General features: G+C 40.3%; 2 protein-coding genes across 4 annotated transcripts; one reads left to right on the plus strand and one right to left on the minus strand.

The window, feature by feature from the left end:
- The first annotated feature begins 5,680 nt into the window (after positions 1-5,680).
- Positions 5,681-56,356, plus strand: sh3gl3a (SH3-domain GRB2-like 3a). 3 transcript variants are annotated; one of them, XM_028585432.1, is made up of 11 exons: positions 5,681-5,865; positions 42,574-42,642; positions 45,083-45,155; positions 45,351-45,494; positions 47,959-48,092; positions 49,599-49,757; positions 51,225-51,328; positions 52,095-52,219; positions 52,344-52,376; positions 53,049-53,114; positions 55,816-56,356. In XM_028585432.1, the coding sequence occupies exons 1-11, from the start codon at positions 5,821-5,823 to the stop codon at positions 56,016-56,018; spliced, it is 1,155 nt and encodes a 384-aa protein (XP_028441233.1). In that variant the 5' UTR covers positions 5,681-5,820; the 3' UTR covers positions 56,019-56,356. The 3 variants fall into 3 exon arrangements, with proteins under 3 accessions (XP_028441233.1, XP_028441242.1, XP_028441250.1); XM_028585441.1 differs by lacking the exon at positions 5,681-5,865 and adding an exon at positions 33,076-33,191; XM_028585449.1 differs by lacking the exons at positions 5,681-5,865; positions 45,083-45,155 and having other exon boundaries at positions 42,591-42,642.
- A 7,321-nt stretch (positions 56,357-63,677) lies between these two features.
- Positions 63,678-65,706, minus strand: gjd6 (gap junction protein delta 6). The gene is made up of 2 exons (XM_028576784.1): positions 65,250-65,706; positions 63,678-64,399 (listed from the first exon to the last, which is right to left on the minus strand). Exons 1-2 carry the CDS (start codon positions 65,704-65,706, stop codon positions 63,678-63,680), a joined length of 1,179 nt encoding a protein of 392 aa, XP_028432585.1.
- Between the last annotated feature and the right edge of the window lie 6,383 nt (positions 65,707-72,089).

Below are 72,089 nucleotides of genomic sequence, written 5' to 3' on the forward strand. Positions count from 1 at the left end.
CCTTCAGTCTCCGGGTGAGCTGTTCAAAATCTCCACGGCTTTCTACGTCACTAGCCGAAACAAGGGGCCTAGGAGTTAGCATGCTAGCTCGTTCTCAATGGCAAAACACTGCTACAACACACACAAATTCACCCTAATCTACAAAAGAAATTGTATAGAACTACTTATGTCCCTGTTTTGCAGGTATTCCATGCAAAGTTGGAAGTGCGCCCTCGTTTAGAAGAAGTCTCCCAGGCCGAAGTTGGAGAAACAGCTAGCTAGCTCATGCAACCCTTACCTAGCTACTGCGCATGTGCGACTGACAACAAAGATGTTACAGAAGTTGAGAGGTCTCACTCTGTAGCTAAAACAGAGAGCTCAACACACAGGGTGAAAAGAGGAGCTCAGCAATGTGCAGTACAACACAAATATGGTGTTTTTTGAAAATTAAACCATGTAAACCTATTCTGATACAATCTCAAATTACAATTATGAACCTGAAAATAAGCATAATATGGCCAAAGTGTGGACAAAATATCACACTGACAAAATTATGTAAAACTTCTACAATCTACAATACAAATCTCTTAAGAATTTGCTACAGTGTAATGCCACAAAAGCTACTGGCTGAAAAATAAATTATTCCAGGGAGAGTGGAGCATCCAACTCTTTCGCACGATCAGAGTCAATAGTAGGATTTTCCAGATTAGCTAGAAACTGACTCATCTTGGTGGTATCCATGGGAAATTCTGATTTGTACAGAGTAGAATAGAATGATTTAAAATATGCATTAATTTCAACAGAATCTGTGACAATTATATTAGAAGAATTCTTAATTTCTGGTATGAGACGTGAGGTGGATTTTCGTTTCAACTGATGGGCCAATTAACAACTTGCTTTATCACCGTGCTCATAGAAAGTACCACGAGTTAGTAATAGCAAACGCTCAGCACTTCTAGTTGAAATCAAATCTAACTCTGTCTGAAGATTAAGTCGCCTTTTAAACAGCTCTGGGGAGGGGTCAGATGCGCACTCTTAGCTGACGAAAGCTCTGACACCCTGGCATTGTTTCTTATTGGCGTTGGGAGGAGTATGAGATAATCTGTCCTCTGAGAAACGCTTTCAGCGACTCCCAAAGTAGTAAATAGGATCTAGCCTTCTTTTGGTTAAAAGAGGGAAACTCATCAATAGAATTTTAAATAAATTCACAGAATTTTCTATCTGCCAACAATACAGGATTGAGTCGCCAAAGCGGTGGAGTAGATTTATGTGGCGATAACTGGACATCCAGAAATAATGGAGCACAATCAGATACTAGAATGGTTGAAACAACACATGAATTCAGACTATTATCTATGAAAAAGTAATCGATTCTTGAGTACGATAGATGTACCTGTGAGAAAAAAAGAGAACTTTTTGGCTAAGGGGTTACGGTGCCTCCAAGGATCTACCAAACCACTCTACGTCATGAAATCAGCGAAAGATTTAGACATAGATGATTGGGGCAAGGTGCGGGGACTAGAACGATATAACACCGGGTCAAACACGCAATTCAGATCACCTCCAAAAATTAACAAATGGGTGTTTAAATGAGATACGCTGCTGAGCAATCTATTGGCAAATTCAACATCATCAAAATTAGGTGCATACACGTTGACAAGCAACACCTTAGTCTGCATTAATGTGCCCGCAACCATAAGATATCTGCCATTTTTATCTGCAATTACCTCAATAGATAGAAATTGAACTTTTTTACCAATTCAAATAGCAACTCCTCTGGCTTTGGAGTTAAAATTGGAGTGGTGAATCTGACCTGTCCAGGGAGATCGGAGCATATGATGATCCTTAAGTCTAAAATGGGTCTCCTGCAAAAACAAAATGTCAGCATTAAGCCGCTTCAGATGACTAAAAACCTTGGATCTTGTAACAGGATTGCCCATACCACCTATACTCCAAGTGAGAAAACGAGTTGGCGTGCCTACATTAAGGGTGCTAGTATTCAAACTAGCAGAACACATTTAAGAGTAAATAAGAGAACCAAAAAGCCAGAGTGAAACGCCCCCACCCACCCACCCACCCACCCAACCACCCAACCTCCCTCACACAGACACATACAAATAATCACATATACCCACATGCACCAAAACAAAGTCTCCAAAAGGGAAACAGCAGTGCAGGAAACAGGAAAAAACATGTTGCCACAAAAACTGTGACAGCAACTCAGAGAATCACCTGCGCTAAACCCAAGAGATATTCCACAGAGTCAGACATAGCAGATTGACCTAAAAGTTACAGGATGTGAATTGGGTTAGTTTGCTAACTAGGCCTAATTTAATTATCTGAGAGGAAGTATGAACACTCCGCTCACTGTAGCTTAACTTATATTATAGACTAAATATTAGGCCGGACTACCTTATCACACCATAATTTCAATTCACCCTATGTGTAGCGGGAAAAAAAACCTTATAATAAAGATGGAAGCATCGCCCAATGTTTATCTTCTTGACATAGGCTTTTAACCTGGTCCTACTAGACTCTGGTACATTTCATTTGTACAGAGAGTCTGGCCACTCTCCACTGACAAGTGTTACGGTTTTTCTTGATTGCTTTGACACAGCAGTCAAGTCAAACTCCACATTTTCAAAACAGTTAACACACAAGCCGAAACGGTGGCACTCATGGTCAAAATTACACATTTTGTTTGCAAAAGGCTCCAACCGTGCCAAGACATTTAAAATATGCAACAGAAGCAAATTTTGCCTTCAAACAACACAACTTGCAAACAAGTGTATGAGCTCTTCCAATCAACCATTACACAGTGGACAACAAAATATAGAATCAGAAATGCCTTGATGCAAATTTGATTGATTCCATTGATTCTTATTTTCAAACTGTGGCTGAAAACTGAAATGCTGTAAATATTACACCAAATACATGTAAGCCAAAATAAAATCTATTAGAGTATAAAAAATTAAGAAAATAAAAATAAAATCTATTACAGTAAAGTATAAACATCTATTACTGTAGAGTATAAGAAATAGCCACTGGATGATGGGTCCACATGGCCTAAAGGCCCTGACACACCAAGCCAATAATCGGCCGTTGGACAGTCTGGCGAGGTCAGTGACTCGAGTCTGCTCGGTGTGTTCCGTGCCATTGTCTGTCCAAGGGGCCGTCGTCCTTCATTTTGGCTGATTTGATATTGTATAATCGGCGGGGTGGGCACTGCCGGCAGGCGGACTCAAATGACCCATCTGATTGGTAGAGTGCTAACCCGGAAATGGGGAGCGGAATGAAGCGTGACTAGAGTCTCTCAAACGCAAATCTTCTAAACTGACCTTTGTCGAGCTGAAATGAAGACAGATTCAGCAACTGCATGGCCTATTTCTCGCTTAAAATGTTTTCAGAAACACTGGTGAACTATTTTAGTACAATATGAGATGGTATTCTGAATTGAAGACAGATTCAGCAAATGGCCTATTTCTCGCTTAAAATGTTTTCAGAAACACTGGTGAACTATTTTAGTACAATATGAGATGGTATTCTGAACAAGCCGCCATGAAAGTCTGTCTTTGAATTTCCAGAGAAAACAGACCCACGTGACGCGTTCGTCCAATCAGCTGCCGGGTTAATTTTTTGGGCAACAATACAGATTAGTGCCGCCTACTGTTATGGAGACGTATTACGTCTCCTTGCTTTTATCCAAGGCACTTTTTTGACCAACTCGGGTCCAACTGCTTCAGGCTGGGCAGATCTGTGTGCCCGGTCTAGCAGCGGCTCTTTGTCCCAGCTTCAGCGCGTCTTGCACTTCAGCTCAACAATGTCCTTGGCATCCGAAGCAGCTTTGTCATTCGCGAGCTGTCTTTTCGCGGATTTGTAGGTCAGCTCTGATTGTAGACAGGTCATCCCCCAGTGCTGCTCGGAGTTCTGTTTTAAAAATCTCTGCAATGTCCTGTCTCAGACATTCTAACAGTTCTAGCTTCAAGGCCTCTGTTTTATTAGCTTGGGTATCGGGCCCAGGCGAGGCCGAGCCGCGGGGCGGAGACAAAGTACCTGCAGCCGAGGGCAACACCTGCGGGCCAGGCCTCTGTTGCTGGGCTGTACCACGAGCTTTGGGGTTTCTTCCAGACATTATAACTCGCCCCCAAACTGAATACCAGAAAGGACGGAATTCACTCGGATATCTATTTCAAAAGACCTTTTACAAAATGTGCCGATAAATAATAAATCGAAATCTGCGGGAGACGCTCAACACACGTCCTACATCAATTTTGCTCAGCAGCGCCCCCGTAATTACATTTTTACTAGTCACAATGTATTTTGGATAGTAAAATTTACAATATAGATATCTGGAATGTTTGTTTGATTTTGGATATCTGAAATTAGAGTTTTGACTAGTAACAATTGTATTGTAGATATCTGAAATGGGAGTTCTTCCTAGTAATAATTCTATTGCAGATATTGGGAATGTTCATTCTGAATAGGAAGAATGACGTTGTGGATATCTGAAATTGAAAGCCCCATACACATGAATGGGAACCGTGACGTTCTTTGTACTAGTAAGAATGAAGAATTCCTTAGGATGTGCCATTTCTGTGTCTGTAGCTATTGAGGAAGAGAATACTTTGCTTGTTTGAAAGCTCAAAAAAACTCATAAAGTAAAGTTTTCATGCCATGGGACCTTTAAAATGGCTTGCCATAATATATAATATTATATATATATATATATAAAACGGTTCTGTTAGCAGCAAATTTATTAAAGGTCGCTTAATCATGTAATTTAGGCCTATTGCAATCAGTTGGTTGTCAAGATATTTCTGATGCCTTGGAAGTCATCATTTCTCTCTGCCGCGGTTTCCTCCGCACGAGCGGCTGTCAGCCAATGGGCTTCAAGATGTTGCCACATCTCTGCGATTCAGGAAACTCTCCTCCTCCGCAACCGTCCGCCACTCAACAAGTCAAGCAAGATCACGTCGATCCCATTTCGGGTTTTCCCTTTCAAAATAAAACCGTAACTGACAAATGTCTCACAACACAGATGGTCTTAACTGGCAGTGAAAGATAATAGGCTGTTCTGCAGTGGAATGAGGAATACGTAGGCTATAGGCCTTCCTCTTACACTTGATAAATTAGGCTAAAGAATCAAAACATTTTATAAGAGAAGACTAAGAAGATATTTAACACACCAAGGCTTTGTAGCCCATATATGTGTATGTTCATACGATAAAAACGATAAAAGGCCTTTGGACTTTCTATCAAGGCATTCAAGGTTTCTTTTGGAGTAGGCTCCTGTTGATCAGATCGAGTCTCTAGGTTATTTGACTTCTCAGAAAGGTTTCAAGAACGTTTTCTAAAGTGGATGCCCTGACTAGTTATTTAATGGAGGACATATGTGATGAAAAATTCCAACATACTTTAAGAATTCAACCGTCTGAGATGAATACAAAATTGTTGTTTTTGTCACACAACTAAATCCATTGTCTTAAGAATACTGAAACTTAAGTTGTGACAGTAAAAAATTCTCCCTTATGGACACTATTTACGTTGTTCATTTTGCATGAAAGGCAATAAAAGTAAATAAATAAAACGTCAAATCGCGGTGAGAAAAAGATTTAAAAATTGACACTTTTGACAACAAAACAACTTCCGGTTAAGTCGGCCTTCGCTGTATGAGCTTGACTCACTCCAGGTCTTGCTGCAATCTTGAACGGTAGTGACTGATGAGTGTAGTGTTGTGGATTCGCCTGGCTGGCTCTGTCTTCAACGTACATTTTACCAGTTTTATTCAGTGTTTAACGGAACATTTTCTCCAGAGGTGAAGCCTTAACACGTCTATCGAAGATGTCTGTGGCCGGACTGAAGAAACAGTTCCACAAAGCCAGTCAGGTATGGAGCCGCCTGTTATTGCTCGTTCATAACAATTGCATTAGATGTGGACCATGTTTGCTGCTAACGGGTAAACGGAATCGGGCTTTCAGGTGATTAGAAAACATTAAAAGTAGCAAACTTTATATTCTTACATGTGACTGTGGTGGATAGTGGCGCAAAAACAGACACTGTTTCGAGGCATTTTAAGCTATCTCTGTGTACCGTTACTTTTTATTCAGATAATTTCGTTTTGTACGAAGACAACGTCACACCAAACTCCGTTGAAAAATCCGAAATTTAAACGTATTCTCGCATATAGACAAACACACATGCGTTGTTAGGGGTAATTTAAGAGCGTTTACGAAAAACTCAAATCTCATGGATATTTCGGCAATGTTATTGACGTATAAATTATTCACCTGGCAACACTTTGATACAATTTCAAATGTTAGATCCTGTTGCCGTTGTTTCCAAGCTAGTATCAGTGGCGGAAAAAGGTGATATCATACTGTCAGGAAAAGCTGTAAACATATATATATATATATATATATATATATATATATATATATATATATATATATATATATATATATATATATATATATATTAAATCTTTGTTTATCGAATATTAAAAAAAAAAACTTAATATTTTACCTAGCTTAAAACTTTACATTTTCTGCCGTAGTTTGGCGTGACGTTATCTCTATAGGGGAGATAACCGATTCTGAGTCTTTAACGTTACATGTGTGCTTAAGCCTTATTTTACTATGGAACGAGGGTATTACACTAGCTAGATGTTAGGATTCTATTAAGCTAGTGAGCATTATGTTTTGTCCAGATGTCACAGCATAGGGCTGGGCGATATAGAGAAAATCAGATGTCACGATATTCTTGACCAAATACCTCGATATCGATATTGCGACGATATATTCTAGAGTTGACAGTTGGTGCTCTCGCAAAATATCTTCACACTTTTTAAATTTCAGATAAATAATCATTAATAATAGAACAGCTAGAACAGACCGGTAAGTTCAGAAAAGTCCATCACTTCACTGTAATGCAGCCTTTAAAACCAGGAAAAGACACTGATGTCATATCACGATATTACGATATCCAAAATCTAAGACGATATCTAGTCTCATATCACGATATCGATATAATATTGATAGATCGCCCACCCCTATCACAGCATATGTCTTCTTACTATCCAAGGGTCTGTTTTGACTGCCTTTTTTTTTTACGAATCGTAATGCAGGAATCAAAAGTAGCGGAGCTGTCTTCTGCAGAATAGCAATCAGTGGCGGTTCAACATTGAATTACACCCTGGGCGAGACCCCCTTCGAGCCCCCCCCCCAATAAAAACGGTGAATAAGCTAAAGTCCCAATAAGTCGGCGTGTTCCTTTAATACTTTCCAACATTCCTAAGTCCATTTATTTCTACTGAAAACGTCAATCTTTAACATGCGTATAGGATGTGTGTTGGCGGCCTGGGGGTTAAAGAATTTATTTTAAATTTTTCAAGTCAGTCTTAAAACAATTTGTAGTAAATGAATGCACCTTGACTTACATATTTACATACACTGTAGCTACTTGTAGTATGTACAGTATGACCTGTGTACTACTAGCTAATCATTTCCTAACAACATGCTGTTCATTGATGTGTTTTTAACAAGATGTTGTTCATTGATGTGTTTTTGGAGGAAGAAGATTTATCAGGCTGTGGGTTGGGTCTTTAGTGGGATTTATTGATTAAAAAATACAGACTATCACCAGCCTTAACCTTGAATCGATTAGTAGTTTTTTAAAGACAGAAAATACAGATTACTTTGTTGCTGCATTATGACATCACAATCACTATATTTGACTACAATATCCCTAAAAGCATGTTTTGGGTGTATTTATATCAATATGGGGGTAATACTCAGGTGTCCACTTGTATATAAATTATGTGAAAATGTACCCTAGCACATACAGTAATGCTATGCGACGTCCCAAACTGGACACATCTGAGAGTAACTTTTTTCATGTAAAATGTGAATATTTCAATGGATAGTCAAAATATATTTACTGTAAGACTTAGCCTGTAATGAACTATGTGTGGAGCTAATTTTCTGCTTTGGTAGGACACACACACACACACATATATCCCATGCATTCGTCGCTCCTCCTTGTGAATCCTAAATAGCGCCGAGCCGCAGAGCTGGGTGGCATCGCAGGGTGGCATCGCAGGGTGTCCAGTGCCAGACTGGAGCAAAGACCACTATAGGAGCCGTTAGCGCGGATTCAACTGCCCACCGGCCTGGGAGTGCACTATTCCTTTATCACTATTAAATCACTGTTCTTTTTTTTTTTTTAAAGTGCTCATGCTGCCCCCCATGTGTCATGAAAACATGGCGCAATGTCGCCCGTGCCAAAAACCTCTACTGATAGCAATAATCCAACTCACGTCACGTCTGTCTGCAACGCCGTGTAAATTAAAGGACAATTCCGGCGCAAAACGAACCTAGGGGTTATTAACTGATGTGTACCTACTCTGTCGCTCTCTGGGACATGTTTTCATGCTAATCGAATGAGTTTGGAGCTTTGACGAGGCTACCGCGGACCGCTGGTTAGCTTAGAATGCTAGTATTTGGGGCATGGGGACACTCAAATTAAATCGTTATTTAATACCACTAAAAAGGCTTGAAATATCACCACACCTTAACATTAGCATAATTAGGGTCCCTAAATGTGAACCGAAGCATTGACAACATTGTAAGTGTACAGATAGTTTATTAAAAAGATAGATTATGAAGACAGTCGCGTTCATGTTTACTTCCGGGAGCCATCTTGGAAACCAGTCATGACTAGTCGAACGCCGTGCAACGTGGAATCTTCATAGACATTATGGGAATCTCAGACTCATTTGCACGGCGCTCGTTTTTCGACTAGTCATGACTGGCTCCCGCAAGTAAACATGAACGCGACTGTCTTTATAATCTATCTTTTTAATAAACTGTCCGTACACTGTACACTTTGTACACTTACAATGTTGTCAATGCTTTGGTTCACATTTAGGGACCCTCATTATGCTAACGTAATTTTAAAGACAGGAGGAATGATATGGACCCAAACAGGCCTTCTTATAACAACAATTTCACACGGAGGTTGTTAATATGCTGTAATCTGGGTAGAGTTGCACGATATTGACTCAATGTGATATTGCGATATCCATTATGAATATTGCGATATCGATGTTAATTTCGATATTTTTAAACATATGTAAAATATGAAAAGTTACGGGAAAATGCATCTAAATAGATTCATAACAAATTATACAAGTTGTCTTACAACACAAGGTTTATTTCAACTGACGGTCATATTGGACTTGTACAACACAAATAAATAAATAAGGACCATGTACCATGTACAGAACAGGACATGTTTTACTGGTTGTACAGTATAAAATACATAAATAAAGAGAACAGGACACAACTTTTCTTTCTGTTCTCTGATTCGTTCCGTCTTGTTGCCTCTATCTATTTCTTCACTTACACTGTCACTCTGTCGAAATATGCACACACTTCACGTGGTACGCTCCATAGGGTTTGTCACATAGTGGACCCGTGCGCTGACGTTGCACTACCATGTGCAAGTGGCACGGTAACTGGCCAGTGAAACCTGATCATTATAGCGTTTCAAGCGAGCTCTAAATCCAACACAACTAAGCCACACAGCCAACGGACGGGACGCAGCGCTCCACAAAATAAACAAAATATTGCATAGTTTTTGCGTCACTTTCGATATATTGCGATAACGATATTGAGTCGATATATCTTGCACCCCTAGGTAAAATATTGCGCAACGTAATATTGCGATAATGATATTGAGTCGATATATCTTGCACCCCTAGGTAAAATATTGCGCAACGTGATATTGCGATAACAATATTGAGTCGATATATCTTGCACCCCTAAAAATCTGGGCATGCATCCATTACTCTGAAATGAACTTTAACGTTACCAATTGGCATGTTATTCCCACAGCCTCCTGCCACCAAAATTACTTGGTATATAACCATGGTGGGCAGCTGGGAGTAACTGTGAACCAGTTCCAACATTTAGATAACATGTTAATGGAATCAAATGCTGCCTGATGGATCATCTGTTCATCTGAATGAGCAGTGGCTTTTAATGATTGAGAAATGTTTTAAGCTCTGTTTAAATTCGTTAGGAACCTTTGTGGGTAAAGTAAGCGAGCCAGGTGGAAAGGAATTGGGTTAAACTGGAGTTTGGCATGGGGTTTCCCCTCACAGGCTCATTGTTTATTTGTTAGGTGCTCCCTACATGTCGCCTGCTGATGCATTTGGCCATCGGGCATACAGGGGTTCCGCCACCCGACAACAAAGTATTGTGTTTCAGGTTGAGGTGGGATTGTTTGTTGTGTAGCGCTTTAAGCTAGGTTTCAGTTTTGTTATTATCATCGCTGTTTTTTGTTATTGTTGCCTTTTGTCTGTTGCCTGCCGTGTTCAGACTCTGCTACATTCAGGAAGTGTCTTTTTTAAGAGCAGATACAATAAAAAAAAGGGAAGTTCATATATCTGACTGCTTGAATTTGTTAATGAAAACCATGTGTAGCAATATATAATAATATTGAGGAGGTGACGCATCGCGATATCGAATCGATTTGAATCGTTGACAGGGTAATCGGAATTGAAACGTGAGACCAGTGGAGATTCACACCCCTACAGTAACGGAAATGTGAATGAATGTTAAGTTATGTAGCCTTATTTTATGTGGAAGTTGGTGATTGGTGCAAACAGAGAAAACAAGATGGCTTCTCAGTCTGATGACATGCTAGTACCGAAACATCGGCAGCTATTTCAAGTTCATTTTCGCTAAATTAGACAGTGTAATATAGCCTTGTCTTGAGCTGGGTGCCATACAAGTCTTAAAGGGACTATAATAAATATTTTTATTAGGGCTGTCAAAATAACTATTAATAAATTAATTTCGATTAATTAATCTGAAAAAAAATAATGCGTTAAAAAAAATAATGCAGATTAATCCATTCCATATTGACCTTTGACCGTTTGAGCCGTTCTAGCCACCATTCGACTGTAAAATGAAGGAGGGAGATGAAAATGTGCTGCCTGGATCATTGATTGGAACATTTACTTGTAAAAATCTTCTTAATCTGGTGCCACTGATATGTCTGTCTTCTCTCTGATGCTCTGAGACAGACGATACAGGCAACACAAACACGGCTGCACGTAACGCTAGTTAACGCTATACTTGAGAGCATCTTACGTTAGCCTACCGCTAGCTAGTAGCTGGATTACGGTTAAAATGCTAAAAGCTAATGCTAAACGGTGTGAAGTTTGACTGTTTCACAGTAGAGGATTCCAACACCGAGATATAACCGTTCTCTTAATACATCCATGGATATAACAGTCTGCAGCTGCCGTTGTCGGAAAAACAACACAGACGGTACATTCAATGAAGCTGGGAAACTACAGCCTCGTGTTGCATTCGTAGTTGCTGTTAAAGTTCCTTTTCCCATCTGGTGGTTGTTTTTGTCGTTCAACAGCAATTTACTAGTGAAATAAGTTATTGTTATAGTTATTACATTATTATGAAATCATTTAATTTTAACCATATGGCCTTAGTAATAAACAAGCTGTTTTTTAATGTCTCCAACTGTTGTTTAGTACCTTTCTTTTTTTTCTTCTTTTTTTAACTTTCTTAAAAAGTATAGCTTCAGCTTTTATAGCCTGATCGTTACTGGATTCTTGAGTCCAATACTATACCGATATTTTAAATCGGTATAGTAAATACTATACTATATATATATTAAATTTCAGTTTTGATGAGGATATACATCAAGCTGACAGTAATTTCTTTAACATTACCACATGACATGTAATCAATCCTGATGCCTTCTTTGAAACATTGTTCTGATCGTAACCGAGATACACACTCACCTTTGTATCTAGCGCTGATGCATTGTGGGGGCAGGGAGAGGGGAGAGTTTCATTAGACTTACTGTGTAACTAGCTAACTCCTCAGCAACTGGGTTTATTACCTAGCATATAGTTACCTTTTAAGTAGCTCTGATTAGCCTGTCCCTGTGAAAAACAAAGCTTTATTTTCCCGAGAGCTGTTTTTTTTAGTTAAATATAAAATTCTGCACGTTCAATTTCTTTTTCACACCTTGCTGTTGGTCAACCCTGGCAGGCTAACAGGCCAGGGCCTGTCTTATCGGATACAAACATGACATGATAATTAGTCACCTAATGATTCCAGCTCCCTATGTGTGACTGTAGCCATCCAGACAGACCATGTAGAATTTACAACTTCAGTGGCAATTTTTTATCTAATTTTATTTTTAGGGGCATTTTAGGCCTTTATTTCCACAGGACCGATGAAGACATGCCTTCTTTGAAACATCTCAACAAGAGAGAGAGGGGGGAATGACATTTATTTTTATAGTGCCTTTCATTACAAGAAAACCCAAAATGCTTTACATTAAAAACAGGGTTGTTATGTCCCCTTCAATAGAAAACTATAGGCATGAACATTAGCATCAACAGAAATAAGAATACAGGAACCACTATAACCCCAAAAATACAATTTGACATGATTCTGTTTGAATAGTATTAAATATTATACCATGGTCTGGGTGAATACTCGATTCTGATTGGCTGCAGGGTGTCCATAAAAATGTGTCATAGGGCGTCAGAGGCTCTATACCACTCCGTTGTGCGTCGGACGGTTCACGCCATATTTTAAAAAAAGAATCCTTATATGATTGTGGAATTAACTCTATTCACGTGATAAATTCAGCATAATGTAAATTTCCACCGCACTAGTCTATCGGTACAACAGAGTCATGTCATACTCACCGCTCTGCTGCTTTCACTTTCAGAACTGCTATTTATGTTTGCATCGCTTCTAATAGGTTTTTATTGCTGTAGAGTTGCCGATAGTGAAAGTACACAGTTCCTGCAGATATTTAAAAATAAAAGCCTGCCAAGAAAGTGAGGGATTTTGCACTTTGAGCCCCTGGAAAGCTTATAATGTTAAACATGTGTGCAGGAAGTGTTGAGTTTTATTGATGGAAGTAGGGATGTCCTGATCGGATTGGGATGTATCGCATCGGAGCCGATATTTTTTTTAGCTGATCGGGTATTGTCAATCACCCCGATCACCTTACTCCAATCATTCACATCAGTAAATCCTACACAATTCGAAAGTAGAAGTTGATTTTATTTTTGCGCTGCTCTCTGATGCTCTGAAACTGTTAGAGGCAACAGGAGCATCGCTGCATGTGACGCTAGTTAACACTTCACTCGACAGCAGGTAACGTTAGCCTACTGTTAGCTAGCAGCTGGATTAAACACGGTTAAAATGCTGACAGCTAAACGGTGTGAAGGGTGTCATTATTTCACTGTAGAGGATTCCAACAGCGGGATTTTAAGCAGTGCGCAGCTGCCTTTGTCGGAAAAAAAACAACACAGACGGTTCACTTGAAACTAGTAAGCCTCGTGGTGCATTCAAAGTTATTGTAAAATACCCTATTCCCTATTACCCTATTTTTAAGTATCGGTTCAGGCACCATTTAGGTACCGGCACCGTTTTAAAAGTATCGTTTTGGCACCGATATCGGAAAACAACCAAACAATACCCAACCCTAGTTTTACAAAAATTCTAGCTTCACTAAGTTAAATGTATTAGTATTAGATTAGTATGTGTATTAGTTATTTTTGTCAACAAAAAAAACTTGTGCAGCTCTGTTATCTAAGCAAAGTTTTGGATCGGGACTCTGTATCGAATATTCAATGTTTTAAAAACGATATATCGAGTCGATATATCTTGCACCCCTCAATATTATATTGCGCAACGTAACCCCTACTGGGTGGTGCGCCCAAGGTGAACCTATGTTTGGGAAACACTGTATAGTGAATTAAATTAACCGCGGAGAATTGGAACACCACTACAACATGGCGAACACACTATATAGTGCACTATATAGGGAACGGTTTACCAACACAGCTAATGTCTTGTTGGATATAGAAATTCCCAGACTAAATACTATCAGTTATCTGCGTAGAGAGTGCTGGCATTGGTAATGACCTTAGAGCAGCATCTAGGTGAATCATGGATCAGGCCAAGCATCAGACATATATATTATCTGATGCAGAGTATCAGTATCAGTATCTCCTGTTGCCTCCCAGCAGAGAGGAAACCTCATATTGGCCATCTGGGCTTATACGCAGGAGAATATGGATGTCATTATTCATCTCGCAAAGTCACTCCTGTGTGAGCTAAATGTCAAGCTGCTACTTCCTGTTTGTGTGTCGGTCTGTGCTCTGCGTGGTTGCGGTGTGTGATTCCCCCTCCACACTTTGATCGGTGCGATTGTACATTGAAGTAGACATGCAGTCTCTCTCTCACAGCCCTGTTTTCAGGAGATAGCATGGAGGGCAGGTCTCTAACACAGGGACGTTCTCCACTCTCACTTGTGAAACGAAAAAGAGCTGCAAAGATTAGTCGATCAACCGATAAGTTGCCAACTATTTTGATAATCGATTGATCCCTTTTGTCATTTTTGAATGAAAAAAAAATGTCTGATGTCAGCTTGTAAAATGTGAATATTTTGTAGTTTCTTGTCTCCTCTGTGACAGTGAACTGAATATCTTTGAGTTGTGGACAAAACAAGACATTTGAGGATGTCGTCTTCATTTTAGAGACCAAACAACTAATCCATTCATCCAGAAAATACTCGACAGATTAATCAACAGTGAAAATAATCGAAGGTCTTTCCTTTTGTGGGCAGTGATTTCACATATAAATGTGTACAGTATTTTCTACCTGATTATTATTTTTTTTCCTGGTACCTTTGATCTCCCTGAGCCATGCAGCGATGAGCAGCCAAAGCCCCGACTGTAAAACAATTCAGAGCTTTTCTAACATTGACCTCACCCGCAGTGGTTTCCTGCTACTGGAAACACAGGGAGAAACTTTCTGAAAATAACAACCAGACTGTCCCAATCACACTTAATCACCCACTGCAAAAAAACAAAAATAAGAAGCAAAACATAAAAATATCAGTTTTTAGAACTACGTGTATCCTTTGTCATCTATGTCGAAAATACTGTTTGGTATTTTCACCTGCTTCCTGAAGGGGAAAAGTAGAGACCGGGGCTGAAAGATGTATAAATCTCTCTGAATCAGCAATAGATAATTGGGAAGGGAAGCACTGTCGCTTCCTGTTTATTTCAACCATATCTGATTTTTTTTTTCCTCCACTGTTATTGGAAAAAGGAGCAAGGGGAACGTAGGGGGAATATATCGCTGGCTCTTTTAGATAAACCAACGCTAATTTTTTGAAATGTGCATTGTTACTCGCCCTCTAAGTCAACACTGGTTGGCTGAGAGAATCCAGGAAACTTCGGCTGTTTTATGTGGGCGGGGACTTTAAGTTAGGGCTGCAACTACTTCAACTATTTTCATTATGTGTTAATCTGTTGGGTAGTTTTTGGATTCACCAATCAATCTTTTAGTGTTTGAAATGTTAGAAAATACCCGAAAGAAATGACCACCACCTTTTTACCAGAGACCAAGTTGACATCTTAACCCCCAAACTTGACCCGTTTTCTAAATGTCTACAAACATGGGTTTCGTTTTAACTACCTAATTTTGATTAGCGTGAGGCTATTTGCACCCCTGGTACAATTAGCAGTGTATGCTATTCGTACCCTGGTGCAATTAGAAATGGATGCTATTCGTACCCCGCCGGTGCATACAGCAATGTGTTCTATTAATACCCCTCCTTATGACCTCATAAGGAGCAAGATTCCAGATCGGCCCATCTGAGCTTTCATTTTCTCAAAGGCAGAGCAGGAGACCCAGGGCTCGGTTTACACCTATCGTCATTTCTAGTCACTGGGGGACCGTAGGCAGGCTGGGGGAACTCATATTATTGTTAAAAAACCTCATAAAGGGAAATTGTCATGTCATGGGACCTTTAAGATGTCTTATTTGTCCAGCCAGCAGTCCAAAACCCAAACATATTCAGGTTAGTAACAATAGAAAACGGAGAAAATTCCGGCAATTCCTCACACATGAGACACTGGAGCTAGAGAATGTCTGGCACTCATGCTTAAAAAAATACTTGTTGCTTTATCAAAATAGCTGTGCTATAATTAAAAATATGACAAAGGATGAACAAAAGATGGACAACTGTGGTAAGTGTTGTCAACTTTTTTCCAATGAAAGTAGCAAGCACTAACTCCAAAAGCCGAGTCTGTTTGTTTTGTTTTTTTACAGATTTTGGTAGTGTATATGACAAAAGAATGAAATTAAAATAGCCCACTTAAAAGCATAGGTATATAAAAGGAAGCAAATATGTGTTTATATTAGGGGTGGGGAAGAAAATCTAAAAGCGCATGTATATTGACTTTTGTTTTTTGCTACAGTTTTTAAAATCGATTCTTTTCCCTAGAATCAATATTTTACATTTTTTACCAATGATTGACCTAAATATGTTCTGTTCATACTAGAAGTGTATTATTCTACTTTTGCTTTTGTTAAAGAAGGAAAAGTAAGTCGCAATACTATCGAATCGCAATACTTCTAGCAATACTTCTAGCACCCATGTACAGTATCGTGAAAGAATCGAATGTGGGGAAAAAGCATATCGTCCCGGCCCTAGTTTATACTGTATACCATCTTGCATTTTTCGTGTCACTTTATATTATAAATTGGATAATATTTACATTGAAGATATGAACAGTCTTTCTAAATCATTTGAATCGAGGGTGACTGTGAATGTGAGAAGGTGCAGTTACATTTCTGCATTAGTTTGTGCTTGTGGTCTGGCACTGTGGTGAGTCCGGTGACACATGCAGGAGACCTGGAGATTAGCTGAGGGCCCGATCTGCCCTGCCTCTATCTGGGACTTGATAACGTCACTGTTGTTGTTTCGGACCCACTGCTCAGTTTACTGGCCAAAGTCCACAGTACAGGTGGAACCCACTGGAGCTGTGTGACTAATACTCCTGACATGTCACACACAGGAATGGGAGTCAGTCTCATGCAAACCTGCAGTTACCCAATGTCTCTGTCCTCTACTCCACTTCCTCTAAGTCAACTTGAAATGAATGTAGTCACGAATAATTCCTTAAAAACTGTGACAGTTTCACTTTTTCTGCATGTCTACAGCTTTTGATAAATCTTTTAAATGGCTTAAATCATATAATCACAACTAGAAAACCTTTCGAGTTTACACAATGTTAACAAATGGCAGGGTGCCCTGGTGCTCTACGGGTTTAGAGGTGCTGACCATGTAATGGCAACGTCCCTGATATGAGTCCGCCTGGAAACATTTGTTGCATGTCATTCCACATCTGTCAAAGGCACCAATCGCTGCGTAAAAAACTTCACGGATTGTTTGTTTCAGAAAGTCTTTATTTTTTTAGCTTCTGACTGCTGCACTTCTGATCTGCGATGTGTGCGCTACATTGTGTTGTGTTGCTGAGTATGTGAACTGTACACGCGAAATTTGAAATGTGTTGTGTCGTTTCGTATATGGATTGTACGCACTGATGTTCTGCACTAATGAAGTTCCTAATAGATACGTAAAGTTCAATCAATTGGATTGAGTTACAAAAATTGTTAGATGCAACCGCCTTGGGTTCTGCCGTCATACTGAAGCTTTTAGTCAAGCAGCGTATAAGGTTAAAACCCCAACTCCCTATCAGTGATCCAGTTAAATTAAGGTTAAAGTGGCTCAGTGTGCTGTACGTGTGTGCTGTCGCGTGCATGCACGCAACGTCCATTGTCTTCTCCGTGCAGTAGCAACATGTTATTGCTGTAATCTATGTACGCCTGCAGCCTGCCACAGAAACACAACTCACTAGATAGAGATACAGCTGACACCTCGGAGGAAGGACTGTATCCATCTTTAATGAAGGAGTGATGGAGGGACCGGAGCCACAGTCGCCTGGAGGTCTGGCAGGCAGCCTGTCGGCTCATTAACTTTTCAGTAGCTCATCATGTTGTGACGTGGTTATGTTTTCCAGCTGACCAGCAGCTGGTACATGATATACAGAAACAGGGTGTCTTCTGGATTTCCCAAAAGAGGGAAATATGATACCAGTAGCTTTCTTTTAAAGGGGCTAGAATGTTACAGTTTAGCTCGTGGTTTCATGTTTAAAGCTATAGTGCATAGTTTCTGTGTCCCCCATGAGGACTTCTAAGTAATGACAACAACACTGTCGGCGCGTCCACATCATACAAGCCTTCCGTGATCACGCACCCCCGCCCCCTCTACACAGTTGTTAGTAGCCAAGGAGGACACGGAGGATTAAAAAAACATGATGGACATAAGAGCTAATTATCTTCACTCGAGTTTCTGCGCAGAAAAGTCACCAGACGCCACAATCTTCTGAACATAGCCATACTGAGAAATACAGAGTTATGTGGAGCTGATAGTCTTAATTTGGCAATGGCTTGAATGTAACGGACGTTCATTAATATAAATAAAGTCACGCACTAAAGCGTTTTATGGAGAAAAAAAACAAATTGTAGTTAAGAAATGTTCTGTTCTTTAAGGACTTGACATAAATTACATTTCATCATATTTTCTTGAGAAAATCTATGGAGAACTACTTTAGAAAGATTAGCACATGTTGACAAGCAACATGTTGGTGTTATTTTATATTACTGGAACCATTCACCTGCATGTTCTTTGATGGGCTGATGCCGCTGGAGGCGTCAGACAGCCTTACAGCACTCACAGAGATGAGAAGGGTATGTATCGACTTGTCTAACTCTGGGGGTTACAGTGAATAAGCTAAATTCCCAATAAGTCGGCGTGTTCCTTTAAATAAAGTTTGAATTGAATTTAAACTATTATTACAATCCTTAATGTTACACTAGTAACAGTGTGGTGGAAATCTTACTACATAGCAAGCACATGCACCAAATTGCAACAGTATGCAAATGGTAGGTGATGTCTTCGTCCCATTGAAAAAGCATTTGTGGGAAACTTTTGCACAAATAATCGGTTGGGACTCATTTGTGGAAATGAGATTGCGGCTGGCATGAGATACAGATTGTGGTGGACATGGAACAGTGAGTAATGGCTTAAAAAGCAGTGGGAGAAGGTGGGTGCATTAATCAGAAAACAGACCCAGACCAAATTTGTTTCTGGTTAAGAGCCCCTGATAGAAAGGTTACTGTTCATGCTCTTCAGGAAAAATAGAAATACAGAGGAAATGAGCTAGGGCAGAAAGGATTATGGGTATGGATGGAATGTGTTCCATAGCAGTGTCCATTGTGGATCCATTTCCAAAGTAAGGCTACATCTACATTGCTACGTCTTGGTATTTAATCAGAGTTTTGAGCCAACAGCCATCTCAGTGCACCTGAGATGTGTGTTTTTAGCTCCAGTAGAAGAACTAATCTCCTTTTAAACTAACACGCCCAAACCAAAATATCTCATCAACATTCTCGTATACTCGGCATAAACAGGAAGCTGCATGTATACGCCGCCCGTTGCTGGTAGTTGCCATGGTAACGTTAGTAGCTTAAGTCTCAGAGACCGAGACACCATGACCCGATCAGGCAGCTAATGGCATCAGTGTTGGTGTTGCCAAAGGTCTCCGTTTGCGGCCGTTGAGACTGCAACACAACCCCGCAGATTCCAAACCAAAACAGGATTTCCATATGTCTACGGTTTAGGGGCTCGGAAACGCCAGAGCAGGGGGAATGAGGGGGGGAACGTAGTAAAAGATGTTCCTTTTAAAACCAACACGTAGCAACGTAAATGTAGCCTTAGTAGAATACCTAGATCTGTTCAGCTCTAACTAATCTCTTAGTAAATCTTTGAGTTTGTAAGCTCATCTTTTATGAGCAAAGATCAAACATTGAGGCTATAGGTTTCCGATTTTAACATGCGACTGTTGCTTTCGCTGGTGGAAATGACAAACTTTTCTTGCAGACTTTATCAGGTGAAGCTAATTAATTGTAATTCCATAAGTAAGTAACAAAAAACATTTGACAGTTTTTCGTCGTTGCGCTCTGTGAAGCTGCCAATAGGTGACTAACAAGTCGGCTACAAGCATTGTTTTTTTCAGGGGCCGTGGTAGTGGTAGAGCGCCATGCAGCAATGACAGTTAAGTTTAGGCACCAAAACAACTAGTTAAGTTTAGGAAAAAGATGGTGGTTTGGATTAAAACACTCCCGAGGAACGAACAAGCATTTCCTGGGTCAAAGTATTTTGTTTTCCTTGCAAAGTGAACTCCTCTCTCGGGCTTGTGTTTTCTGTTGACACCACGTTGTGCTATTGCATTTTGAGATTATTTTCCATTGGATATTTAGTGTTCATAAATAAGTGTTTTGGCATGGCTGGCCAAGTGGCCCCCTCCTTTTTTCACAAATCGAGGCAATTTATCAAACTCAATATCAGCCGATGGGCTGCTACATTTTTAACTCAAGTTTTGATATCAGCATTGTCCTCGAAATTCCAGGATCAGTCGTGCTGTAGTTATATATTATATATATTAGGGCTGCACAATTAATTGCAATTTTATCGAAATCGCAATGTGAACTAGTGCAATATCCAAATCGCAGGGGGGGCGCAATATTTGTTAAAGGCAAAATATGCGTCAAACCATTCTAAAATAAAGTATTGTGGTGCTGCAGTTATTGTATCCTACAGACTAAAGAAAACATCTTTGTTTGGTACAGATCTTCGCAAAAAAATCACACTTCAATAATTTTTTTTACAATATATTTTTCAATGAAAATGACAATAATGATACAAAAATGATCATTCCCTCCTATATCGTGAATCATATCGCAATCGCAATGTCAGTCAAAATAATCGCAATTAGATATTTTTCTAATATCGTGCACCCCTACAATATATCAATGGTGTAACAAGTTTACACCAGTTTAACAGAGAAACTTGGTTGGGAAATGTAAACATTAAAGTGCTCATAATATGCTCATTTTCAGGTTCATATTTGTATTTAGAGGTTATATCAGAATAGGTTTACATGGTTTAATTTTCAAAAAACACCATATTTTTGTTGTACTGCACATTGCTGCAGCTCCTCTCTTTTCACCCTGTGTGTTGAGCTCTCTGTTTTAGCTACAGAATGAGGCATCACACTTCTGTCCCATCTTTGTTGGGAGTCGCGCATGCGCAGTACATAGTTAAGGACTATCAGCCAGTCAGAAGCAAAGTATGAGGGCGTGCCATGCTAGCAGCTAGGTGAGCATTATAACATGTGTTACAAAGTGACGCACGTTCGTCACGGAAATAAAGGCTGGACTACAATAGAGCTATTTGGAGCAGTTTGTGAACACTGTTTTCTGTTGGAGATGGTAAGTGCCTTTGGGGTGGACTTTGGGCTTTTTCACTTTGTAAACCTATAACCTGCACAAAAAAGATATATAACACTATAAAGGAAAAGGAAAAAGCCAAAAAGCATAATATGAGCACTTTAAATGGGAGTTATGTTTCATGCTAGCTCGTTTACTAGCTGTCATTATGATTTTGTGTTCCACTCACACCATGTGGCCTGAGTTAATGAATAATAATTGCGTTAGATCGGAGAAAGGCTCGTCAGCTAATGACGTTACTGATGGGAACGGACAAGTGTGTCCCAGCTCTGGACGGGCCTCTAATGAGGCAATTACCTGCAATGACCCAGGCACGGCCAAGGAGGATTAATCCCATAACGGCATGCCACCCTGTCTTGATTTGTTTTTCTTGCTCTAAGAAAAGATAAATTAATGTTCTTGTAAATCTCCAGAGTGTCTGTTTTCAGGAGACAACCTTGTTAAGTCGCTCACAGTTTATCAGGAGATGATTCTCCTGCGACGACTGATAGCAGCTTTGATTCCTGGAAACAGAGCAGCGGTGTATGGTATTGCAGGTACATCTGCCTTCCTGTCTGTCTAAAAAGGAAACATAAAACAATACAATGTCTGCAAGACTGCCTGCTGCCTCTTCCTTACTGCACACACCGAAACTGCAACACATGAACAACCGACAACCCTGAGTACCCCCCCCCCCACACACACACACACACACACTAACAATGCTGTTGGGTCGATAACTGTGTGTGTATAGTAGATGCTGAATGAAAGGCTCTTTTCACTGTGTTATCTCGCCAAGGACATTTCGAGCTTAACAATTTACAGACCTGACAAACTGACACACGTGAGACACTACAGCTTTGTTTGAATCCAAAACACATACAGTACATGTAAGGGAAGGGAATTGTTTAGTATCGAATTGTCTAGACGTATATACCAGTCCCTCCAGAAAAACGTGATTATGCGATCGCATAATTCAATGCATAATCAGCCAAAGTCCGCATATTTATGCGGGGGCCGCATTTTTTTAAATACGCCGCACTATCGGCGCATAAATTGCCGATTTCCGCGCAAAATATGCGGGGCTTGCATCACTGCATAAATCACTTTTTTCTCTCTTTTATCAAACCGCAGTTTTTGCAAGTTCCCGCAATTTTTGCAAGTTCCTGCAATTTTTGCAAGTTCTGCAATTTCATCGCATAAAATTGCATAAATATCCCGCATATTCCATTGCATTTTTTTAAGAAAACGTGCCGCATAATCAGGGATTTTTCCCTGCAACAATCACAAAAAAACTCTGGAAGGACTGATATACATGTACACGCAGAGATAATATTGGTTGGGAATCTACAGCCTTCTCTAGCTGGTGTATAACTAGTCTGGCTCATTGGATGTACAGCGCTGGGATAAAGCCTGACGCTATTCCCACTATCTCTGCCATCCCTTTTTGCAAGGGCACCGTCGCTGTGTCCGGAGCTTAGCGCTGCCCAACGCGATTGTGATTGGTTAAAAGAAATACAAACAAGACGGTGCGTTTTTTGCTTTTTTTGCTTTTTTTTGAGAGCTTTATTAAGTTTTTACACATTACAATTTATACATTTAAACATATAAACATACAGTATGCTACCTGACATAAATATAAACCATACAAGAATTAAACAAATATAACTAATAAAATAAAATGTGCAAAACCTAGCTTAAGTGTAAAGTGCCTAGAGCGTCTCATAAAGTGCATAGAAATATTTATAAAGTGCATGGAGTCTTTTTTATAAAGTGCATATAGAGTCTATTTATAAAGTGCTATAGTTTACAGGTTAAAAGTGTCCCAAGGAAGGAGCTGTTTTTTTGTCCATGGTTCTTCTTCTCCTGAGCTCAGCAAGCACTTGTTTGCACACATCGTCACTATTTGTGATTGTTTGTTGGATAACCATACAGCATCTTGTTTTCCAAAGCTTGATGCATACAATACATATGATTATTTGTAAAAGTTCCTTTTGTTTCTCTAATAGAGTCTCGTCAACAATACAATACATGACAGATTTATATGAAAGTACAAAATTAACACCATACACTTTTAATTTGTCCCAGACTTCTTTTGCCCTGTAGCAATCCATCAATAGATGCTGTTGGGTCTCGTCTTCGTCACAGTTAATCATGGGACACTTTTTTGTTTTTACATAACAACTCCATGATACAACAGCTCTAACAGCAAGTCTATTCACCGACATCAGCCATCTCATGTCGCGAATGCTCTCAGATAGGTTCTTATTTTTTTTAAATTTCAGGAACTGAGTTGCTTTGTTGTGCGTTAAATATTTATAATTTATATACCCACCATATTTATAGTCATTCAATTTTTTAAAAATCATTTTACTTGGGAGGCCATTCCAATCAATTTTAAGATACATAAAATCACCGTAGATAAGGTTGTACTCTGGACCTTGTCTGGCTCTCCCTCTCCGTTTCCTCCACTTGGAACGGTCTCCGGTCCAGAGAGCATTCCTGGAGATGGCTGCTGACACGTTTTTAACAAAAGCTATATATAATTTTGAACTCATATCTACTGCCCCTAACCCCCCATATTCTTTACTTTTATACATGATTTCTCTTTTTGTTACTTCCCTGGTTGTACCCCAAACTAAGTTTACACACTGTTTTGTGAGATGGAGGAAGGATGTTTGCCAAAAACAGGAGTTTGGATAAGATAAAAGTTTTGACAACATTCACTCTTGATTTATAATTGGTGTTTTTGTTTTCCCATTTTTTAACTTCTTCTTTAACTTCACACAGTTTATTTTCCCAGTTTTTTTCACTACAGTCTTGATTACAAATGGTCAAACCTAAGATTTTAATTTCATCCTTTACTTTAATGTTGAGGTCACGTTTCTTACTACGCAACACACTAGATTTAACATACAGACATCTAATCAAATGAATAAAACTTTCTGGGAAGCCATAAGACTTCATCACAGCCCATAAATAGTCTCTAGAAATATAATCAAAGGCTTTTTTTTGGTCCAGCCCAATTATATAAAAGTCTTTTTTATCAGGTTTATTTATCATTTCTCTCAATGTACAGAGATTGTCCCACATTCAACGGCCTTTAATGGCACACGTTTGTTCTTTTTCTATAATTTCATCCAATATATTATTTAATCTATTCATAATTACTTTGGCTAATATTTTATAATCTGTATTCATTATGGTCAGATGTCTGTAGTTATCAATGTCATTTTCTTCACCTTTCTTATAAAGCAAACACCTTACACCCTGATAAAAGGATTTCCCCATACAGCCACTGTTTACACCTTCATTATACATCTCTGTGAGGACGTTTGTTACATCATCGATATTTAATTGATAAAACTCTGTAGACAGGCCATCAGGGCCGGCGCTTTTACCAACGTTTAGTTGTTTGATGGCTTGTGTCACTTCATCATTTCTTATGTTTCCCACAAGCTCTGAGAAGTTCAGTGAGCTGTATGAGGGAAGTTTATCTAATAAAATGTTTACACAGCCACTATCTATTTCTATGTGTTTATATGCTTTGGTACATAATTCTCTGATCACTTGTCTTTTCTGCTTTTCATCAAACACTACATCACCGTCCTGTTTCTTTATAGATTTAATAAATTTGCTTTGAATTTGCTGTTGTCCAGCTTTAAGAGTATGTATTAAGTTTCCTCTATTATCTGTATTTGTTAGTTTATAAATGTTATACAATATTTCATTATTAAAGTTATCTATTTGTGTTTTTACTTCTAACATGATTTCATCATCTGAATTTGATCTTTTCTTCATCTGTTTTAAGTTAACGTATTGTTCCATTAAAGCTTTATATTTTATATTTTTAATCTTATTTATTTCTCTACATTTAAATTTGAAGAAGTCTTTTAATCTTCGTTTTAATAACTCCCACAGCTCAATGTGAGATTTAATTAGACATTTTAATTGTCCCAGAATGACTAACCGGTGTAGCCTGACACCAGTGGTGGAATGTAGTTAAGTACATTTACTCAAGTACTGTACTTAAGTCCAACTGTTGAGGTACTTGTTCTTTACCTGAGTCTTTTCCTTTTCATGCCAATTTCTACTTTTACTCCGCTACATTTCAGAGAGAAATATTGTACATTTTACATTCATCTCACAGCTTTAGTTACTAGTTACACAAAACACATGTAGTCCAAGTCTAGCTGAAATGATTAGACCATTAAACACACAACTGTTTGGATCGTTTCCAGTTTCTAAAATGTGAGAATTTTTCTGCATTGAGTACTTTTAATTTTAATACTTTAAGTACATTTTCCTGATGATATTTACATACTTTTACTTAAGTAACATTTTCAGTGCAGGACGTTTACTTGTAACAGAGTATTTTTTTACTGTGTGGTAGTAGTACTTTTACTTAAGAAAAGGATCTGAATACTTCTTCCACCACTGACTCAAATTTCAGTTGAACAAATTACTATACAGACCTTCTGTAGTGCCATTAAAAAAAGAATACTGTTGAACTTATTTGCTTGTACATGATCTCAGCTGGAAACCATTGGGTGGCTCAAGTTTCCATCTCTTCCCCTCACCACTGAACAAACACGGTCCCGCTCAAAACAGCAGGAAGGTCGTAATTTAGTCCAATAGCTACTTGTTGTTTTAAAAATTCTCTCAGTATTTTAGTGCTTTGGAGAATTCAATTCCAAAAGGTGTGTACAGTTTGATATCCACCACACACACACACACACACGTCTCTAATGCGGGGTACACACCACACAGGAATCAGGCCCATTTTGGGCCCAATTCCCCCCTCCCGACAAATGGTCAGCAAAGCCCTGATTTTTTTGTGGTTCTAAAGATTATCTTGCCTGTTGTGTGAGGTGTGTTATGAGTGTTTTTTTTACATCCCACATATCTGAAATATTAAACATGCTCAATATTTACGATCACACGTTTTATCACGATACAATATTATATTGATTCTTTGGACAAAAATACAATATTTACTGATATCACAAAGTCTGCCACAATATGATTTCGAATTGATTCAATTCAGCGACCTGCGATCGATACATGACGATACATGAGCCCATTAGGGCTGTTGGAAAACACTAAAGATGGAGCTAAAGTTAATGTTAGCTGCCCTAAAGCTTTCAGGGTTAGCTTTGACTTCATATATTACCTTCTACGCTTCACTACACATGTTAGATAATGTTTCATTACAGAGTTCTCTGTTGATTTGTGTTTGTTGCTGTGTGGGTGGTGGAAAATAATGTAAACAGAGAGCGGCGTGCCAGAAATGCAATGCGGCATGACGTAGATCCATAGACAGTATATAAACTGGACCAACAGATCCCGTTGCTCTGGACCGAGACCAGTGAAGGATATTTGAAGCACTTTTTCGGTGATGGCTGAGCGTTACTGCGCAGCCTCCAAGTGAGCTCGAAGACGTATATGTGACGTGAGCAGGATTTTAACATGCGTCGTTAATGTGAACAGAAAATTGCGTTGCCTGTATCTTTTCACAGCAAACGCGCATGCGTGGAAAGCGGTCGCACAACAGTGTTTAACTTTACGGAGACAAACACATAAAATATTGACTTCTTTTGAAATAAGATTTTCCAGATTTGATTTGTTTTTATATATTAAAAAACACAAATATTGAATAGGTGGTTGCCAAAGGGTGCAACCAGAGTCCACGAAACCGTTACTGTTGAGCCCTGGCCTTGGCGTCTTCCTTGATGTCTATTGGATTTGTTCATGCCCCCTACCAAAGAGCACTGCCTTTTAATCAATAATAGTTCCAAGTTCCAAGAAGCTCTCCAACCTCTTCCGTTCTTCTTTACTTATAATCGGTATCAGGCGATCCCTAGTGCTCATACGGAGCTCATACCGCTGATCAGCAGATCACGAAGGGAGAGAGAGGTTGGAGGAAGCGGGGAGTGCTAACAGCGCTAACAGCTACAGTGCAAACTGAGCATATTAGCTCCACGGTTAGCTCACACTCATCAGGGTGACCTGGCTTCCAGGGGAGAGCGGTGCTCATCATTAACCGTCCTGTGGCCCAAGGACCACATGAGTAGCACATGAGTAGCCCTCAGGCCTGTTCTAAAAATGAAATTGAATATTGATATTATCAGTTTCCCACCTTGTTAAGTCATTGTTGATAATTATTGTGAGAAATCATTAACATGATCAGTGTCTTCACATAGATGAGTATCATTAATTATTAATAATCATATATAACTATCACTAATCATTAATAATCATATATAACTAAAGGCAAACTGAGCACATTTGTTATTTCAGAAGAGTGTATCAAACTGGTAGCCCTTCGTATGACTCAATACCCATGAAGTAGCTCTCAGTTTAGAAAAGGTTGGTGACCCCTGCTCTTTTGGGATCAGTGCCCCCCTATCCATTATCCATGATGTTAAAACAAATCTGCAATTCTTCAAATGATATTCCTTCAAAATGTTTCACAACAGATGTTCTGAGAAAATTTTGTTAGTATGTGCTTGTTATTATCAATTGAGACAACGTAATTGTGTATCATGATATGACCATATATGATTTCATCACGATAGGATTCCATTGATAGACGACTAATTATATTTAATTATTGCCCAGACCTACTGCTAAGATTTGAAAATACTTTTAGTGCGGGCCAGGCATGACTGCATTAAAATTGTTGCTGTTCTGTCCCCTACTCTTTGCCTGTGCAAAAAAAAGCTCCTTTAGGAGACACAGTAAAACAACATGGTTCTGCTAACACACACATTCCCACAACAACAAAATCCCTGTGTTTTTGTTTGTGTGTGTGTGTGTGTGTGTGTGTGTGTGTGTGTAGACCAGTGATTCACCTCCTCGAGATATTCCAAACTGCTGTTTACTCCAGCAGGCTGTGTGCTTTGACTTCATGACACTTTCCCTCCCTATCAATAGCATATGTTAGCCGAGGGGGAAAGTGTCATTTGTGACAGACTGACAATGAGTCACAGAGCACTAAAACAGGCAGAGCATCCCACTCTTGTTTTTCACTTCTGCATTCCTTTCGTCCAGTCCAGCCAACCTGGAGTACCTTTATAACTTTTCCAGACTAATTTCCCTCACACAGTCCACCCGGCTGTGAGGCTCAAGGAAAGGGAGTCTGTGCTGAGCATTATTTTTGCGTTGCATTAATTAGTGTGAACCGATGTTAACACTCTGCAAAATCCTAATAATTGAATGAACCCGGCTGTCTTTAAATCCAACCTTTCTTATTAGGCTTGTAATCCAAAGTCAAATCTCTTTTTAAAGAGTGTAAGACCATTTTGCCTCTTCCAGTATAGTTTAATGAGTTTTTCAGAAAAAAATAGACTTCTTAATATCTTAATATTAGTTAAATAAAAGTTAAAGGTGCACTGTGAGTTCCTGCATGGTTTCAGCGCAATTTAATTTTTGTTTCAAATTGTAGGCATCTCTCCTTGATCCACTAGCTGCCCCCCTGAATACACTGTGAAAAAGCCCGGTCTTGGGAGACAACAGAGGGGTCGTAAACCTCAAACAAACAGGGGCACAGGCTGTGCACCAAAATAGAACAAACCACATTGCAGCCAATCACCAACAAGATGGTTGGGGGAGGGGGTGGGGGTTAGTTAGTCATAACAGTTACAGAAATATGGGGGGAGGGGCGAGCTTGCTCTGTTTTGTTTGGTACTTGGAACGTCAACAGAAGTGACGTCATGCAGGAACTCATAGTGCACCTTTAAGGACTTAATGATAAATTACATTTCTTGTTAATAAGGACATTCGTTGCGATTTAATCTATACTTAAAGGTGACCTATTATGCTCTTCCATATTTGTCACGATATCGGATTTTCATGTTAAACGTGGCCAGAGCTTCAAATAAGGAGGTAAACTTATTACAGAGAAATCCCGTAAGCAAAAACCTCCAATTTCCCACTGTTCTGAATGCTCCGGTTTCATCGTTGTTTTCCCGGGTTTCTATGAGGCAGGCTACTGCTGTGTTTACATGTAGCTACATGCTAAGTCAGGGAATCCTGTAATCTTGGCTTCCATCGTTGCTCATTTCTCCCGAATTTGGGGTCACATTTCTGCTGTAACATATCCAGTTGGGTAGTATTTGGTTCAGAAGCTGTGATTTTTGACTGTAGAAAGTGCTGCTTTATTCCATTACAATCCACTACCAACTACAAGTAGCTGCATGCTAATGCCAGAGAAAGATGTAATCTTGGCCAATGTTGTTCATTTGTCCCCAACTTCGGGTCACATTACTGCTGGAACATGTCTGGTTGTGTAGTTTTTGGTTTAGAAGCCTTTATTGGTGATTTTTCACAATACAAAGTCCTGCTATATATTCCATTGCAGTCAGACTCAGGCTTTAAAGCAGTGCAACAACAATGCAGAAACGCTGGCCAATCAGAGCAGACTGGGCTATTTCGGGAGGGGGCTTAAAAAAACAGGCGCTCCAATAGAGCGTCTCATACAGAGGGTGAATACAGGTGCAGCAGCCATGGGCAGTATGAGAAAAATAAAGTGTATTATGAACATTAAAGCATGGAAACATGTTCTAGTACAAACACAAAATACAAATATGAATCTGAAAACCGTATATAATAGGTCTCCTTTAATTTTCATGCTGCAGCCAACTGGAAACTGAACACAGTTCTCTGTCTACATTATCGGCGTATACGTGTTTACAAGCCTCTGACCGCTGCCTCTGGTTTTACTGGAATAGTGCTCTAATAGAGCCAAATTAACCATAGGCTGTATATTGTTAGCAGTAATCGTTTATTGACCGAGTTCCCACTAATGGGTCTAATTTATGATCTGATTTGTATTTGTTGCCATTTGTGCTGCATGAAAAAAAAACAGTAGGCAACTATGGACGTGCCCGCATCGAATTGTTTCAATAATTGTGGCCAAAGATGTCACGGTAGGGCTGGGCGATATGGACCAAAAGTCATATCCCGATATATTTCGGCTGAATATCGATATACGATATATATCCCGATATTTTTTTCCGCAAAGTGAGAGCAAATGTTCAGTCAAAGCCAAAATCAAATATGACATGTCACAAGTAGTTTCATAGAGACAGTTGCAAAATCAAATACATAATGAACCGGTTTCTTCACCTGGTTCATGATTAAATGCTCAGCTGTTCAAATAACAATAAAATGTAAACCTAAATACTGTATAACAGGAGTACCTTTTTTGAAATCAAAGCTCCATATTTGTGATTCGTTCCAAAGGTCAATTAAGCTTTTGATATTAATATAATCTACTTTGTTCAAAATGTAATGCCTCATGCCTGTAAGCCTAGGTTTATAGTCCCATTCTTCCACTTGATACTGCTTCCACTTAAGTAAACTAAAAGATGAACTATCGACTACAAAACAAAGAAACTAATTAATGTGTTAATACAAAGAATATTTATTATGATCGGTTCACAGATCCAGAGTCCAAACGGAAACTTCACCCTTCTGAACTAAGAGTTTCTGCTTCAAGGTGAAGTTTAAAACAGACTGAAATGTCCAGGCTCATTCCTCCACTATTTATTTCTGTATGTATTTATGCGTTACATGTAATTTTAACGGGCACTGAGCTCCAGATCCTGCAGCCGCAGACGGTCTCTGCTGCCCCGCTGTAGCTTCTCTCCGTCCGCCTGCCACCGGCAAACTTAGTGGAACTTTCCGCCCGATATCGACATACAGGTCGTCCTGGACTACGTGTAAGATCCTACCGATCACCACTCTGTCTTTGGCTGGTCCGATCCGGATCAGCGGGGACAGCGCAGCAGCGAGGCGAAGCCGTGTTTTTGCCCGGGGGAAGAGACGCTGCGGCCGGCCACGGAGCTCTCCGCCTCCCGCTGCCGCCGGAGCTCAGGTTGCTGGTCGAAGGCGGCATACATAAATCATAAAACACATTGTCACCTGTTAAATGTTATTCATTGCTGTTTGTTCTTTTCATTTCCTCTATCGAACATAATTAAGCAGTACAAAAGTGCGGCATCTTTAGCGTTGATCTGAATGCTTCGCACCCCTGTTCCAAGATGGCGGCGGTTTTGACGTATGTTTAGAACCTCAAGGCGACATCTGTGTATATATCTATGGGAGCAAGGATCACATTTGAACTATATCGATATATGCGATATGGTCTAATTCCATATCTCATTTAAAAATATATCGATATATTTTTTATATCGATATATCGCCCAGCCCTATGTCACGGTGAACAATATTATCACGATAATCTTTAAACTTACTTACTTTATACTTTTTTTGTTTACTTCTTGTATGTCTAAATCAGAGATCTTCAATAGGGGGTCCGGGACCCCTAGGGGTCCTCAGAGTTACTGCAGGGGGACCCCAAGTTAATTTCCTTCTTTGTTTTTTTTCCAAAAGTTAGCAAGAATGAGCTCAACATATTATTAGGGAAGATAAATCGGCCTATTTGTGATTTGTTTTTAAATGTACACATTGATGACAGGCTTACTGGCCTGTAGGTAAGGTAGCCATCCACAGATACAGTTAAGCTTAAAGCGGAACTCTCGCCAAAATGCAACCTAGGGTCTTTTCGTGAATGTACCTGAGTCAAACTTTCGTTTAAAAGCATATTTAGGACGGAAGCGCCATTTTTAAGATTTACCGTATTCTCGTTTTTCGGTCAAATGGCCTTTTGAATGGGAGTGGTAAAGGGCACTTTTATGCTAGCCTCAAAATCGCTATTTTTAAAACACTAAGAAGGCTCGACACAACGTGAAACTTTGCTCTAGGTATCACCAGGGGCTCTACACCTTAAAGGACAATTCCGGCGCAAAACAAACATAGGTTATTAACTGATGTGTACCTACTCTGTCGTTCTCTGGGACATGTTTTCATGCTAATCGAATGAGTTTGGAGCTTTGACGAGGCTACTGCGGACCGCTGGTTAGCTTACAATGCTAGTATTTGGGGCATAGGGACACTCAAATTAAATCGTTATTTAATACCACTAAAAAGGCTCGAAAAATCCGGCGCAAAACAAACATAGGGGTTATTAACTGATGTGTACCTACTCTGTCGCTCTCTGGGACATGTTTTCATGCTAATCGAATGAGTTTGGAGCTTTGACGAGGCTACTGCGGACCACTGGTTAGCTTACAATGCTAGTATTTGGGGCATAGGGACACTCAAATTAAATCGTTATTTAATACCACTAAAAAGGCTCGAAAAATCACTACGCCATAACGTTAGCATAATGAGGGTCCCTAAATGTGAACCGAAGCATTGGCAACATTGTAAGTGTACAGATAGTTTATTAAAAAAATAGATTATAAAGACAGTCACGTTCATGTTTACTTGCAGGAGCCATCTTGGAAACCAGTCATGACTAGTCGAACACCGTGCAATGTGGAATCTCCATAGACAGTATGGGAATCTCAGACTCATTTGCACGGCGCTCGTTTTTCGACTAGTCATGACTGGCTCCCGCAAGTAAACATGAACGCTTAGCATAATGAGGGTCCCTAAATGTAAACTCTGGGTACACAAACAATGTTCTCAGTGCTTTCGTTATTATTAAGTCATATGAAACGTGTGTTTCATATAGTAACAAAATATGGTTTTTATTACATTAGTGTACAGTGTGTTTCATTTTGCAAAGGGTCTGAGGTGTTCTGCTAATTGTGTGTGTTTAAGTAATCGAAAAAAAAGTTATATAATAATATAGTTATATTACAGTGTTATTGTAAAGCTGCTGGACCACCGTGTGTGTGTTTGTTGAGACTACGCACAGTGAGCGAAAAGACAAAGATTTATGCTGATGTGTGTGTGTGTGTGTGTGTGTGTGTGTGTGTCTCTACAAAGGAAGGAACAAGCAGAGGGTTTGCATCCCCTTCTGCTCGACCAGGCCCGTCTGTAAAGACCTGTGTTCAGAGTGCAGGAAGACAGAACACACAGATCCAACAACTCTTTCACACAATCAAAGAAATGACGGTAAACGAACGTGCGCTGCTGGTGGCTTGTTTGATCTGTGAATTCAAAGGGAAAAAAACTAACATCCTGCGAGGATGATCGCAGCTCGCTGGGTGTCAAGTCCCCTTCATGTCAAAACACCTGTCGATCGGAGCGTTTTTCTTTTACTTCCAGAGTTCCTGCTGAGCCTTGTATTCACTCTCAATTCAGTGCGCAGGATAATTGCAGCTCTAAAGTGTAGATTAGATGCTGTCAGTGTGGATTAAAAGCAGGGCCAGCACCATCATTTGTTGGCCCAGCTGTCACCTGCGGCTGCAGCTTGTACTCATGCATCTGGCCCTAGGAGCTGCTCATTGTCCCAGTGAGCACCGCTGTTTGCCCCCCCCCTTGTAGTATTCAATTATTTAATTATTTAATATTAATATTAATATTATATTGTTTCCTATTATTTAATGTATACTCTGTATGTGAGCTGTGTAATATTTTGCTGCTGCAACACCGTTATTTCCTATTTTTCAATAAAAATCAATCTATCTTTTCCCTTTCATTTCAAACACCATCAAACTCAAACCTGATCTTCATTTACCGTATTTTCCGGACTATAAATCGCTTCGGAGTATAAGTCGCATCAGTCAAAAAAATGCGCCACGAAGAGGAAAAAAACATATATAAGTAGGGTTGGGCACCGAGAACTAGGCTGGGGGTAAACGATTATTTATTATTAACGCAAGTTATTCAGCTACACAATAGCACACAGAACAACAGGCTGAATAGGTGTCCGGTATGTTAACGTAACACATTAAGTTATTCAGCTACACAATAGCAGGCTGAATAGGCTAAATGAACATAACAAGCCAGCGAGTCCAACAAGCAAGTTACTGGTAAGCAAGTTCACCAAGCTCCCGACCTCATTCCACATCAGCATATAGTTGTCACAAGCCTAGAGCGCCCTATCGGGGCTGTAGACAGTAATTATTTCATGCTTAGTTCTTGTCAGTCTGTATGAATTAACATTTAAAAACATATTAAATTATATATATTTTGATATACAAGTTGCACTATAAGTCGCAGGACCAGCCAGACTATGGAAAAAAAGTGCGACTCATAGTCCGGAAAATACGGTAAGTGGCAAGGTGAAGTTTCATCTAAGAAAGTCTTCCGCAACAAACATTAATCTTAAAACACTTTAGTAGTCTATCAAATTAAAGTATATGTCATAACACTGACATGACACTGTCATAACCATGAACATGAAGGACCCTTTATGAACGTTTATGACTGTTGTCATTGCGTGTCACTTTGTACTCCCCGACACGCTGTAATGTTTCACTTACTATGACCGCTACTGCTGTCATTAATAACATAGTCTATATCCAAGACGTTCCACTTCCGGTATTGCTCCGGTGCCACCTGAAATTCCGCCGGATGTCCCTCCTTTTCGGCCGGATGTCCGTTACCTTCCTCTTTCTTTGTGTTGGCGTTCTAAACTGCTGTGGATTTCTGAGGACTGTGGTTAACTGCTCCTCAGATGTCTACAGACTATCTGTCCAAACTGAGTTTTCTGTTGCACAACTAAAACAACTTTTGAACGTTACACGTGTTCCACCAAAACAAGTTCCTTCCCGAGGCTATTTTGCAGAGGCACCGTTGCTGCGTCCGGCGCTTAGCACCGCCCATGACGATTGTGATTAGGGCTGCCACCTCTTAGTCGATTAGTCGATTAATCGGTCGTTTTGGTCTTAGTCGACTAAGATTTCTTTAGTCGATTAGTCATTTTTTATGCTTATTCATGCTTAATTACTTATTTCCAAGAAACTTCTGAGCACATTTATGGTAAACGCAAGATTTAAAGTGGTGCTTTCGCAGGATTAATTGTGGAGAAACTCAGTTTTACAGATGGTTAATTAACTACATTTATATTGTGCTTTTCTAGTCTTAACCACCTCTCAAAGAGCACAGCTCTGTCAATTAAATCAACTAATCGATTAGTCGACAAAATCCTATAAGTGTTAGTCGAAATGCCAATAAACCAGAGCACATTTTTCTCCCATCCCAGAATGCTGTGGAGGAAGGTCTGGCAATGCGAGACTTTTATTAACATAACATTGTGTCAAAATTTGAACAATAACGTTGGGCGGCAGTGGGCTTATTTTCTAGTTATCAACCGCTAAGGAAAAATCCAGCAAATAGACGCCACCTTAGGATACGCGAAAACAGGTGATTTAACGTCACCGCTCATTTCACGGTGTGCACCCCCACTAACCTGGAAAAAGTTTTAAACAGTAAGTGAATAAAGCGTCTCCCACAGCGGGTAATCAGAGGGACCGCAGGGTTTGCTAACGTTAGCTTCTTGTCTCATTGGGGGTCTAATAAACAGTAAATTCAACAAATTCTGTGCCCATAACGCTATTTTCCAAGCTACTGTAGCTGTCATATCTCACGGCACCAGCGTGAGTGCGGTTTTCATAAAACGCTGAAGCAGAAGCGGCGGTCCGCCGCTAAGAAATGTACGAATATAGCAGAAACACTGACATATGATGCTTCTGAGAAATGATTGCAAATAAAGTAAACTGTTGCTCATATGGAACTACACGCCCTTTTCACTTACTGTTGACAACTTCAGCAGTAAGTGAAAACTTGAGAGAACTTCTCCCTCCCCGTACCTAACACACATGAGACAACAGACATGAGATTGATATCAATCTTTCATTGCATCACATTCACAGAGAAAGGGAATGTGAAGTGTCCAAAATGTTGAAAAACATGATCTTAAGGATGTAACAGCAAATGACTTGATGGCCCAGACTGTCAAGATATACAGTGGAACCACACACACACACACACACACACACACACATACACACCACTGTCCTAGAAAGGCTCTGGCAGCCAGAATGGGTTCATTTCTCCACTTGGAGTCTGCTAATTTTATCCAGGCTCTGACCCACTTGGTGCCGATAACTCTCCTACTGCTGGCAGCACTTGTAGTACAGCCTTGGACCACACACACACACAAGCTCACACACACACACAGCCATAGAGTACCAGTCAAAGGTTTGGACACACTTTCCCATTAACTTGAATGAGAAAGTGTGTCCAAACTTTTGACTGCTACTGTACACATACACACACACACACATTGACATACACACACATACACACACACACTCACACCTGAACTGGGAGAGGGGCAGTATGAGTCTCGATTTAGATTTGCCATGTTAGCTAAATGTATTTATTAAACTACTGAAAGGTAAAGCTTTGGATTATGATTGGCATGTATTTATATTTTGTTTATTTCATAGGGACAGATTTGTAGACAAAACTGGTCTGATGCAAGTATCATAGCAGCATCGTAGCTTGTTGTAGCATCAGTAGCAATGGTGCAATTGATGTGGCAAAGTGGCAAGTTTTTTGTCAAACTATGTATTTGCAATGCGGCAGTCACTGTTGAGTTGACACCAAATGAGCTTGGCACGGCTTTACCGAAGAAATGGGTCGTGTAACACAATACTAAACTATACCGATGTGAATGGAATTGTCTCATCCCTTAATCTTTTAAAAAGTCGAGTTCTATAGTGGATTCAATTGTACTCGGTGCTATGGATGATATTGCTGTGTTGCTCCCCTGTATGGATGATCATTAGTGAAGTAAACATGAGGCCAGCAGCACAGAGTGCTAAACTGTGATCAAGTGTGCGAAAAACCCAAGAACACTGTGAAATTCATTTGATTCTAAGGGACTGCTGTCACCGTGTGCTCTTGTTCTTTATAACATTTTGTTTTTAAAGTAGCCGTATTTCCTAGGGGTGTTGAAAGTAATCATTACATTAATGCATCGCGATGCGGACGGCGACGATTCTGCACAGATGCAGTGACAGAACATAATCGATTATTGCCTACTGATGTTACTTGTTGATTTTCCAATCGCTGCTTTTTTTTTTTTTTTTTTTTTTTGTCGCCTGCTGTGTTCAGACTTTTTTAGAGCAGATACAATAAAAAGGGCAGTTCATATATATATATATATATATATATATATATATATATATATATACACACACACACACACACAATTTCAATTAAGTCAAATCTTGAGTATCGAATAAAAAAATTGAAATGTCGATACTGCCACGGCCCCATGTCACGTCCGGTCGGCTTGTCAAGCGGAAAAAACACACGTGTTGAAGTTCTGCAAGTCAGTCAACCTTCTGTAACTTAGCTAGAGCCAGTCAAAAGATAGCATGGCAACTGCAGATGCTGTAGACCCATCGACAGAACTTGAGCCCCCTCCTATTTCACTGAAGTGTGTGAAAGTGTGGAAGTATTTTGGATTTCCAGTGAATTATGTTGACAACGTTCGCATTATCGACAAAAAAGCCACAGTTTGCAAGCTCTGCTATGTGCATGTACCATATTCTGTGTTTACCATTGCACATTAGCACTTCTGCTTATAGCTTTATCCCAACAAAACCGCACGGTTGAATTTCAGCCTGCATGCACGTTTTGTAGCCTAAACAGAGCAGCTTATATTAGTTGTATTAGAGAGAGCAACAACAGCCGACTGCCCGAGTCACACTCTTTGCTATCGGTCTACTCAGCTGCTGCTGTTCATGTTATTGTTACATTATGTTGTTAATAAATGTTTTAAATTTGACAATGTAATGTGGTACATTGCGAACAAAGGTCAGATATTATATTACATACAAGTCTAGTCTAAAAATGGCATAGCAACCTGTGCTTTAAAAACAAAAAAATCAAGAATCGAATCAAACCGTGACCTTTGAATCGTAAATGTAATTGAATCGAGGATTTGGAGAATTGTGAAACCCCTAACATATATATATATATTTGTAACTGCTTGAATTTGTTGATGAAAACCATGCAGCAATATATAATAATATTGAGGAGGTGTTGCATCGAGATGCATCGGGATACTCAATTGATTTGAATCGTTGACAGGATAATGGTAATCGAATCCTGAGACCAGTGAAGATTACCACCCCTATTTGTTAGACAAATGATACCTTTCAAACATTTGGCAATTTACCAAGACACAATTATTTTTTTCATCTCAGTAACATTGCAAAAATTGGACCCATCCTATCATTTTGTGATGCTGAAACTGTAATCCATGCATTTGTGTCTTCCCGACTCCATTACTGCAATGTCCCATTTTCTTGTCTTTCAAATTGTGCCACCAGAAGGCCTTCAAGTTGCTCAGCTAGGCATGCCATATATTTATTTTTTCAGGATAAGTTTTGATACTTTAGCAATCACATCAATTTGCACGTGAGTGGTACTATTCATCAGCGCTATTTCTCCTGGAGGCCGCATGCAGGCGCATACGCTCTCTTCTCGCTGGGAGCAGTTGATGAAAGACGCTGGCGCTTGGAAAAAAACCCGATATGTGGACACAGTTCCTTAGTTATCATGCTCTCTGCCAATCCGGTTCCTGCTTCTAAAGTCTCTGGTGATCAGCACTTATTAATCCTTACATTCCATATATGACACCTGATGTTCCTGTTGACTCTGCCACACAGCACTAGTCATGATGACTCATGTCTTGTTTCTATTTTGGGTTCTCCCATTTAGTAGCTCCCTGATAATGGTGTGCTGTTCACAAAGCTGCAAATCTGGCTACTTTTAGCTGGGCTTTGTTTGTGCTGCGGCACCCATCATCACCGTCTGCCAGCTACTTTACTAAATGCATCCTAAAGGAAGACCCGGTACTGTAGTTTTGTTTCAAATGTTGGCAGGAGGGCTGCATAGCACAGCTACAATCTGAAAAGCTCCAAATCCTCTTTTTGGGGGGCTATTTCCTTCCATTCATAGTGTATGCACAGTGACTGCAGTTGTGGTTGTTGATTTTAGTCAAAGGTATAGTGTATCTTAAAGGGACTTTACCAACGCACCATGTGTAGAGTTGATGCGTAGAAGACTGGAAAAGCCTTAGGAAACAGAAGAATTATGAAACACCTGTCCCAGCCCCCCCCCCCAAAGAAATAGCCAGAAGTAGGTGGTTGCTCCCATTTGGGTTTTTCTAGTGTATTCTTGGTTATTCAGAATATCATTGATGAATAGAAGAAGCAGACTGACATGAAAGTGGGTTAATTAGAAAGTAGTCCATATCAACGACGTTTCATTGCTTGCCGGAAATTTTGCCGGATGTCCTTTTAATTTTCGGCAGGATGTCCCCCACCTTCCTCTTTCTTTGTGTTGGCATTTTAAACTGCGGGGCATTTATGAGGGTTATGGTTAACTGCTCCTCGGATCTCTGCAGGGTAAATCCAGACAGCTAGCTAGACTATCTGTCCAATCTGAGTTTTCTGTTGCGCAACTAAAACAACTTATGAACGTAATCATGTTCCACCAAAACAAGTTACTTCCCGGGGCTATTTTGCAGAGGCACCGTCCAAGACGATTATGATTGGTTTAAAGAAATTCCAATAAACCAGAACACGTTTTTCTCCCATCCCAAAATGCAGTGTGGACTAGCCAGACCTTCCTCCACAGTTCTGTGGAGGAAGGTGTGGCAATATGAGACTAGTCAGGGCGGCTGTGGCTAAGTGGTAGAGAGGTCGCCTGCCAATCGGAAGGTCCCTGGCCCTGCAGTTCCATGCCGAAGTGTCCTTGGGCAAGACACTGAACCCCGAGTTGCTGTGCCATCGGAGTGTAAATGTGTGTGAATGTTTATCTGATGAGCAGGTGGCACCTTGTACGGCAGCCACGGCCACAGTGTATGAATGTGTGTGAATGGTGACTGGTTCCTGTACTATGTTAAAGCGCTTTGAGTAGTCGTTAAGACTAGAAAAGCGCTATATAAGAACAGTCCATTTACATTTAGTCAGAAAGTAAATTGTGACACATAATTATAAGAACTACTGAACCGGGAAAGGGATATTTTTTTTTCCAGTTGTAATCAGTCAGTGACTGACCTGCAATCTGAGTTTTCTTCCTAACTGGCCAACTGCCCTAAATCTTTCAGCATTAGGCCACTGTTTGTGCACACAGAATTTTAATTCTCTTTCAAATCTGCCGGGGAATGGTGTCAAAGTCCCAGTCCTCTGTTTGACACACCTTTTTAAACCACGCAGGGTCAATAGTATCACTGCTCAATCAAGTGTTGACTGTGGAATGTATTAATATCAGTTTATTAACTGGAGCAATCGTTTACCTAAGCGACTAAATCCATATCACAAATGCAAATCTCTCACTCACACTTATTACGATGTGAATTTATAAAGAGAAACTGATCAACAATTCCTTAATTTTCTTTTTCAAAAAGGACATTGCTTGTTTAAGAAAGGTTGGATAAATGATCTGACATCTGAAACCATGCCTATCATTCACTATGCCCCATCAAGTTATTTATTTTCCCTGTAAGCAAGGGTGAAAGTAATTAATACATTTACACTCGGTACTGTAACACAATGTTTTTTCGTTTACTTGTACTTTTTATCATTAATTTTAATTTTAGTTTTTATTATCTCAAATATTGCACTTTGCTACATTTCAGCTTGCATGTGTTACAGAGTAAAAACAAAAGTTACACGTTCTTTAGACAAGCAATGTCACTTTTTTAAACAAAAGTACTTTACAGTAAAATATTGTAGTATTCTCTCTAACCTGATGGTACACTAACTATATTCATGATTTGTCATATGACACATTTCTAACAGTGATATGGAACTGTGTGTAAACATAAAGGCGTTCATAAAGAAACTAATATGGTGCCTCCCCTTGCTTGGCTTTACACAAGAGCGCTTTTGCTTCTCAAAGTCTTCTTTCTGGGTGAAAAGAATAGCAGTATTCATGGTCATTATGATCAGTTCATTGGTATTCTGCGGATCCGGCAGAATTTTCCCAGATTCTTTTTTAAACAAATTAAAAAAAAATTAAATAGCACTCAGAATGTTGAGACATCTCCTTCCAAAGCTAAAGCTATATTCTGCAGATTTTCATTCCGGATCACTGAAAGCTGAAAAAAAAAATCTGCAGATTGTGTTTGGGTCTGCTCATAAGTTACATTAAACAGAAATGTACCATATTGATACTAAATCATTTCCCCACGGTAACCACTGTAGAACCACTACTAAATGTTTGGACTACAGTTAAAATTAAATTCAAACTGAAATTGGATCTTTGCCAATATTAGTCATAAATTAGGGGGGGGGGATTTCCACTTCATCCAGCATGTGCTTCTCATAATATGGTACAGCTCAGCTGAACTTGATGGGAACCAGTCTGTACTCAAGCTCAACAGCAGAGAGACAGATTGGGACGATGATGATGTCATCTAAGTCCTTATGCCGCATGCAACTGCCGGGACAAGGTCATAGCTGTACTGACATATGGCTACATTATACAACATATATGAGCCCACAGAATCCCTTACTAACTCAACATCCATGCACCAACTTCACAAAGTGTCCCCCAAGGACATTGTCATTCATTAGTTAATTGTGAATATCAAGTAAAGCAATACCGCCCAGTGTGTGGGTGTGTGTGCAAAGCTGCAGGTGATTCAGGCAGCCCTGGATGTGTAAATGAGTGTGATCGAAAAATCTAAATAGATTTAGATTTACTGGTGTAAGTTACAGTGTTTATTTCGGCGACACCGCTGTCGTGAATGTGGACAGATGTGTGCACGTGCATTATGATTACATTACTCAGGATCAAAACTTAGCGAGTCCACAATTTTGCTAACAAAAGCCAAACATCAAGCCAGTGCAACAACACAAGACGTAGCCAACCTAGCCAGCCAGCTATTATTACCGGCTCGTCCAGCAGCAACATGGCCAGCTCGGCTCGCCGTCTGACTTGCAGTCTTTTATTTCGCAAATCCCTCGTCGATGGCTAAAAGCCCATCCAAGATTTTCTCTTGTTCGGTCACTCCTTCCTTTTCTCTTCCAAGCTTCCACAGTGGTGTAGTCTACGTGATACGCAGGTACACACAGTATAACTAATAAAGCTCAAGGATTTCCATACACCCACTTAAAAATGCCCAATGACACACAACAACATACTGTACATACATACATTTTTTTCTTTGCATAGGCTAAATAAAAGTATTTCAGCTGTGAATTGGTGCATAAATGATAAATAAATGTATCAAAATGCAGGAAATGAAGTCTTTGATGCTCAAAATTTCCCTGGGGGTGGACACCCAGACCCCACTGCCCCAAAGTCCCTTTCTGGCCCATACATATACAGTACAGAATACCCACTACAATACATTAGACTACACCACTGCTTCCTCAGTGTCCTCTTCAGTCTCTTTGCCTCTGCCGTGATGTCCATAGAGGCTGCTGAAGCCGGTTCCGTCGCCTGCTGGCTTCGCTCCGGTTCCAAAAACTCGTATTTCTCAGTCCTCCATAATGCTCTCTGTGCTCTCTGTGTGCAGCTACTCAGTGAAAAGATCAGCGGGGCCGAGGGGACCAAGCTGGATGAAGACTTCATGGAGATGGAGAGGGTGAGTTCAGAGCAGACATGCTCTCATGGTGGATGCATAGTGTCACACATGGCAGTGCAGGGTTATTTTTATATAGTACAAGCAGGAGATAAGAGCTCCTAATAGGGCTGCACAATATATGGTGTTGTTTTTTATCGCCATCGCAATATCAACTGGCGCAATAATCACATCGCGAAAGGCCGCGACACATGGCTAAAGACACTCTAATCTCGCTAAAGAGATTTTTTGTTAGTTGAAAGAAAATATCAGCAGGCTCAGATTAGTATTCTAAGTGTCTGACAACATTATGGAAAGGATGCCTTCATAGATGGCCCTTTAAAACCTCTTTGAGACCTTTCTGTTTAACCAGAAACTGCTCTGAAGCGCTAAACCCACCAGACTCCATTTAAAAAAAACAATACTTTAAGCGTGTATAGAGCCAACATATTTTCACATGTAAATAGGTAAACTATGTGTTTATTTCAACCAAAACTAGAGTTGTGATGGTTGGAAAAGTGGAAAGACGACCCGAAACGGCTTTTCATAGTTTTATTTTGTTTCTGTCGACTTTGAATGAATATTTAATGATGCTAAAATAACTGTTTATTTACATGGAGTCTGGTTGGTTTAGCAAACTCAATTTGGCGGATGTTTTTATGTTTAAAAAAAGGATCTTACTCTTTACCAGAAAGGTCAACCTTTCCATAATGTTGTCAGACACTTAGAATAATAATCTGAGCCTGTCAGTGGCAAAAGGAGCACTTTTGTGAAGGTAAATACAAGCTGGACAATTGCCTCATTAACTTACATTGTAGCTTGTTTCGCCGCTGCCGACTGCAGCGATCTCGCGTAATACGGGACCAATGTCAAAGATTGTTGTTCCCATAAATCACTTAGACACAAAAACATAGGAAAATAAGTGAAAAAAAAAACGTAAAGTTACCCTTTAAAGGAACACGCCGACTTATTGGGAATTTAGCTTATTCACCGTAACCCCCAGAGTTAGACAAGTCGATACATACCCTTCTCATCTCAGTGCATGCTGTAATGCTGTCTGACGGCTCCAGCGGCATCAGGCCAGCACAGAACATGCAGGTGAATGGTTCCAGCAATCCTACTTCTCCGAATAAGTGACAAAATAACACCAACATGTTCCTATTTACATGTTGTGGTTTATAGAGTCACAGCGTGTACAAAAAACAACGTAACATGAGACACAGCCGTCTTCTAAATGTAAACAAACCGGGAACTATATTCTCAGGCGGAAGAATATAGTACTTGGGCGGAGTGATATGCTCGCAGCAAGCCTGTCTGAGAATATAGTTCCCGGTTTGTTTACTGTTAGAAGATGGCTGTGTCTCATGTTACGTTGTTTTTTGTACATGCTGTGACTCTACAAATCACAACATGTAAATAGGAACATGTTGGTGTTATTTTGTCACTTTTGTCACAATTCGGAGCAGTAGGCTAGTTGGAACCAGTTACCTGCAGGATCTGTGCTGGGCTAAGCTAATTACAGTCAGCATTACAGCACGCACGGAGATGAGAAGGGTATGTATCGACTTGTCTTACTCTGGGGGTTACGATGAATAAGCTAAATTCCCAATAAGTCGGCGTGTTCCTTTAACTTAAAGTTCTTCAATAATCTCCTCTGAACAGGATTTTATCTCTGTTTGGTTTCAGAAAAAAAAAACTATGATAGGCTGATAATCTTAAGGTTTTCATTTGGTCACACTACAGTACAATGGAGCTGACATCGGAGGATGCAGATTATGGTTGTTGTGAAAGTGCAAATAAACACAAAAATGTACAGGTACTCACATGAGAACGTAGCAGGGCCTAAATACTTTTGGGACTTATCAGCCACGAAAAGCAGGCAGGCAAGAAGCGGAAGAATCGATTCAGTACCGCACACACAACCGCACCGAGCCTACACATGCACCCCCTGACACCCACAGATTCTTCTTCCTTGGCCCGTGCTACACCCTTCTACCAAGTGGCATAAAAATCGACAAACAAATCACAAACAGACAATCTGAGCCGAAAACATAAACCTCCTTGGTAGAGGTAATTACAATTCCTATTAATGCATTTAAAACTAAGAGTGACAGATTGATTCAGTTTACAATTAAATGTTTTTAGTAAAGAAAAAAAGAAGTTTTGAATTATTTTAGCTTAGTAAGTGCATTATTGTGAATTGTAGGTGTGGGAGAATAGTTCACGTTGAAGAGTGTCATCACACTTTGGATGTGTTTTTTTTTGTGTTTTTTTATCAGCAGTCATTAGTATCGTCATTCACAGTTTGTAAAACATTGTAATATTCAACTATGAGCCAAGCTTGCCTTAGACAACTGAATCATGAACTGAATGTAAACGTTCAAATATCCTATAGAACCGGAATGTATTTACACATAACTGCAATATCTCGTCTCTTTTAACATTCGTATCTTGCTCCCATTAGAAAATTGAGGTGACCAACAAGTCGGTGTTTGACCTCTTGTCCAAAACAACAGAATACCTCCAGCCTAACCCAGGTATTAAAAAAAAAAAAAAAAAAAAAAAAAAAAAAAAATATATATATATATATATATATATATATATATATGTGTGTATATATGGATCCTATCTTATTCTGTGTATTCTATGTGCTGTTGTGCTGTATCTACCATCACAACACTGTCTGGCAAAATGAGTCAAGTGCGTGGTGTATTGATTGTTTTCCCGTGCAGCCTCTCGAGCCAAACTGAACATGCTGAACACGGTGTCTAAGATCCGAGGGCAGGTGAAGACCACGGGCTACCCTCAGAGCGAAGGCCTGCTGGGAGACTGCATGCTGCGCTACGGCCAGGACCTGGGAGAAGACTCTGTCTTTGGTACCCGTTCTCACATTCTCAGACTTTCTTAGAATAGTGGCCAGGGCTGCAGAGCAGTGTTGTTAAGGAAATACTCAGGAACAGCACAACTCATTTCACATACGTGAAGAAGATTCAGGAGACCTTGATGAATTACACAGGAGCATAAACGCTCAATTGAGAAGAGAATTTAGGCAGGCAGTATAGTTCAATCACGATGTGTTAGCGTGTCATGCCGTCCCAACTCTCCCCAGTTCCTGTCTTCCTGATGGAGTATTTCAACTTTTTTTTAATTTGGAGATTTTAGATTTGTAAATCTCAGCAAAACTCCAGACGCCTGCAAGTGTATACAGTCACAACTTCACTCATAACAAACTGTCAAGTCAGGCTTCATTGATCAACCGCACAGGGTCTCAAAATGAGACTCTGCACACATTTCTTTCCCTGAAAAATTTGAAGCAAAACATCGTGATGCATTTTCCATCCGAAGCCATTAGTTTGCAGATGTCACACTGTTTCAGAGAGTCCCGCAATGAAACTGATCCACAAAAGTATTGATCATAGAGCCTGGCGAATTTATTTCACAGTTGGGTGACTTGACGTCCCGAAATATTCAGGGCAGGCCCGAATTTGGAGCAGTTGTCCCAAATCCTGTCCTGTTTGTCCTGAAAATTAGACTAAACCTGAGAGTTTTGAACTGCTGATCGTTGTGAAACATGATTTAGGTGCTGCCCACAGATTGGCACCGTCCCTTGCCGACATGAATTATGGTGTAAAAGAGTCTCTTTTTATGATCCCCCTGTCACTGATAATTAATACTTAATCCAGCATTACACACACTTTTGCATCATGGAAGTTTGGGGTGTAAACATGGGTTCATGAAAATCCCCTCTATGCACATTTGAGAGTTCTGAACTGTTTAGTGACTGCTTACAGCTTAAGTGATTAATGCCGTGGAAAGCAGTTTATTTTTGGAGTCGTCGGGCAATACTTCCATACTAATCTTTCAGCATATTCTAATTCAAGGGGTCTGAGAGGAAACTAGACATCTGCACCTCCTCCTGGCTCTGTATTACTGGCAATTTCCACCGGTTGCGGAGCGGCTCCGGAAAGGCGGCCGATAGGTTTCCATTAAAGTAAATGTGTATATTTCCACTGACTGCAGAACGGCTGCGTTCCAACAGCAATACGCAGAGCTCCTATTTTTGCCGGACGCCGGAGAGCTCCGCAGCAATTCAGCATGATTCAGATTGTGTGGGACAGGAAGTCGAGTACAGAAACAAAATAAAATACACCGTGCTCACGGCGGATCATATTTCCCTGCACTACACCTTGAAAACACAGCACAGAGTTGTTTCCCCTCTACTCCTCTGGATGGAAACAAGCTGTTGTTGGTTTCGTGGTTATATTCTACGTGAATTCGCGAGATCTCGTGGGTCCTCGTGACTTCAGCTGTCAGTCATGGCCGCAGCGGAGCCGTTCCGCAACCGCTGGAAATTAGGAGTTAGAGCTGCAAAGATGAATCAATCATTCAATTAGTTCTCAACTATTTAATTAATCAGCAACTATTTTGATGAATCAATTAATTTGTTTGATAATTCATTTTGTATGAAAAAAAACCTAAACTTCTCTGACTGCAGCTTCTTAAATGTGAATATCTTCTAGTTCCTTCTCTCCTCTGTGACAGTGAACTGAATATCTTTGAGTTGTGGACAAAACGAGACATTGGAGGACGTCATCTTGGACTTTGGGAAACACTGATCCACATTTTTTTTTTTCTTGACATTTTAAAGAAGAGGTCTCTCTACATCAGGGATGCCAAACTCTATCTCACTAAGGGCCACACTGGAAAATATCAAATATCTTTGACTGGATTGTTGCATGTCTCAAATAGCTTTTCCCACTTACAGTTTGGTCCACTTGAAAGCCCTAAAAAAAAGACTGGAAAAATGTTCCCTAGCTATCATAGAGTTTAGTCAAGCAAACAATCATGATTACATTTTTAAGAGGCTCCCCGACTCACACCTGTTTCACAGGTTTGAATATGCAAACTCTCTGGGTCTGTGGGAATTTATGAGTCTCAAAGTCGGCAAATCTGCCAAATTCTGCTTTGAGTTTCGCATAATTACAGTCTGAAAAACTGTTTCCCATCCTTTTGGTTTGGCGCACAACAAGGCGCGGGCCTTGAGTTTGACACATGTGCTCTACACCAAATCCTGGAGATTTTTGCCTTCTACCCATAGCAGCTTCAAATAGGGAGAATGAGATATTTCTCTACTGACAATTTCAGACTTAGAATCCCATATTTGTAGGATTTCAAAAAGGTGGGATTTAAAAACAGACACTATCACAGACACACAGCAAACCTGTGAGGCTAGAACTAAGACGTGGCGCACATGTCCAAATGATTTCCGCATCATAGCGCCCCGCTGAGACGAGCACACAGGTTCACTGAAAAGATGTGCTTTGTCTCTGCGTCCTGCAGGCTGTGCTCTGGTGGACATGGGCGAGGCCATGAGGCAGATGGCAGACGTGAAGGACTCTCTGGACATAAGTGTCAAACAGAACTTTATTGACCCGCTGCAGACTCTACAGGACAAGGACCTGAAAGAGATCACGGTACGTTACAGCAGCCTGTAATTGAACTTATACAAGGTGAAAACACAAGCGGTGTGCCATTTCTAAATGTATGATTGGCTGGGTACACAAACTGTGCACTGTGAGAGACTAATGTTTGCAACACAGGGGAAACGTGACAACACTTCCAGGATGTGCTAAGAGCGGTAATCTGCTGTCAGGCATTGAATGTTACCTTCATTTCATCTACAGAATGCACGCAAAGGGTCTTAGGTTTTTAGTTCCAACCATTAATACTACACTATAAAAAATACTCCGTGAAAAGTAAAAGCCCTGCTTTCAAAAAAAAAAACAATTCTTAAGTCAAAGTACAAAAGTATTATTTAGAAATTGACTAACATCATCAGGATCAGAAGTATTTAAAGTCTCTTCAAGATGGAGCTACTTTTAACTACTTCAAATACACCTGGACAGTTTATAATCACATTTTACACTCTCTAATACTGTATTACATTTTGTTTGATCATATGTTTTGTAGATCAAATCTCACTCTAAAAAGTAACCAATAATCAGTCCTTCCAGAAATTTTTTGTTTTTTGTGATTGTTGTGGGCAAAAATCCTTGATTATGCAGCACGTTTTCTTAAAAAATGCGATGGAATATGCGGGATATTTATGCAAGTTTATGCGATGAAATTGCGGGAACTTGCAAAAACTGCGGTTTGATGAAAAAGATTAAAAAAGTGATTCCCCAACACCCTGCTTTTCTATGATTTCGCATAATTGGAAAATGGCTGCTCTTGTGTTAAGTAAACACAACATTTTTCAACTTTCTGCTAAGATATATGTGACTTTTCTGCAACGAAAAAGCGGGGATTATAAAATCATGCAATCCCCGCATATTTTGCGCGGAAATAGGCAATTTATGCGACGAAAGTGCGGCGTAATTGAAAAAGTGCGGCCCCAGCATAAATATGCAGACTTTGGCTGATTATGCATTGAATTATGCGATCGCATAATCGTGTTTTTCTGGAGGGACTGACTAATGGCACTTTTCCATTACTTGCTACTTGCTCGCCTCGACTCTACTCGCCTTTTTTGGTTTTCTATTATGAAAAAAAAGTACCTGGTACCTGCCTTCAGGTCCTTTTTTAGTACCACCTGAGTCGAGGTTCTGCCACTATGAGGACCAGTCACGCTGAGGCGGTACTAAAATCTGCAATGAAAAACGGACGCATATTGGTCGCTGCTCTAGTTGGGGGACTCGGGCGTTGCCTACCTACCCTAATGGTATAGTCTGCCCCTTGACTCACAGCTGGTCATTCTGCTCTTACTGATCCTGATGTGTTCATGAATCTTCTCTAAATTCACAGAGAACTTACAAACAAAGAACTTATGTTATACATTTTATTTATATAGTGCTTTTTTATGGTACTCAGACGCTTTACTTTTAGCACACTATGTTTGTGTGAGTTTCGATACAAAAGCTACATTAGAAGAATGATCCATTGCACAGTATGAAGATACATGTTCCTGTCTGTGTTTGCAGCACCACCTGAAGAAGCTGGAGGGCCGGAGGTTGGATTTTGACTATAAGAGGAAGCGTCAGGGGAAGATCCCAGACGAGGAGATCCGGCAGGCTGTGGAGAAGTTTGACGAGAGCAAAGAGCTGGCCGAGAGGAGCATGTTCAACTTCCTGGAGAACGACGTAAGAGAGCGTAGATCTTCTAAAGGAACAATAGACCAATAGGGAGTATTAAACATCTTTTAACCATGTCAACTTACCAACTAGAAACATGCGAATACCTAGAAATTAAATATATATATATATATATAAAATGTAATGAGTTACAGAATTGTGAAATCCTGCACAGCCAGCTGTTTACCATAAAGGGTAGATATATTAATATTAAATAAGTGAGAAATTTACAGAGCCCCCCTGGGGTCAGCTGAGAAAAAAAAAACTAAACCGTGCCCAGAGAATAAAAATCTGTTACCTCAGTTTTATAAACGTGCGCAAAGTTAGAAAGATATTCAAAGATTTGAACTTCTGGGATCAATTACTCTACAGCGAAATGTTAGGGACCGTCTACAAACTAAAACACCGAAAAAGAGAACAAAAATATTTATTAATTTAATGATTAAATAATGTAGTGTCTCCAGACTTACCTCAATTATAACCTGTCTCCTGCTAGTTGTACTACAGCACTTACTTTAATAAAATAAGTATATTCATAATTTTGGTAAATATGTTTTGCCAAAACAATTTAATATATGTCCTAAATCCAAAGTCATGTCTCCAAAACTACTCCGCACATAGAAGGTCCCCTGCTGGTTGTACTACAGCACCTTACCTTTCAAAAATAAGCATAATTTAATTTTGGGGAATATTTTTTGCCAAAAACATTTAATATTTTAATAATTAAATAGTCGTGTCTCTAAACTTTCCTCACAGATAATTACTCTTCTGCTGGTTGTACTACATCACTTACTTTTCAAAAATAGGCACAAGCATAATTGTGGGGAATATTATGCATATATAATAATAATATTATTATTATGAATCCATGACATTACATTTATTAAACCGAGGGAACAGATTATGAATCCGTGCGAACAGTTTATAAATCCGAGGGAACGGATTTTTATTCTGTGCACATGGTTTAGTTTTTTTTGGCTCCATAGAAATTCATGTGACATACATCAAAATAGTTTAGATGGAGTCAGTATAGTTGTTTTTGATTGGTTGGCAGGTATCCATTGAAATTATGCATCGGGACATTCTGAGACAGAGCCAGGCGCACCACACTGCCTTTTTTTGTTGACGCCTACAGTTTACAGTTTTCTGAAGCAGATAATGCAGAGCCGTTTGATACACACATTGTGAAGAGACATGCTTAAAAAGTAGGCATGATTTTATTTTACAATGCACTGACATTCAGTGTATACAAAGTCAGATTATTACTAGTTTTCAGCCCATTATAATGATACATTACAGTATTAAGTATGTAAGTATTATACAGTATTAAGGATAATGAGTTTTCTAAAGGAGTTATGTCACTTAGCTGGAGGGTAAGTGTGTGTGTGTGTGTGTGTGTGTGTGTGTGTGTGTGTGTGTGTGTGTGTGTGTGTGTGTGTGTGTGTGTGCGCGCGCGCGTGTGCCAACGGCCCACAGGTGGAGCAGGTGAGCCAGCTGGCGGCGCTAATCGAGGCGGCCCTAGACTACCACAAGCAGTCGGGTGCGATCCTGCAGGAGCTCAGCGGGAAGCTGCAGCAGAGGTGAGGGAGGGGCTGGAGGCCACACTGGTAATTACTTTACAGCTTTTCATCCCCTGTGTGAGAATCACAGACTCACTCTGAAAAAAGTAATTTCGCTCAGAGTGGCTGTGACGCTAAAAGCGTCGATGCAAGTGGTGTCTCTGAGCAGTAGATTTAGAAACTGGGGTGGCGTATGTACTTGAATGAGTGTGCTGAATGTGCTACAGCTTCCTGGCACTGACTCCCACCATGCAACCTACATGCTCTCTGTCGTTTTGGAGTAGTGCTGCAACTAGCGATTTACTAGCAAGGACCACGCCATCAACAAGATACGTATTAACGATTTTTTAAAGGTGCACTATGAGTTCCTGCATGGTTTTCAGAGCAATTTCATTCACCGACAAGATGGTTGGGGGAGGTGGTGGGGATTAGTGCGTCTTTTTCACTGAAATTAAGGCTGCTGCTCTAAACGCACCCCCTCCCCCAACCATCTCGTCGGTGATTGGCTGGAACATGGTTTGTTGTATTTTGGTGCACAGCCTGTGCCCCTAGTGTTTGTTTGACGTTTACAACCTGTGTTGTCTCCCGAGACCAGGCTTTTTCACAGTGTATTCAAGGCGGCAGGCAGCTAGTGGATCAAGGAGAGATGCCTACACATTTCAATTTTGTTCAATTAACACGCTTTCAAACATAACAATTTAAAAATGGAGACTACTGACGTATAAGATATCAAAAACATCTTTTTTTAGAGTTCATATTTTTTTACCCTGCTGTCTTCTCCCCCCAGGATATCCACAGCCAGCAGCCGGCCCAAGAGAGAGTTCAAACCAAAGTCTATCAGGAACAACGTGGACCTCCTGGACAACAGTCAGCACAACGGCCTGTCCTACCGCTCCTCGCTCCGATCCACCGGTACAGCTCACACAGCCCTGGCTTCATTTCACCTTTGCTTCTTTTTTTTCTGTAATGTTCTCTGTCAGCCCCATCCTCATTGTTTGCTTTGAGTTCTGCTTTTTTTTCCTGTTATGCCTTACAGATATCCAGATCCACCACGCAGTCAATGGGAAAAGTAGGTATCCCTTTATAAAGTGTTTAGGTGTGAGGCATCTTTTAGATCTTTTGAAACTGACAGTAAACATCTCTCTTGTTCCCCAACCACCAGTATCCAGAAAAGGCCTTTTTGTTTGTTTGCTGCTATTTGAGCCGTCCGTATGCTTTTTAATGACAATTGATTTCAGCTTCATAAACAGATGTGACTTACCAGCAGTTTGTCCTCATTTACAAAAGTGAAAAGCATAGCAGTTACCGCTGAAAAATTATAATTACAATCAAAAGTAAGTAATGTGGCTATTATATCACTAAATATGAGCTAATTGGTGTTATTTAAAACGGACTTTAAAGTGTTTCTTTCCCCGGGCCATAAGCACACTCAACTCCTGTACTGAACTGAACGACCCCACACGCCAATATGTGGGTCGACTGTCTTTTCAAGGGCCAGCCTACTGGGTCCTGTGCAATCAGTTCATTCATAGTTGTGCTTAACTTCATTTTTTTCTAGACTACATTCATCCAGGAGCACATTGCCGCCCTCTTCTGGTAAAAGTCAGGCAGTGTGGAGTGATACACTGTAGATTAAAGGGCACATTAGGGCTGATTTCTCCATCGTTCACTGAGTGTGCTCATTGTTTTTGTGTTGTCTTGTGCTCAACACCATCTCCATGTGTCTCTCCATGTCACCCAGCTGATCATATAACCTCTGTTCCTCTGACATGGCCCGAGAGCCCCACTACCAATGGCGACGCTCAACGTGAGTAACACACACCGACTCTGCAATCAGTCCTGAAAAGATTCATCCACAGACAGTTAACCAACAACAATTTGCTGATGAATAAATTCTGAATTGTCAGGCAAACATATTATATATAATAATAATAATAATATAATAATAATGCAGCTGGTTTCAACTGCTCAGATGTAAGCGTCTGGGTTTTGGACTGTCAGTCTCATTAAAACCAAACAATTAAAAAGTGTGAAGTTCATTCGTGATCTTAGAAACGTTAGTTTGGAACGAGGTAGACTTACTATCATTTTCCAGAGCTCTTAACCACATCTCAGGGTCTTCATCGGCAGATGAAGTACTCTCATTTGTCATGGAGATGTCTCCGTATTAGTACTGAGTAATGACAAATAAGGAAATCACCCGCTCAAGGTCCACTTACTATTTTTCTCGTATCTCACAGTCAGCATCAGTAGCTGGAGATGTCTCAGTTGTCATGGAGATGGCATATTAGGCTCTTTTCAGACATTTTATATTAACGATTAATTGAAAAAATGTATTAAAAAATAAATGAATTACTTGATAATGAAATGTCATTAGTTGCCACCTTAGTGTGTGTATATATATATATATGGATATATATGGATTTGTATTGCGATTCGATAGTATTGAGTATTGCAATTTTCTTTTCCTTCTTTAAACAACATTTTTACATCCATCCATACATTATGAGACATTTGTAAAAACTAAAATGTCAGTCAGTTTATAATTTCAGAGAATATCTTAGTTTTTTTCTCCTAAATTCTTCTTATTTCTCCATTATATATTTGTAATGAAGAAGATAACATGGATTTTCTGCTTTCTCTGTGTTTCGCTGGAAACCAATATGATGTAGTCGCTGTCAGCGGTAGCGTATAAACCAGGCTTGTGCAAAATTCAGAATTTCAGAATTGGCCTTCATTCAATTCATGAATTGGAATTTGAATTGAATTGACTCCGCCCCACAGGATGTTGAATTGGAATTGGAATTGGAATGACAGGAAGTGGAATTAAATAATGGCAATTCAAAGAAATTCCACACAGTCACACAATAGAAAGAATGTGTTGAATCTCACATACATTCAGTGTTAGGAAGGTTACTTTGGAAATGTAATTTATGTAATGTAATGTATTGCCACTGTTCATCACACCCCCAACCGGCCCGTCAGACACCGCCTACCAAGAGCCTGGGTCTGTCCGAGGTTTCTTCCCAAGAGGGAGTTTTTCCTCGCCACTGTCGCACTGCTTGCTCTTGAGGGAATTACTGTAATTGTTGGAATTGTTGGGGCTTTGTAAATTATAGAGTGTGGTCTGGACCTACTCTATCTGTAAAGTGTCTCGAGATAACTCTTGTTATGATTTGATACTATAAATAAAATTGAATTGAATTGAATTAATTGCTTACCCATATTAAATGTGGTTTGGATTACTTAATTTTGATTACTTTATCAATGCAAAGACATTTCCTTTTGATTTGATTAATTAAATTACACATTTTACCTCAGTAATACAACTAAATACAATTACATTAATTTTGTAATTTAATAACATAATGTCATTACACTTAACTAGTCACTCCTCAACCCTGCATACATTTTGTTCCAAAATATAGATCACTCTTTCAGAGAACAAATATTTATATTAATTCCACAATTGAATTGTTTTCTTGATTTACAATAAGTAATAAGAAAAAAGTGAGCTTGCATGCTTTTAAACACATATGATATCCAGTGTTGGGGGATTACTTGCCATGATATAATTGCATTTGGCTGTAACTGAGTAATGTAACACATTAATCTTACTGTTGTGACACTGTTGTTGTGAGTTGGTGTGTTTAAGCCCTTTATGAGCCATATGCCAGGCTCTTGCTGTGTTGCGCTACAGTAATGTAATGAGTTACTATCCAGAGAGAATAACAAGTAAGGTATTGCATTATGTTTTTTGTTTTTTTAAAGTGAATAATGTGTATTACACGTTCTTGAGTAGTGAACCCAACACTGATGATATCAAATATCAGTAGCATAATACCATCAAGAGATGGTTTTCAAAATAAAAGACTGTCTGTCTGTTAACTTACTTGTAGATGCCTTTTGAAATTTGAAGTAGCCTTGATGGAGCCACAGACTGGAGCACAAAATTACAATTACAATAAATCAAACTTAACTATTTGTTCTGTGACTAGAGCTTTTAACATTCATTGCTGGGGGACAACATTTCCTGTTAATGTAATCTGTACAAGTAGTTCAGACTAATATTGTTTATAGAATATGTAATGCAATCATAGCTGACATATATTGTAAAGCTTCATTGTTAAACACTTCACTTAAATTATGTACATGAATTTCTTTGAATTTTTATTGAATTGCAATTCTGCTTCCTTTAATTCAAATTCGAATTGTAATTCTAGATCCCTTTTTTGACATCAATTAAAATTCAAGAATTTAATTGGAATTTAGGAGTCATTCTCAATTTAATTCTGAATTGTGCACACGCCTGGTATAAACAGAACATATTTAGGTGATTCATTGGTAAAAATAAAAGAAATATATCGATTGTGGGGGGGTGGGGGAATTCCCCACCTCTAATATATACATTTACACTTCAGTGACATACCAGGTAGTAAAGGAGCATTTTGTCATCATCCCTGTGCTGATTTGATTCGATCATGTCCTAATGTCTCCCTGTGCTGCAGAGTCCGAGGTGTTGGACCAGCCGTGCTGCCGCTCGCTCTACGACTTTGAGCCGGAGAACGAGGGCGAGCTGGGCTTCAAGGAGGGCGACATCATCATCCTCACCAACCAGATAGACGAGAACTGGTACGAGGGCATGATCCACGGCGAGTCGGGCTTCTTCCCCATCAACTACGTGGAGGTGATTGTCCCCCTGCCTCAGTGAACGCCGGCACCTGGAGTCCTGCCCTGACTCCAAACGCCTGCCTCGCCCCACTCTGCTCAACTCTTTGGCCTCTGGCCTCAGCCCGACTCGGGACGCGACATGCACGTGGGGCCAGCTCAGCCCCAAGCTGGGAAAACAAATCCTGTCTTCTGATTTTCAAACCGAGCCAGAGAGGTAGTACTGTAGTTTGGTCCCAAACTGACTTAAGTTCAAATTTCCCAGATTACGTTGTTTTTCTCTGATGATATTTCTGAACCTGAAGCCAACTGAAACCCAAGCCATTAAGTGGGACGCTCGGCCTGGCTGGACCCTTTGTGTCCTTTGGGTCCTGACCAAGGTAAAAAAAATAAATGTCTAGCAGTCGTCAAACTCTGTAAGCCATCCTGTTAGCCCCTCCGATGACGCTGATCTGCTTGATCTGGGTAAACTGCCTGCCTCACCACAAGCCGAGGCTCATAAACATCTTTTAAAGTTCACCGCTGCACATCATGACCACATTTTTTCTAACTAAAAACGACCGATTTGCTTTCATTTGCATCATAGCGAGAGCGATTTGAAAAAAGAAATCAAATATCACAATATTTTGGACCAAATGCATCAATGTCGATATCACGGGCCAATATTGTAGGGTTGACTATTGTTGCTTTCACAAAATACTAACACAATGAGAGTTTTGATAAATAATCACAAATAATGTGGATACAATGACTAAGTGGGTAAAGGCAAATAACAGAACAGCTAGTAAGTCTAGTAAGTTTAGAAAATGACATCACTTTACTGTAATGCAGCCCAACCAGGAAAAGACAACACTTGTGTCATATCACGATATCCAAAATTGAAGAGGATATCTTGCCTCATATATCAATGTTGATATAATATCGATGTATTGCCCAGCCCTACATCATAGGAACATTATATGCCTTTCAGGATATTTTCCATCCCATTACATTGTCATATACAGTAGGTTCCCCAAAAAAGATAGAGGCCTTGAGTGATTGCTTGAACTGTCATAGACGTCCCGCATCATGCTGACAACAGACTAGCTCACTAAGAAGCTAACATTACCCAAGTACAAATGTAGTCAGATGAGTCAGCATGCCATTTAAGGAGTCGCTTCACCGAGATAGACATGCAGAAAGTTCTGGTTTTATTTGTCCAAGTTTGTCTCTAAGGTTTATGGCTCCACCCCAATAAATGAGGGGAATATAGAATAATAATATAATAGAAAGGTGGCTAAGAAAATCAAATTTTTTTTAAGTTTGGGTGGACTAGACCTTTTAAAAAAGAGATGAACACTTGATGAGTTGATGGTCGGCCTGTATGTTTAAGAAAAAAACTTGTTTTCTCAGCCCTAAAAGCCCTCCACCACAGTGCTGTATTCCACTGATTATTTTTTGGGATTTTAGAACAATGTTATGCTTTTACTTATGACTCTTTGTGAGGCCTTCAGGGGAAGTCTTGCCAAAGATCAAGGATAATTCCAGTTGATTACAGCTTTGTTGTTGTTGTCGTTATTTCTATCAGTAATGATAACGTTGCACTCCTGAAGTTAACTGCTGAGATTGTCCTAAACATTTTCTTGGTAAGTCTTTACAATCATGCACACACCCCACCATGGACCGCCATGCGTTGGATGTCAGGCAGTTATCTTGGATATGTACTTCTGTTGATCCAGACTGGTGGAAAAACCAGAGGAAAACATGACTCCAAATAAATGCTAGTATATTACTCAGTGTCTGTTGGGTGCCTGGCCAACTGTTTGCCAACAGTTATATGTGTAAGTGTTTGATATGTGATAAAAATGATGGCCAAGGTTTCAAAAATAACACCCAAGTTTGTTATAAACCAGAGTTATCCTTAAAAATATCAAAATACAACATTTGGTCCATGTAGGCTTTTTGCTGAATGACACAAACTATTTATTGTAGACATGCTTTGTTATGATTTTGTGAACTTTTCAAGCCACAGCTCTCGGACAATGATCCCACCTAGCTAGAGTTAAGTCACAGTTGGTGCTTGACAGCCTCACATTCCAGTGGGACCATGGCAGACATTACGGGATGTAAATGGCTACTCTGTTAGACTCTGCCTGTGTTCAGGCGGGCCTGTCTCGTGTTGTAACTCTGTACATTTCTGTTCTAGTTTTTTCTCCTATCCCAAACTAACTTTGCCTGTTTGCCTGCTGCGCTCTTAAGTGTCGCCTGTTTTTGCGACTGTGAGGAACTGAAGTGAACTCCATCTCTCTTTCTTTCTCTCTCTCTCTCTCTCTCTCTCTCTCTCTCTCTCTCTCTCTCTCTCACTGTTTACATGCTCTGACTTATTGTGACATAATGTAAGGACTGAACGGCCCACTCTGTGTCAGATAGGGATGAATGCCTTGGCACACTGCAACCATATGAAAGTGCTTTTTTGGAATGTTGTCTTTGTTTGCACTGAAGCTTTAGAATCGACCCAGCACATATGGTCATGGACACGCACCTTTTTTGGTTGTCGATATTTACTTTCTCCTTTTCTTCAGCGTTGCACTTTGTGTTGTTCACAACCGGGTTAGAATCACTGCCGCATCACATGTATACGTGAAGTCACAGTGGTAGATGCTTCGATTTATATAACCACAGATGTTCTTAAGACTGTACTACTGTATAATGAATCCACTGTCTACATTTTTGTGATGTAGATTGGGAATAATGTATCTTAAATCAGATGTCCGTGGAAGCGGATGATCCTGTTGTCTTGTGAAGCTCATTCCAGCTCTCTGATTGGCTAGTGATAAGCTGTAGGTTAAATAAAGGCCTGCGTTTTTTTTAGGAACTCCCGTCACGCCAGGAGTTGGTAAAACAGCTGATAACCAGCAGTCGGTCCTCCTGACTGTTGATTTAGAGTATTCCGCCGCCAGACAAGAGGGTGCAAGAGGAAAATTACTGTAAATGATATCCTTTATTTACCTTATCTGCAGATTTTCTTTTTTAAATAATTTCATTAATTTCAATTTTATTTATGGTATCAAATCATAACAAGAGTTATCTCAAGATAGCGATTGATAGTGTAGGTCTAGACCACACTATAACCCTGAAAACCTGTTTTAATTGCATGTTGATGCAAACTCAAACGTTTGTCTGGATAAATGCCTGGATACATTTGGGATAACCTACATTTTCACAGCACTAATTCTATTCGTACAACAGGGTCAGGTCCTACTCACCCCCTGCTGTCCTCAATTTCTCATGTCAACGAAATACTTCTTTCTTTTATTATTTTATTCTGATCACATTGTTTAAAAAAGTTACATGCCCCACTAACGGTGGACGGAAGCTAATGATTACTTTTGGATTCTGGGTCAATTTAGCAACTTTTGTTTTGTTCACAGCTGCAACAGAGAAGAGTAACAGAAACCTATATGATTGTGACATTATCCAGCAGAGCCCAGGGTTTATGTGTTAAGGAACCTTGAAGATAGTATTTAAAAATGTTTTTATTATAACATGGAAGCTCTTAGTTTGAAAGATTTGCAGGAAATGTTAAGTTTGATAATAACTTGTCGGCGCTCAATAAAAAAAAGGCAAATCAGACATAATTGGGATTAATAATCAGTGAATGAAAACAGCATTTCTGTTAAAAAAAACAAATCAAAGAGCACAGTGGTGAGTATGACATGACATCACAGCACAGATAATCCCACCCCAACTCAATGTTTAGCTGCCTTTTTTAGTGCCAGCCTTTATTTGTTCAACCACTATGTGAATACCGGTTTTTATGGTACCCAAAATTATTCTCATAAATTCCACAAAACACCTATTTCTCTCCAGAAGTGTGTGTATGTTTCCTTAGTTTATATTGGGTGTTTGTCCCTAAATGTACCCAATGGACTACATTCTTAATCTACATTATTAAGTTTAGTTTTTTTTGTTATCGTATGCGGACCAATAACACAACAAAGACTTTATACAATAGCGAGAAAATAAAGAAAATGTATCGGATACTTACTATTAGCTTGCAAATGCTTAGATGTTCAAGATATTGCATGATACATTTTTTTTCTAAAGATTGTTATTTTCGATGTTGGATAATGGGTAGCTTTAAGCACAGGGTGCCATCTGCAAAACATTACAACACCACCCATCACAGAAATGAATGTCCATCAGAAGTTTATTCCTCCATTCAGTCTCCAGAAAACAGCAGGGAAGAAGACTGCAGTTATGCAGTCATCGTAAAACCATCCATAGTAACATCCATTTCCAATGTGTTTAACTTTGTTTACAGATTTAAGACTGAACAGGTTTTAAACGAATACTTCTTGCAGTTAGCCCCACACTATGAATGGCTGACTTTTGATACACTAAAACAAGATCACTCTCCAAGCACTGTACCTCTGTTTGCCTTTGCAGTTCACACACATCCCTCCTCACTATTCATTTTACAACCACATACTGGGCAAAGGAAACTGGCTGCGCAGTTCTGCGTTTTATTTTTCCAGTAGCATCATTTATGCAAAATGTGTTTTATAGATGTTGTAAATGAATATATGAATAAATATATTGCGTAAATAAATGACAAGCAAATATTGAGCCACCATTCACATGTGTGCTTTTGTTTGTGTGTCTTTATCTGTGAATTATACAATATGGCCAAAATAATGTGTATTTTTGTTGTGTGGTTTTTTGTAATGCTGTAGGCTCCCTGTAGTTCCAATGGTTATGGTACACATTGTTATTTTAGACCACAGTGTGCTTTTAACTTTGTGTCAGCAGTTCAGTGCTTGAAGCCAGCTCCATAAAAAACTCTCCCAGTTTCGTGTGGAAAAGCTTGTCTGGTCTGCACATAGCCCTGACCTCAACCTCCAGCTAACACCTTTGGGATGAACTGGAACCAGATCTTATCACCTAGAATCAGTGTTGACAGACAACATCTGTTAAATTGGTAAGCTACCGTTCTGAGTTTTTTTTATCTGTAGCAAAAGGTGTTCCACAGGGTTCAGTTTTAGGTCCCGTCCTTTTCACTATCTATCAACAGTATTATTTCATCTTTGGCAAACCTCTAGATAGGAAGGGGAAAAAACGGGTTGTTTGCATTTCTTTAAATCAATCAAAATCGTCCTGGGCTTGTGAAGGAACTTGTTTTGGTGGAAAATTTGTACCCCGCAAAAGAAAACACCACATACAATGTTAAATGGCAACACAGAGAGCAGAAGGTGAGGGACATCAGGCGTGCGAGCCCGCGCCGGATGTCAGACAATTATGCCGGAAATGTAGTTCCGTTGATCCAGACTAGTATGCGGAGGACAGTGCTGTATCATGTTGCTGATTCTGTGCACCTAGCACTTGAACACTTACAGCATTCCTTTAACATTCTGCAAGACACCTACGATTTGGACTAAATGTTGATAAAAACAAAGTCCATGCTTTTTTCCAGAGCCAGTGCTATAGACTACGAACAAGCTTAATATCAAGACAGTCACCAAATACAATTATCTGGGCATCTGGATTGATGAAAACCTCTCATTCAAATTTCACACAGATAATCTCGTTGCTGCTGGGACCAGCTGGGCTGCTTTGGCGTGCGTAATGCGCCTGCTACTTTCCAGCGCTTGGTAAACTTAGCGAAATGCAAATTTGGTCAGGCTAATGTACAGTATTTGGGGAAAATTGTGGGTCGGGGTCAAGTCAAGCCGCTCCATTCAAAAGTTGAAGCAATCCTGTCCTTCCCTCCTCCTGGTTCGCGTCGCTCGCTGCGTCGGTTTTTGTGGATGGCGTGGTATTACAGAGGTTTTTGTAAAAACTTTCCCGCAGTTGCCGCCCCACTTACCAATCTGTGGAGTCCAAAAGTACGTTTCCATTGGTCTGAGAGTTGTCAGCGGGCGTTTGATTGCATAAAGGCTTTGCTGACTCATGCCCCAGTCCTGGCTGCTCCGGCATTTGACCGTCCGTTTAAAATGTCTGTTTATGCGAGTGATGCAGGGGCGGGTGCGGTCCTTCTTCAAGATGGAGATGATGGCGTGGAGCACCCAGTTTCGTATTTCTCCAAGAAATTTAACCGGGGATCAACTTGTGTACTCCATTATTGAAAAGGAGGCGCTTGCGCTTGTATTGGCTCTGAAAAACTTTGAGGTTTATGTGGGTTCTGCTAGTGCTCCACTCATCATTTACACTGACCACAATCCTCTTGTATTTATTAATCAGATGCGTAATGCAAATCAGAGGCTCATGCATTGGGCGCTTTTCTTACAGTCTTTTAATATTCTGATCCGGCACATTAAAGGTCAAGATAATGTTTTGGCTGACGCTTTGTCGCGCTGCGATTAATTTGCAGTTATCGTGAATGAGGTCATGGCGCTCCCCATTCACTATTTTTAGGGTGGGGATGTTATATGTGCCTCTTTTGTGTGTCTTGATTCTTTCCCTCTCTCTGTTTCCTATTCTGCCCTCCTCCCTCTCTACCTGTTGCACACCTGAGAGTAATCAGTGCTCAGGTAGAGTGGGTGAGGTGATAAGAAGGCAGAGAGTGGAGAGCACAGGGAGAGAGCACACTGGCAGCACACTAGTGAGGAGTTGTCTCCTCATCTTCCTTTTTCTCCACAAGCAGGTCTGTTCTTTTCCCAACCTCCATGCACATTTAGGTGCTGGAGTTTTGTTGTTTTAGTTTATTGTTTTAGTTTGGGCTGGAGATTACCGGTAGTTCAGTTATTCGTTCTTTTTGTTTGTTCCAGGATTAGTTTACCTTTTTTAGTTAGTTTAGGGGGCGACGCGGGGAGCGACGACCCACTGCGAGGTTGGTCCAGCGTCTTCCCATATTTTGTTCTTTTTGGCCGGGGTTTCTTTTTGGTTTGTTACTTTTGGGTGTATCTTACGGCCTCCATTAAAAGGAACAAACAAAGGCTCAAAAGGGAATGGAGGATGCAACATATATAAAAAGAAGGATGCCAAACACCATGTTAACAATAATCCAACAAGCTTTATTAAATAACAAATACTCGAGGAAAAAGGTTGGCTATTTCTACAGAAATTATAACATCTTTTCCACGTTGTTAAGGCAGTTTTCACGTCGGTCTTGGACTACAGTGATGTTTATAGGCATGCATCCTCTTCAACTCTGAACCTCTGAACTCAGTCTATCACTCTGCCTTCAGAGTGCACATCATTGTATTCCTTCCTGAGGCTATTTTGCAGAGGCACCGGAAATGTAAAGGTACTTGGATAAAAATATATTCAAAGTTTGGTACATAATTGAAAAAGCTTTTTGACCTTAAACATTACATTTCGCAGGGGACCGTTTAAAGCCTCTGAACACCCACAGAAGTGATTTCAGTTCTTCTGGCTTATTATACCTCTGTTCAGAGGGAAGGTGGGCTGGATCTTAGATGCAAATTTATTACATTCAAATCAAAGTCTTTTGTGATTTGAAGCTACTTTCCATTTTAGTTTGTTGTCAGATATTTTGCCAAAGCAATGGCGCAAAACGTTAGAGACCTTTTATATTTACTTTTTTTTTGACCCCATAACGGATGTGATTTAATATGTAGCAAAGTACAATACTTCAAACAAAACATACTTAAGTAAAAGTAAAAGTACATATTTTGAAAACTACTCAATTACAGAAACCTGAGTAATTGTATTTTGTAACTTTCCACCTCAACAAAGAAAGGCAGCGGCCCTCGGTCGAAGACTATATCCAGACCTCGGCACTCCTCTGTTTGGACTCTCTGACGGCTCTCTGACTCTTCAGAGGCTGCCTCTCTCCTGTCTGGGAGTCCTGACTCTTGGGTTTCCCCGGGCCGGTGTCCCCGGGCGCAGCGCAGCTCCAGTTGGCCTGGTGGCCCACCACCAGGTCCAGGGTGGGCAGGGAGGTGGTGCTGGTCACCCCTCTAAAGCCTAGGGAGGATGTGGGAGAGGGGCTGTCCGCAGGGAAGGTTTCATACCCCCCCCTCATACCGGGACACCCTCCCCAGGACGCCCCCCGCTCCCTCATCCGCACCACCTGCCGGATCTTCTTCCAGCCCAGGTGGTTGAGCTCCAGCAGATTGAGCAGGATGCAGAAAACACCCACGCAGAACATGAAGAGCAGGAAGATGGTTTTCTCCGTGGGCCGGGAGACGTAGCAGTCCACCGGCTGGCTGCAGGGCGCCGATGTGCACAGGAAGTGCACGGGCACCCGGAAGCCAAACAGCTTCCACTGGGCCAGGACGAAGCCCAGCTCCAGGACGGCCCGCAGGCACACGTGGAAGACATAGCATTTGGACAGAACCCCGCCGGAGGCCCCGGGACCCAGTGCACCCCGCTCCCTGAAGTGGCCGGCTCGGGCGTGGCTCACGGGCGCCATGTTGTTTGGGTCTCCACTCTGGAGACTCTGGGCAGTGATGCCCTGCAGCACGTCTGCCAGGCTGTGACCTAGATGTATAGGGGGTGTAAATCACACGTTTTATCACGATACGATATATCGATTCTTTGGCAGACGATACGATACGATATCACGAAGTCTGTCACGATACGATTTTCGATTCGGTTGTAGAAAATGTCAAAAAAAAAAAAAAAAAAAAAAAAACTTGCGATAAAAACCTTTTAAAAGTGAAGGTTTCGATTCAATTCAGGGGCCTGCGAACGACGATGTTACATTTATGACAACTCAAAAAAGCAGCTAAAATATGATTTGACAATTTTATAACCGAGCTCTTCCAGACATGTAAATTAAAAACAAACTATTCTAAAAGAATAATCATAAAATGGAGATCTAAAATAAAGGAACATCTTACATACGGTATGTAACGATATTTTCACTTTGCATCGATAATATTGGATCGTTTTGAATTTTAATCATTCTGATTCCAATTCGAAATCTTCCTTTTGATTCCAGTTCTTATCGGTTCTGGATTCCGGTTCTTTGAGAGATGGAGTTGAAACGGGTCACATGCTTAATTCACAGATAAGAGGAAAATGTTATTTTTGATTCAATGGTGATTTACAGTTTTACCGGGCTTTTTCAACGTAAAATAAAGCCACACTAGAGCGAAGGTTACTGTGCTCCAAGGCTGCAACACAACAAACGCCTGGAAGTACGGTGTTCGCTGCAGAAACCAAAACTTGCCCGTGTAAAATTTGGAACCCATGATCGGATACTGTGATATGATACGGACCACACTTTTCAAACAATTACAATTCCAAGTTGGAGCCGGTTCTTGATGCCAAGTCCTAACCATGGATCATTGGATGGATCCAGATGGCTGTATCGTTACACCCCTACCTAGATGCTTATGGGAGCGGATGGAGCAGCTGTCGGAGTCACAGTTCCGATCGTACACCTCCCGTCCGTCGCCTTGCTCTCCAGCGGGGCCTCCCTGGCCCAGGCCAGCCCCAGGGCCCTGGCCCTGCCTCTGGGTGGAGCTGTGCGGCAGCTTGGACAGGTTGTGCCAGGTGTAGATGATGAAGCACAGCGACGGCGTGGACACGCTGATGATGTGAAAGACCCAGAAGCGCGGCTGCGAGATAGGCGCAAAGGCGTCGTAGCACACGGTGGAGCAGCCCGGCTGCAGCGTGTTGCAGACAAACATCTCCTGCTCGTCGGCGTACACGTCCTCGGTCGCCACGGCGACGATGAGCAGCCGGAAGATGACCATGACGGTGAGCCACAGGCGGCCGATCATGGTGGAGTGCTGGTGCACGGCGTCCAGGAGGCGTTTGAGCAGGGTCCACTCCGTCATGGTGGCCTGTGGCTGCAGGCGGCCCTGGGGGTAGTGGGGGGGGCCTCTCTCCTCCTCCTCAACTCCTACCCTGTTGCACTTCCTGACATCTTAAACCACCGGATCCTGCCTAATCTACAGGGCCAGCCCGGGGCATAGGCAGTATAGGCAAATGCTAGTGGCGCCAGTAGTCCAAAAGAGTAAAAAAGTCAATAGATGAAAAGCATTCCAAAAACATCGAACAAACCCAACAAAAACGTTGAAATCTTGCCTAGGGCACCAAATTGAATAGGCCCGGCTCTACTAGCCTACACTTCTTCTTCTTCTTGAGTTTTTTTTCCCCCCCTCCTCATTTCTAGAAACTTTTGCCTCTCATTTCTTAGTCTTAAGGTTCTTCTGAAATCAGAGCAGCTTCCCTCCCTGGCTTCAGCCTGTTCTCTGCCTGGCTGCCCTGAGAGCACTGGAGCCATGGCGAGAAAGTGAGCCACCCCATCTTTCACAGATAAGGATGTCCACTTGACATGAGTCACTTGGCATGCTCCCGTCTCTCTCCAGCCTGGAGGATCCATTTTAAACCTGAGAGACATCAGCCTTCCTCTGCTGGAGGAGCTGCTGATAGTGCCGGCTGATAGAGCATTCTTCACAGATTAGTCCTCTGAAAGCAAACGGGCTCTTCCTTTAATGGAGAGGCATATTTTAAATGATGACCCGTATGGAAGGGCATAATCACTTTTAAATTCTGGATGACACACAGTGAATGCTTTTATATACTAAAAGACATCAAGAAGTTTGTGTCAGGATACATGAGCAAATGAAGGGAAGACACTGTAGGTGAATAGAGTCAAACTTTGAACAAATGTAACAGGGTTTATATATTATGTCATTCTACTTGCCATTATTGTTTTTTAATATCGTTTTGTATAGATGTATTGGCTTAAAGGACAATTCTAGCGCAAAATGAACCTAGGGGTTAATAACATATGTGTACCGAGTCGAACGCTCTCTGGTATCTGTTTTTATGCTAATCAAATGTGTTTGTAGCTTGAAACTAGCTACCGCAAACTGGGGGTTAGCTGCTAACGCTAGCTTTCGGGGCACAGGGTAAATCACTATTTCTACACCACTAACAAGGCTCAAAATAGCACCACACTTAAACGGTAGCATAATGAGGGTCCCTACATGCAAACCGAAGCATTGAGAAGTTTGTAAGTGTACAGACAGTTTATTACAAAGAGATTATAATGACCGTAGCGTTAATGTTTACATGCGGCCGCCATCTTGGATAACAGTCATGACCAGTCAAACAACGAACGCCGCGCAACCAGTAGCCTAACCAGTAACATAGCTCAAACACAGCGTTCGTGGAAGCTAGCGTTAGCAGCTAAACACCGGTTTGCGGTAGCTAGTTTCAAGCTACAGACACATATTCAGTTAGCATGAAAACAGATCCCAGAGAACGTTCGACTCTGTATACATATGTTATTAACCCCTAGGTTCATTTTGCACCAGAATTGTCCTTTAAGGGCGCCCTCTCTCTAGAGATAGTAGTTAAATGCTACTGACTGCCATTGCCAGTGATGACAGACGTGCCCAAGGTCAGTTGCAATGTGCAGCATGGTGTACAATTATTGTATATTTATGTCTGTATATTCATTGTATGAACATATGTGCACTGTGACTAATGGGAATATTAATAAAAAGAGTTACAAGTGGGTTTTTGTACTTTTTCAAGTGCTAAAATACAGGCACACTGCACTTTCTAGCTAGCCTCTGTGCTAAAATAAAATGCTATTCTTTTGTAGTGTGCTGTGTGTGAGCTACTGTGAGCCAACTTTATGAGTGACCAGTACATACTCTGTTCCTATTCTGATAGTCTGGCTAGTCCACACAGCGTTCCGGCATTGGGAGAAAAACGTGCTCTGGTTCATTGGTTTATCGCCAGACAGAGCAACGGTGCCGCTGCAAAATAGCCTCGGTAAGGAACTTGTGTTGGTGGAACATGTGTAGGTTCAAAAGTTGTTGCCCGATGCATGTCTTTTCGTCCAATGTCCGTTACCTGCCACTTTCTTTGTGTTGCCATTTTAAACTGCAGTGGATTTATGAGGACTATGGTTAACTGCTCCTCAGATCTCTGCAGGGTAAATCCAGACAGCTAGCTAGACTATCTGTCCAATCTGAGTTTTCTGTTGCACAACTAAAACAACCAAAACAAGTTCCTTCCCGAGGCTTTTTTTAAAGAACACAAACAGGAAGATGACAAAAAGAGATTTATGTAGATTCAAACTTTGGACCTTTTGGCTTTAACACGGTCTCATTCTCTAACAGATTTGTTGTTGAGCTGTACATGATTCCTAAAAAAAAAACATCCCGTAAAAAGTGTGATGTTTTGAATATGCAGAAAGTTTTGAACAATCCAGGAGAATAATAATTTCCTTTACATAAATAAAGGCATTTGCATCATAAATTGAGGCATAAAGAAATCACCAGAATGCAGGAAATGATGTGTTAGACGCGCAAACTGTTTTTAATTTGAATGGGGTTCCGTCTGGTGTCCTGTGTCTGGTTTTCTGTTCCAGGGCTTGTTGTGACTGCTCCTCTCCAGCCACTTGCCAATCCTCTTATCTGTGTTTTAAAAAAAGACCATTGAAAGGTCTGCTAGCATGAAATGGCCGTGTCCCCAGATAAAACACTCAGTGACCCCTTTCCTCACTTCAAACAGTCCTGGCCAAGCCCCGTCTCAGTCTTGGTCTCAGAGCTCTGCCCGCTCGCTGTTTACGACGTGAACAGGAACATTTGGTGTGTCATGAGATTCAAATGCCCTTTCACTCACTCTTTATGGCAGACCGAGCACTACATGTGGTACACAAAGTGAGATATTTGGGTTGCATCATCAGAAATGATTCATGTGATGATGATGATGATGATGATGATTTGCAGTGCCAGTGTTGCAAACTGTATGCACAAGCCAATATGCTGGCATGTAAATTTCACATGTGCACAGATGATGTTAAAACTGCCCTTTTTAGAGCCTACTGTACTCTTACTCTCTCTGTATTTCTCAGTATGGCTATCTTCAGAAGATTGTGGCGTCGGCGACTTTCGTGCACAGAAACTCAAGTAAAGATAATTACCTCTTCCAAAGAGTCCATCATGTTTTTTTAATCCTCCGCGTCCTCCTTGGCTACTAGCAACTGTGTGTAAGGAGGAGTTGGAGGGGGGGCAGGGCGTGTTCACGGAAGGCTTGTATCATGTGGACGCGCCGACAGTTTTGTTGTCATTACTTAGAATTCCTCATGGGGGAGACAGAAACTACGTACTATAGCTTTAATGATGCATTCAGATTATTTCTCAAACTGCCAAGTGCAAGTCATATGTTTGTAGTCTACATCCTTCACGTTCCACTTCTGGGATTGCTCCGGTGCTGCAGGAAATTCCGCCGGATGCATGTATTTTCCGTTTCCTTCCGCTTTCTTTGTGCTGGAATTTTAAATCCGGTGGATTTATGAGGACTATGGCTCCTCAGATCTCTGCAGGGTAAATTGAGACAGCTAGCTAGACTATCTGTCCAATCTGAGTTTTCTTTCGCACAACTATATTGCAACGGCTCTGTGCGGAGTTTAGCACCGCCCATGATGATTCCGATTTTTTTTAAAGAAATGCCAATAAACCAGAGCACGTTTTCCTCCCATCCCCGAATGCTGTGTGGAGTAGCCAGACCCTCCTTCAGCGTGCTTTGGAGGAGGGTCTGGCAAAGCGAGACTATATGTTTGTGACTAGTAATGTTCCCACCTTCATGCTATGTTGTGAAATTTCATGTACAAATGAATGTGTCCCTTAACTTTTTCAAAAAATTTAATTATAATGGCTTTCACTAAGCCCACACAGAGTGACACAAGGTGCACTTCTTGCTTTTGGAAACATTGGAACAAATGCCTGTATGTCTTTTTAATCACTTTGATCTTATGAAATTCAATTTATATAACTTTTTTGTCGTGTCTGTGTTGTTGTGTTTTACATATTGTCATACTGATATGGACCTGTGTGTCTGAAATAAAAGTCAAATTGAATTGAATTTACGTATATTCTTAGATATGCTTCAAATAAAGTGCTTTTGGGATTGTCTAACAGCGTGTGAATGTGATGGCAGCATCAGAGGGGTGGCAGCAATATTTGGAAGTTGATGAAGATGGTGTACATCTTCATCACGCACAGAGTGTGAGTAAATGTCCAGACGGCCTCCAACAGAGCTTTTGTCTGCTATCGATCCAGACTGAGCCACACGCTGGATTACCATCTTTTAATGGCTGGTATGGGACCTGATGGAGCGAGGGATCGATAGACTGAAGAGTGGCCCCTCGCTCCAGGCAGGATTAGAGAGGACCCCGGTCCCATCTGACACAATGCAAATGGAGGAGGGGGGTTAAAGGGTCCGCCGATCGCAAATGGACCTTGACTAAAGCCCAGACACAACATTGGGCGGCCCAGAGGCGCTGCCAACAGGCACAGAGTTGGGAAGAGTACACACATATTCTACTTAAGTAAAAGTACTATTGCTTTGATTAACTTTTACTTAAGTACAATTACTTGTATAAAAAAGTTTGGGGTGAGATATACTTTTATATATACTTCCTTAATATATTTTTTATACTTATTTTGCTTTCGATTTTCTTTTGTTGACAGATACACTGTAAAAAGTGCTTAGTTGTATCAACTTAAAATAACCAGTGAACTAGTTGCATGAATTACTTTGAGTTTTAACAAATCGATAACGATAATGATAATAGTTGAGGGTACAAAAATAATTTGTCCCTCCAACTAATTGCCAATTTCCAGACTAGAGCATATAAAAAAACAACTAATATCAGCTGGCAAGTTGCAATAATAATAGTCCAAACAGCCCAATGTTTCAAGTCCCTTGGAAAACATTTCTTTTTTGTTGACACAACATGAAATAAAATTGTATTATTATATACATGTTTTGTATTGTATTGTGTTGCTCTACAGTGGTTCAGTTCTTATTTAAAAAATAGAACCTTTTCTGTTGAAATTGGAAATATCTCCTCTTCGGCAGCGATTACAAGCGGTGTACCTCAAGGTTTGATTTTAGGGTCAATTTTATTCTCTTTGTACATGCTCCCATTCGGTTCCATTCTTCACAAACATAACATATCTTATCACTGTTATGCTGATGACACACAGCTGTAGCTGCCTCTAAAAACAGGTGATACCAACTCTTTAAAGTCCCCTTTTCACTGCCTGAAATACATTAAGTGCTGGATGGCTAACAACTTTCTCCAACTTAATGAAAGTAAGACAGAAGTCATGGTGTTGGTCCCCAAATTCAGTAGACGAACTTTTGAAAAATTTTGGGACTTTAGCCTCAAGTGCGCGCCCTTTTGCCAGAAATGTAGGTTTCATCTTTGACCCAGCATTACTATTTGACAAACAAATTAGTTCTGTTGTCAAATGTAGTTTTTTTAAAAATAAAAACCTTTTTTGACACTGAGCTTTTATATTGACTTTTTTTGACTCCGCAATTGGATGTGATTTAAAATTTAGCAAAGTACAATACTTCAAACAAAACATACTTGCGTCAAAGTAAAAGTAAAGATTGTAAAAAATTCACATTACATCACATCATTACGTCATTTACTCAAAAATTCAAAAAAATCTTGGTGGTCTCAACCGAATCCAGCACTATATGCTTTTCTTCAAAAGTAACTTCCTCCTAGCTCAGGAATTTCCCCAGTGTGGGATTAATAAAGTCTATTTTATCTTATCTTAAAACAAAGCCATTGATGAAGCGTGCTCGTTCAGAAAACAGGTATTAGTTTAATTCAAAATCCATCTAGAACTGGTATACACCTGGCTGCATCATATACATTAGGCTACCTCAATCATCAGGTATCTACCATTTTCATTTTGGCCACAGATACAATGTCAGGAAGCACTTTGTACTATGAATTCTTCAGGACAAGTAATAAGAAGAATGGGAACATTTGCATTTTGTATTTTAAGTAAATAATATGGCCTCATTTGATCCCAGTGTGTTACTCTGCAATTGCTTTTTGATTATTGCAAATAATAAAGCAAAATGATCATCTTAAAATAGAAGATATACTGTCTCTCACATCGCATCAATTATAAACAGTAATTGGTCTTGAAGAGGATTCTTTTTTTTCTGTCTCAGTATTGACTGTCTCTCATTTGGACTCGGTCTTAACTTGGACTCAAAGTTTTTTGGACTCGGTCTTGACTTGGACTTGAACCTCTTTGGACTCTGTCTCGACTAGTCCTGGTTTTGGACTCAACAAAGGTGGACTTGACTACAGCCCTGGCTGACGCTTTTATCCAAAGCGACTTTCAATTATAGTGCAAGAAGTAAGTGCAAGTACATTAGCTTC

Source organism: Perca flavescens, chromosome 1 (genome assembly GCF_004354835.1).
Source record: "Perca flavescens isolate YP-PL-M2 chromosome 1, PFLA_1.0, whole genome shotgun sequence".
Lineage (NCBI taxonomy): Eukaryota > Metazoa > Chordata > Actinopteri > Perciformes > Percidae > Perca > Perca flavescens.

What these genes read in the sequence shown, in the direction of transcription:
- sh3gl3a (XM_028585432.1), top strand. Translation starts at nt 5,821, where the DNA reads ATGTCTGTGGCCGGACTGAAGAAACAGTTCCACAAAGCCAGTCAG. An exon ending in GGGAGAAGACTCTGTCTTTG is followed by an intron (nt 45,495 to 47,958) that starts GTACCCGTTCTC and finishes TGCGTCCTGCAG; the next exon opens with GCTGTGCTCTGGTGGACATG. An exon ending in CCACGCAGTCAATGGGAAAA is followed by an intron (nt 52,377 to 53,048) that starts GTAGGTATCCCT and finishes CATGTCACCCAG; the next exon opens with CTGATCATATAACCTCTGTT.
- gjd6 (XM_028576784.1), bottom strand. Translation starts at nt 65,706, where the DNA reads ATGACGGAGTGGACCCTGCTCAAACGCCTCCTGGACGCCGTGCACCAG. An exon ending in CCGCTCCCATAAGCATCTAG is followed by an intron (nt 64,400 to 65,249) that starts GTAGGGGTGTAA and finishes CTATACATCTAG; the next exon opens with GTCACAGCCTGGCAGACGTG.